General features: G+C 38.6%; 1 non-coding gene across 1 annotated transcript; it reads left to right on the forward strand.

The window, feature by feature from the left end:
- Positions 1-19953: 19953 nt before the first annotated feature.
- Positions 19954-20057, forward strand: LOC112793202 (small nucleolar RNA R71). Its single transcript, XR_003197908.1, has one exon. It is a non-coding gene; the product is annotated as a small nucleolar RNA R71 (small nucleolar RNA).
- The last annotated feature ends 52032 nt before the right edge of the window (positions 20058-72089 follow it).

A 72089-nucleotide genomic window follows, 5' to 3' on the forward strand; every position in this document is an offset into this window, starting at 1 on the left:
TTTGTAGGCAAGCAACAAGTAGGAGCAGTGGTGTTGAGATTGTGATTCAACCATGAATGTCAAAAAAGAGAAACAAGATATTAGTAATGCATAAAATTAAGCAAGCTTGGTTAAAAATGACACTACAGGCCTAAGAAGCAAAGGCATTATAATTGTACAAACAAGTGGTGTTGCTGGATACATTGCATAGAAAAATAAGGGGCACACCAAACTTAGTGTGGCACTTTCTCTTGGAATTGATGCAAGTATCCAGAAAGATTGGAAACAGATTGTTGCAGGGCAACACCAAACTTAGAATGTGATCATATGCCAATTTTATTTGAAAGGAAGCTAAGTAAAAGAAACTGTTGTATTAATAACAAAATCACCAAGAACCAGAGCTGTCATGAACAGGGGCTTCTTGGTGAGGCATTAACACAAACAGTTACAGAGCATAGAAAATAAAGAACAAAAGCAATTACATGAACAAAACAAAACAAAGGAAATTGTCTAATCTAGGTAATTAACCAACTGGTAGTTTGTTAATCACAATTAATCCCTGGCAACGGCGCCATAAACTTGATGCATGAAAACTTGTCTCTCAACAAATTTCCCTTCGGCAAGTATACCGAATTGTCGTCAAGTAAAAACTCACAATAGAGTGAGGTCGAATCCCACAGGGATTAACGGATTAAGCAATCAATGGTTAATTGATTATCCTAGTTAGACGAATCATATTGGAGTGATAAGTAACAAGAAAATGTAAATGACATAAAAGTAAAGAAAGCAATAAAGTGCAGAAAAGTAATCCAATCTTAAGTGATTGGATCCCAATTCCTTGGCAATCCAATCTCTCTAAGCTTGAACAATTTCCCAATTCCTTGATTTAATTACTCACGGGAAGAGATGAAGTTTGGTCACTGATTATACCACACACATTCATAGATCAAAGTATTGGGAGGATTACATGTCACTATATCCGCCCAACCCCCAACCTAATCCAATGTGAGAGAGCATTTCTAGCATGATCTCCTCATCCCTTTTCCAAGGCTTAGAGGAGATCTAATTATGGAGAGTTTCTTTTCCAAGACAACTAACCAAATGGATGAAGATCAAAAGCTTTCTAGTAAAATCAAGAAGAAAGAAAGAGGAAGAAGAATAAGAACTACAATTGATCCATTGAATCACAATAGAGCTCTCTAACCCAATGAAAAGAGTTAGTTGATCATTGCTCTACCAAAATAGAAAAGAAAGAAAGTGCAGAAAAGTAAAGATGAAGATTAAATCTGAAATTAAAACTTCCAAATTCGTAAATGAAAAGTACAAAGAAAAGAAACTACTCATAAGGAAGAAAAGAAGAGAAAAGGAAGAAGAGTGGTTGAGGGGAGGGGTCCGAAGACCCACTCCCCTTGGAGTGTGCCAATTCACAAAAGTTCGAATTGGTCTTCACTCTCTCCCCCTTCCTTCAATTCTCTGTTCCAGGATATCTTGAATGTAAAGACTAAGGCCTTTATATAGGCTCTCCTAAATTACAAAATGAAATTAAAAGCAAATTACAAATAAATGAAAATTCCTATTCTAGATGCTTCTTGTGGCCTTGATTCGTTGACAATTGTGGGCTTTCTTGCTTGAGCTTTGAAGTGGACTTGAGAGAGAAGTGAATCAAGTTGAGGTCTAGGTGCCTAGCGTTAATGCTTCTGTTAGCCACACTAACGCTACAAGTGTGGCGTTAGTGCTAAAGTTATTGTGGCTAAAGTTGCACTTGCTACACAGTCGATTTTTTTGGGGCTTAAAAGATGCCTCTAGTTTGTTCTCCAATTTCATGCCCACTATAGACTATTATATATCTTTGGAAAGTTCTGAATGTTAGCTTTCTAAAGCAACTGGAATCACCTCAATTAGATCTCTGTAACTCAAGTTATGCTCCTTTGAAGTGGACAAGGTCGCTGGCATAGTCACAAGCGTTACTGGAAAACGTGAGTCACGATAACGCTAGCGATCAGGGGATAATATTGCCAGGTTCTGGAGCTCAAACTTAATGTCCACCCCATACTATTATATATTGTTGGAAAGCTCTGGATGTCTACTTTCCAAAGCTAATGGAAGCGCATGATTTAGAGCTCTACAGCTCGAGTTACACACCTTGGAAGCTGAAGAGGTCAGTTGGCCTTACTACAGGTTGATACCATGTTCATCTTTGCACTTTCGGGGCAGGTTTTCTCCCTCAAATTTAGTGTCCACCATGTAGTGCCATATATGCTTGGAAATCTCTGGAATCCTACTTTTCAATGCCGTTGGAATCACCTCATTTGGAGCTTTGTGGCTCAAGTTATTCTTGTTTGAAGAAGGCATGGTCAGGCTGCCAGGTGAGACTTTTGCCCACGTTAGTGTCCAAAGTTAGTGTAACTAACATGGCCATTAACGTGGGTCTTCCTTTGCTTCGCTAGCATTAGTGCTGTTCACCTTTTTCACTAACTTTGGCATCTCCCTCTCCTTCCACGTTAGTTCCCACATTAATGTAACTAACATGGAAGATAACATGGGTCTTCTTGCCCTTCGTAGCGTTATTGGCACTCACTTTTGCCACTAACGCTGCTCCTTCTTCAAAGTTGATGCCATTAACGTTCCCACTAACGTTCCAACTTTCCTTCCTTCCATGTTAGTGCCCACGTTAGTAGCACTAACATAGCCACTAACGTGGCTCTTCTCTGCTTCTTTTGGCCTGAAATCAAACAAACAAAGTGCATCAAGGTAACATACAAGATGATCTTTATATACTAAGTGTGCTAATAATACTCAAAATTAAAACTTCACTTAGTGTGATCTATTTTATCATATTTACCCTGTATATTAGCTAAAATTCACCTATGCTTGAGATTTTGTTTCATGCAGAGATTTTTCATGCTATTACTCATATATTGGCAATATTTGTATGAAAACTAAACAGAAATCTACTAAAATGACTACTAAAAGTAGGCAATGATGCACACGCATCACTAGCCCTTTTCAATCTGAAATCACTAGCAAACACATCAAGGCATCTAGTGAAATCAAAGGAGGATTAAAATTATCAAATTAAAGACCTAAAAAGCATGTTTTCATACTTAAGCACAATTAAAGGAGGAATCACAAAACTATGCTAGTTCATTGAATAAATGTGAAAAAGGTTGATAAAATGCTCTAAGTTCAACACAAGATAAACCCTACAAATGGGATTTATCAACCTTCCCACACTTAAACCTTAACATGTCGTGATGCTAAATTAAGAAGAAAACAAGGGGTATGACATTTATGTAATGCAACTAAACTATATGCAACCTATCTAAATGCAACTATCTATATGAGTGTGAATGCTTGGTCAAAGCAAATCAACTTCCAAGAGAACATATGTAAGCACAAGGGGTAGAGCAATAGGAATCAAACCCAACCCACAATTGTATTGAAATATCAAAAAGATTTACAAACTTGCATGAATAAGAATGATTATGGTGAAAATATGGAATTGAGCAATTGAATCCTTACTGGATATGTATCTACTCTAGTCACTCAAGTGTTTAGGGGTTGATTCACTCAATTCTCTCCTAATCATGCTTTCCAAAATTTGTTCTTTATCTAACAATCAACAATCATTCAATGCATGCATAAAAATACCATGAGGTCTTTCTCAAAGGTTGTAATGGGGCTAGGGTCAGGGTAGGATAATATATGATTAAGTGGACTAGAATTTGAATCTTTGATTAACCTGGACCTTCCCACCTAACCTATATAGTGACCTATACAAATTTTAAGCTAACCTAACTACCCATCCTTCACTTTTTCACATACTCTTGCATTTTCTTTTTCATTTCACAACACTTATGCATTGACTCTTATTGGACTCTACTTTGGGGCATTTTGTCCCCATTTTTTATTGTTTTTCTTCTTTCTTTTCTTTTATTTTCCTTTTCCATTTTTTTCTTTTTTTTCTTTTTCTTTTGTTTTTCTCAATTTTTTTCTTTCTTTCAAACTTTGTACAAGGACATCAATGCACAAGGTCTATACATTTAATCAATACATGAGCATGCACCCAATTCCCAAATATAAAAATAAAAAATACCCTTTTATCCCAACCAATGTTCCTAAACACTCTCACTAGCCTAAGCTAATCAAAGATCCAAACAAGAGACTTTCATTGTTTTCTGCCTTAAGCTTGTAATATGCTAAATAAATAACAATTGGGTTAAGCGTAGGCTCAAAATTGGTTACAATGGAAGGTAAAAGGTAGGCAATTTGGGTAAGTGAGCTAATGAAATAATGGTCTCAATCATATAAATGCCTGAATACAAGAAATAAATGGAAATATAGAATTAAACAAATCAAGGATCACAATCATAGGAAGAGAACAATTACACACAAGAAGGAAAATAAGTGGTTATAAGATATAACCACACCATTAGGCTCAAGTCTCACAAGCTTGTGTTCTTAGCTCAAAACATGCTTCACAAAATATAAAATCCAAGCAAGTTCCACAAAAATTATCCAATTAATTGGGGTTCGTTCGCTATAAATAAATTCCTTGGAAAAATTTATCATTTTGACTAAGCTTATTAATGCAATGCTGTGATTGAGAAATTCTAGAAATTCCTTAGTTTATCCCCTTTTTCAATCAAAACCAATTTTCATATGCGAAAGGGTCAACTAGGTTTCAACAATCCAAAATATTTTTCCAATCACAACCAAAAAGCTAAAACAACTATATAAAGCAAGATATAAGGTGCAAAATGAAACAACTAAAATAAAAGTATGCAACAACTAAAATAAAAGTATCCACAATACAAGTATATACAATAATCCAAAAAGTGCAAAATAAAGCAAAATAATATAGACTAAGAGATAATGTCCGAAAATGTTCACCAAAATAAAGCTATCCACTGACGGCGACGATGATGACCTCCCTACATTTAGAATGAAGCATCATCCTCGATGCTACTGCTCGAGCTCAGGTTGAGGGTCAACGGTTGCGTCTGGCTGTTGGGTCTCAGGCTGTGGCTCTATAAGGGGCTGCTGCGCCTCTGGGATAGCCTGTGTCTGTGGAGGTGCCTCTGGCTAAGCCTGCTCCTCCTCATGCTCCTCGTCAGATGAAGAAGGATCAGGAAGAGGGGGTAACTCAAAGCCCAGTGCCATAAACATATGATCCACTCTATCAAGGCATCGCATAATGCGGTGCTCACTACACTCCAGAAAGCGGAAGAGACGCTGTACCAATAGATATGTTGGCTGGGGTGCTGGTGGTGGTGCTAAGGGTGCTGCTGGTGCTGAGGGTCCTGCTGCAGCTGATGAAGAAGAAGGTCCAGATGCTGCTGCTCTGGCTCGAGCTCTAGATGCACGTCGGGATAGTGGCTTCTCGTTCACCCATGTGCCCCACGGAATAAAGTCCTCCTTGTCGTTGTCTGGGGGTAGTGGTGACACGTCATCTGCTCTCCATGGAGCACTGGCTAGCTCAGCCATCCTAGTAACCAAAGTGGTAAATGGAAGTATGCCACGGACATGTGCTCGCCACATGTATCTCCTGATCAACCGGGGGAAGTATACCTCCTTCCCCTCCATAACACATCTGATGATTGGATTTTTGACGGTTTAGAATTTCACAAATAGATTCTCGTTGTAAAGTATAGTCTCTAAACCAACAATAATCCTTTCATACAAAAATTTGTTTATCACTAGTACAAACCCCTAAATTTATAAATTGAAGTATTGAACCTCGGGTCGTTCTCCCTAGGAATTGCAATAAAGTGTCTTGTTATTGGTTATGAGTTATCTTTTTGGGGTTTTGAGATTTTTGACAAGAAATGTAAACGGCAAAGAAAATAAACTAACAACTATCAAAGCTCTTGGCAAGATATGAGAACTAGAAGTCCTATCCTAGTTATCCTCCTTAATTGTGGCCACAAATTGTTCATTGCTACCACTTAGTTAACCTCTAACCATGGAGGAAAGTCAAGTGAATGAATCGATTTGATTCCTCCAGTCCTAATCAACTCCTAAAGGGAAGACTAGCTTTAGAGGCATTCAAATCAATTAGCAACTTCTAATTATCAATCAACAAAGGAATTAGATAACTCAAGAGTCACTATAATTACTCTACCTAGGCCAAGAGGAATAAAATCTATACTAAAATCCAACCAAGCATTTCATCAAACACTTGTAAGGCACAAAGGAAAAGCATAGTAAATTGATAACAAGAGTAGAATCTAACAACAATTGAATGTAAGAAATCAACAACAACAATCAAAAGAAACACAATTATTATGCATTACCTTAAATGGAATTGGAAGAAAGTAAAAGAGACAAGAGTAGATCTACAACAAAGTATGAGAACAACATAAAGGAAATTACAACAAAAGAGTAGAAGAATAATGAATGTAACAACAAAGAATTGAGAGGTAGAAGAAGATGAAAGCATGAATTAAAACCTAGATCTAAGATTATTGAACTAAACCTAATCCTAATTCTAGAGAGAAGAGAGAGCTTCTCTCTCTAGAAACTACTTTTAACTACTTCTCAAAACTAAACTAAAGCTAATGATCAAAAGTATGTAAAGTATGTTGATTTCTCTTCAATCCTTGGCTTAAATAACATCAGAAATAAGTTAGATTGGGCCCACAAGGCTTCTAAAATCACTGGCCACAAGTTGCATTAAGTGGATCATGTGCCACCATCGGTGCGTCCGTGTACCGTGCACGTGCGCGCCCCTATGCGCAATGCAACTATGGCAAATCTTATATCATTTCGAAGCCCCAGATGTTAGCTTTCCAACGCAGCTAAAACCATATCATTTGGACCTTTGTAGCTCACGTTATGGTCAATTAAGTGCGAAGAGGTCGGCTTGACAGCTTTTGTGATTCCTACATTTTTTCATGAGTTCTCCAATTTTACATGCTTTCCTTCATTCCCTTGATCCAATCTTTGCCTCCTAAATCTGAAATCACTTAACAAACATATCAAGGCATCTAATGAAATCAAGGTGAATTAAATTTAGCTATTTTAAGACCTAAAAAGCAAGTTTTCACTCTTAAGCACAACTAAAGGAGAAGTTATAAAACCATGCTATTTCAATGGATAAATGTGGGTAAAAGGTTATAAAAATCCCCTAAATCAAGCACAAGATAAACCCCACAAATGGGGTTTATCAACATCCGATCAGGATGAGTGATCGGTCCAGATTTTAATACCCATAAAATTTTTAATTATGAATCCGCTCTTTTGGCAAGCGCACCAAAATTATCCTCAAGTAATAACTCACAGTGGAGTGGGATCGTATCCACAGAGATTAGTTGATTTGAGCAACTTTAATTAATTGGGGAATTAGTCAAGCTAAACAGGATAGATTGTAATTGCAGAATTATAAATGGCAGAATTAAAAGTGACTCAAAAACAAAGAAAGGCAATAAAGTGCAGAAATGGAAATGGCAAGAATGTAAAGGGCAGAAGCTTAAATGACATAAATGTAAATGGGAATGGGGAATTGTAGAATGTAAAAGAAAGCTATAAAGAAAGTGGTAGATGAGAATAGGGGGAATTCATTGAGATTAGGAGATGTTGTCTCTTTGGATTAAATCCAGCTTATATCCTCTTCAATCATGCAACTCATTGACCTCTTGGCAATCATGATTGATTGAGCCCCAATCCCTTGGTGACTCAATCTCTCAGATCTTGATCAATAGCCAATTCCTTGGTCTAATTGCTCATAAAGAGAGATATGCTTGGTCCCTGATTATACCACACATCATCATAAGTCCAGGTAGAGGGAGGATTGTATGTCACCATATTCAAACACCAAAACCCAGATTCTACTTAAGTGTGAGAAGGGATTTCTAGGATGGTTTCATGTTTCCTTTTCCAAGGTTCCCATGAAACCCATTTTGCATTCAACCTCTTTTCCAAGACGATTGAGCACTAAGCATGAAAAACGAAATTCCTTCTAGCAAATCAAAGAGAAGATAAAGAGAAGAAGAAAATTCACTATCATTAATCCATCAAGTACAACAGAGCTCCCTCTCTCAATGAGAGGGCATTTAGCTACTCATACCTTGGAGAAAAGTATTTCAAGATGGTGTGAAAAGTAAAACTAAAAACTCTTCTAATTGCTTAACCCTCTTCTCAGTACTTCTTGGGGTTATTTATACTACTCCTAGCTCTCAAAATAAAAGAAATACAAAAGTGGAAAAAAAGGAAAATTACAATTTTAAGGGAAAAGAAATTCAATAAACATGATCTCCTAGCTGGCGTGTAGCTGGCGCTTCAGTGGCGTGCCACATCCTCCTCTAATTCTGGCTTGGCATGCCACGCCTAACTCTTCAAGTGGCACGCCCTCCTTCATTAACATCCCTGGTGTGCCACACCTTCGAGCCAAAGTGGTACGCCCAGGTCTTCTCCCTCTTCTTCTTGCTTATGGAAATTTGAACTTGCGTGGCACACCCAGGATCTGGCGTGCCACGTCCTTGCTGTGTGCTCGATCCATCTCTCTTGAAAGTTGAACTAGCGTGGCATGCCCATTTGTGTGCTTGACTCCTTCGGTGGCGTGCCACGCCCAACATTCAAGTGGCAAGCCCACGGTGGAGGTTGGATGCTGGCATGCCACGCCTTCGTTGCCAAGTGGGCACGCTCTTTTGGTTGGCTTCTTAACTTCCTTTCTGGAAAATATAACCAGCGTGCCACACCCAGAGGCTGGTGTGGCACGCCCTTCATCTTGCCTTGGTTCCAATAGCTGGCGGTTCATGCCCAGCATTCAAGTGGCACGCCATAGTGAGATTCTTGAGCTGGCGTGCCACGCTAGTGTACTTTCTGTGGCGTTTGCTCCAAGTGGCACGCCCGTTTTACACGCTCGGCTTGTTTTGTTGTTTTCTTCCCATTTTTGATGTCTTTTTCACCTGAAATTCAGTACAACCTCATTTCAAAGCAATGTACTATACTATCCATCAAATATTGCATGAATTGCAATGATCAAATGAGATTATGCTCTTTTGTGGTCCTTTTTATGCAAGAAAAAAAGGTAGATGATGCAAGTCATCAATGAGCATGTCCACCGGAATCTCAGTAAAATGGGTGGTAGGCATGACATAGGTGGCAAAGATCTGCTGCCATGTCCTAGCTTCTCTCGATAAGTGAGCAAACAGCATCCCCTTGGGTTTCCTATTATCAGCATCCATCACCCAAGGGGCATCTGGAGTGGCAATAACATACCTCAAAGCAGCATAATCAAATGTCATACAATGCATCTCCACCTCCGCCTGCTCATAGGCATCTGTGGCACCGGTCTTAGGCAGACAATGAAGTGCATCCTCAATAGCAGCCTCTGTATCCAATATCTGTCCGCCTTGTAGGTAAACCGAATCAAGGGTCGCTCTGAAGAAACTGCAGTAAAACTCCTTGATCCATGATGTGTTTATCCTACCCAACTCCCTATCAACAAAGCCTAGGCCCAACCCCTGAATACGGGCTTCAATAGATCACCTCAAGTAAGCGGGGATGGCCAGTTTCTTCTCTATGTTGAGGTTTTTCTTCCAATAGGTCAGAAAGCAGAGCTCATAGTACAGGTTGGGAAACCTGTCTATGTCAGTGGTAGGTAGCTACTGGTTCTCTTGGCGAAGGGCGAAAGAGTAGAGGCTTGAGGTTTCTTCCTCTTTCTAGAGGTAACCTTGGCTTTTCCTCTATCAGACATCCTAGAAAACAGATATGGCAGGATATAAACAATTAAGCCAAGTAGAGGAATAGAAAGCAAGGAATGACATATGCATGAAGTGAGTTAAAAGGAAAGAATTCTTGGAATGTAAGCAACAAAAATAAAAAATAAAAACAAAGCCATAAACCAGGAATTCTTGCAGTAGTAGCACAATGCTTGCTTATTAAGCTCAATAAGCGTCATACCCAAAAGAATGGTAAGAAGGTTAGTTTTAAACTAACAAGAGAAATTAGCATGTTAAGCAAGTTAAAAGTTAGAAAACTAGTTCAAAACTAAGTGGCATAACGATTATTAGCTTAATCAAGATAAATGCATAAGATAAGGATAACAAGCACACTCACATTCATGAGGAAGATGTAGTCATTGATGATGAAATATGAATTTACATAAAGCATATAATTGAAAGCAAGTCATCAACAATGCACAAGGTCACTAGGTGTGCAATACTTGGCATTGAAAGATTGAGGTATGCACTAGTGTAACCAAAAGCAAGTTGAAAACAATTTTACGAGGGTTACATGAGTGCACTGCACCAAGTATTACAAACAAATGAACCATATTCAAGAAAGAAAATCCAAGTTAAGGTCAAATGGTAGGCTCAGTGTAAGTCAAAAGGCATTTAATTTAACTTGAAAAGTGAAAGTACATGAAGGTTCAATGCATATCATGGGAAACAAAACAAACACGGAAATGCAAACCAAAGTAACCTAAGAATTGAACTTGGTTTTAAGTCAAGTAAGACTCAATTCAAAAAGTATCAAGTTCAATTCTAGGTAGCAAGTTTAAAAACAATTTAATTTCCAAAAATTTCGGCAACATTCCGGCAATAAATCGGATGTTCCCGGATAGCAAAAAGTAGCAAAAATCACATATAAATCCAAAAATTGCAACATGATAAAAGTATGGATTGCATATGTACAGGCAGCATCAAACGCAATCAAACAAAGAAAGTACAGCAAGGCAGCAATGAAAAAAAGCAGCATAGCAGTGACAGAATTGCACAGAGCATTATACTAATCATCACTCAGCAATAAGAAATTTACATTCAGAAAGTAAACAAGAACGGAGCAATTATCAGACCTAAAATCCTCTAACCACATCCTAACTACCTAAAACCATGCATCTCTAATTATCCTAACAAGCAGAATTAAGCAACTAACTAACCAAAATTAACGAACAAAATTAAACGAAAAGGAAGTGAAACAAGGAGGCAGTGAAGCAGGGGAAACTGGAGGGTAGCAGAAACAGAATCGAAAGTGGTGGAGAAGAAAGGCAGCAGAGCCGCATAGAGATGGTGGTGGCCTGGTTGAGCTCGCGGCGGTGCCAGGACAGGGCAGAGGCACGGAACAGAAAAGCAGAGCAGGGGCAGAGGTAGAGTGATGGTGGTGAGCAGTAAGGGAAAGGGGTAAAATGTGAGAAGGAGGGGAGAAGGAGTGATGATGAGGGTGGCCGAGGCTTCGCCAATGGTTGCGGTGGAGTTGGGTTGCTGGAAGGAGAATAGAGAGAGGGGTGGTGAGAGATGGAAGTGGGAAGAGAGGAGGGAAGAGAGGGGAGAAGATGGGGCGGTCGGCGGTGACAATGGGTGCCGGAGGGTGATTGCGGTGGAGGCTGGAGGTGGTCACAGGGAGTGGTTATGGAGAAAGGGAGGAGGAACGATGGAAGAGAGAGAGAGGTGAGGGTGTGCATGAATGTTAGGGTTCTCGCATGGATGTGGGTTAAGGTTTTTGAATCTAAGCGTGCGCGTCCTGTATGCGTCCATGTAGATGGGCGAAGAAATGAATGGACGCGAAAGCGTGGTGTGCGCTTCAGCGCGGATGGGGAACATGCGCATGGACGCGTACACACGCTGCACGCGTACGCATGGGTTGATATTTGTCCCACACGCTTAGTGAACGCGCAAAAGTTGTGCAACTCTCGGGTTACATGTATGGGATCCACGCTTCCGCATCAACTTGCGTATGCGTGCATGAACTTGCGCCACACACCCAGTGTTCGCATCACGTTTGCTTAACTCTCTGGAATCATGTATGGGGCTGTGTCCTCCCATCGACGCGTACGCATATACCTGCCTCTTTTTTTTTCAAAAGTACTAAAAACTGCTCAAAATCTCCCTAACACTACCTACAGCTCAAAATCAACCAAACATGCAAAGTTGCAAAAATCTTTTTGGCTTTTGAAAGTTTTTCAAAAATAAGCAAGGAAACTTGCATCACAAGAAACTAGCAACCAAATTATTATGACAACTATATGAAAAGGAAACTACCTACAATGGTAACTCAAATCACTTATTAACTGAATCTAAAGGAGAGTGGAAAGAGTTTACCATGGTGGAGTGTCTCCTACCTAACACTTTTAGTTTAAGTCCTTAAGTTGGACATTTGGGAAGCTCTTTGTCATGGTGGCTTATGCTTGTACTCATCCTTGAATCTCCAAGTATCTTTGCTTCTCAATTGGTTGATAGAAATTCTAACCGTCTTCACCAAGCATGGGCAGAGTTCTAACCAAGATATGAGCTCCCATAGTTGGTCTTCATGCTTCGATCCGGTATCCCATATCTTATTTTCACACCCGTCTTCTAGTTGATCGTCATGAATCTTCCATCCGGGTGGTTGACACATAAAATTCTCTTTAGCACACCAAATTTTCTTCCTAGACCCAAACAAAGTAGCATTCTTCTAATCATGGCCCCTTTGCTTTGAAAGTTTGAGCTCAATGAGCCTAATACCAAACTTCCAACCACTACACAACTCCCTTTTACTCTTAGTTCCACAAAGAGCTCTAAGTTGCCCATCCGTTTCAATTAGACCATATTCAAGTGAGAAAGGAAAGCTTAAGGATAGGAGTTTTACCCACTTGAATGTTGTGTTGGATGGTTACTTAGGAGGGTGACCTCCCTATACTTAGACAAGATGAGGTCTATGATAAGCGGATAATTTATACGCTTTTTGGCATTGTTTTTAGGTAGTTTTTAGTAGGATCTAGCTACTTTAATATATTTTTATTAGTTTTTAAGCAAAATTCAAATTTTTGGACTTTACTATGGATTTGTGTATTTTTCTATGATTTCCGGTATTTTCTGGCTGAAATTGAGGGACCTGAGCAAAAATCTAATTCAGAGGCTGAAAAAGGACTGCTGATGTTGTTGGATTCTGACCTCCCTACACTCGAAGTGGATTTTTCTAGAGCTATAGAAACCCAATTGGCGCGCTCTTAATTGCATTGGAAAGTAGACATCCTGGGCTTTCCAGCAATATATAATAGTCCATACTTTGCCCGAGTTTTAACGATGCAAACTGGCGTTTAAACACCAACTTCCTGCCCTATTCTAGAGTGAAACGCCAGAACTAAGTTACAAGCTGGAGTTAAACGCCCAAACTGGCATAAAAGCTGCCGTTTAACTCCAAGAAAAGTCTCTGCACATGAAAGCTTTAATGCGCAGCCCAAGCACACACCAAGTGGGCCCAGACGTGGATTTCTACATCATTTACTTATTTCTGTAAACCCTAGTAACTAGTTTAGTATAAATAGGACTTGTTACTATTATACACACATCTTGGGACATTTAGTCCTTAGACCTATCTTTGGAACGTTTTTCCTTAGACTTGGAGGTTGGCCACTCGGCCATGCCTAGACTATTTTCACTTGTGTATTTTCAATGGTGGAGTTTCTACACACCATAGATTAGGGTGTGGAGCTGGTGGACGAAATTGTGATTCAATTGTTATTCCATTTTGCAAAATTCATTGCTTTTCACAACTCCGTTCAACTTAACCAGCAAGTGTACTGGGTCATCCAAGTAATACCTTACGTGAGTAAGGGTCGATCCCACAGAGATTGTTGGTATGAAGCAAGCTATGGTCATCTTGTAAATCTCAGTTAGGTAGATTAAATAGTTTTGGGTTTCGAAAATTAATAGTAAAAGGAAAATAAAAGGGATAGAAATACTTATGTAAATTAATAGTGGGAATTTCAGATAAGTTTATGGAGATGCTATGCTCCTCTTGAATCTCTACTTTCCTATTACAGTCATCCAATCCTTCCTACTCCTTTCCATGGCAAGCTGTATGTAGGGCATCACTGTTGTCAATGGTTACATCCCATCCTCTCAGTGAAAATGTTCCTATGCTCTGTCACAGCACGGCTAATCATCTGTCGGTTCTCAATCAGGTTGGAATAGAATCCCTTGATTCTTTTACGCTTGTCATCACGCCCAGCCTTCAGGAGTTTGAAGCTCGTCACAGTCATTCAATCCCAGAATCCTACTCGGAATACCACAGACAAGGTTTAGACTTTCCGGATCCTCATGAATGCCGCCATCTATCTAGCTTATACCACGAAGATTCTGTTGGGGAATCGAAGAGATATGCGCCCGGCCAAGAGTAGAACGGAAGTGGTTGTCAGTCACGCGCGTTCATAGGTGAGAATGATGATGAGTGTCACGGATCATCACATTCATCAAAGTTAAGTGTAGCGTATATCTTGGAATAAGAATAGAAGAGAATTGAATAGAAAGTAATAATAATTGTATTGAAACTTGAGGTACAGCAGAGCTCCACACCCTTAATCTATGGTGTGCAGAAACTCCACTGTTGAAAATACATAAGTAAAAGGTTCAGGCATGGCCAAATGGCCAGCCCCCAAAACGTGATCACAGGATTCAAAATACAATCCAGGATGATAATATGATAGTAAAAAGTTCTATTTATAATAAACTAGCTCCTAGGGTTTACATGAGTAAGTAATTGATGCATAAATCCACTTCCGGGGCCCACTTGGTGTATGTTTGGGCTGAGCTTGATCTATCCACGAGCTGAGGCTTCTCTTGGAGTTGAACTCCAAGTTATGACATGTTTTGGGCGTTCAACTCCGGATCATGACGTTTTTCTGGCGTTTAACTCCAGACAGTAGCATGTACTTGGCGTTCAATGCCAAGTTACGTCGTCAATTTCCGAATGAAGTATAAACTATTATATATTGCTGGAAAGATCTGGATGTCTACTTTCCAATGCCGTTGAGATCGCGCCAATTGGAGTTCTGTAGCTCCAGAAAATCCATTTCGAGTGCAGGGAGGTCAGATTCCAACAACATCAGCAGTCCTTTTGTCAGCCTTTTTCAGAGTTTTGCTCAAGTCCCTCAATTTCAGCCAGAATTTACCTGAAATCACAGAAAAACACACAAACTCATAGTAGAGTCCAGAAATGTGAATTTAACATAAAAACTAATGAAAACATCCATAAAAGTAGCTCAAACTTACTAAAAACTACCTAAAAACAATGCCAAAAAGCGTATAAATTATCCGCTCATCACAACACCAAACTTAAATTGTTGCTTGTCCCCAAGCAACTTAAAATCAAATAGGATAAAAGAAGAGAATATACTATAAATTTCGAATTATCAATGAATATTAATTATAACTAGATGAGCGGGACTTGTAGCTTTTTGCCTCTGAACAGTTTTGGCATCTCACTTTTTCCTTTGAAGTTCAGAGTGATTGGCGTCTCTGGGAACTTAGAATTTTGGATAGTGTTATTGACTTTCCTAGTTGAGCATGTTGATTCTTGAACACAGTTACTTATGAGTCTTGGCCGTGGCCCTAAGCACTTTGTTTTCCAGTATTACCACCGGATACATAAATGCCACAGACACATAACTGGGTGAACCTTTTCAGATTGTGACTTAGCTTTGCTAAAGTCCCCAGTTAGTGGTGTCCAGAGCTCTTAAGCACACTCTTTTTGCTTTGGATCACGACTTTAACCACTCAGTCTCAAGCTTTTCACTTGGACCTTCATGACACAAGCACATGGTTAGGGACAGCTTGATTTAGCCGCTTATGCCTGGATTTAATTTCCTTGGGCCCTCCTATCCATTGATGCTCAAAGCCTTGGACCCTTTTTACCCTTGCCTTTTGGTTTTAAGGGCTATTGGCTTTTTCTGCTTGCTTTTTCTTTTTCTTTCTATTTTTTTTTCGCAAAATTTTTTTTTTCGCACAAGCTTTCTTTTTCACTGCTTTTTCTTGCTTCAAGAATCAATTTCATGATTTTTTTCAGATCATCAATAACATTTCTCTTTGTTCATCATTCTTTCAAGAGCCAACAATTTTTAACACTCATAAACAACAAGATTAAAAGACATATGCACTGTTCAATCATTCATTCAGAAAACAAAAAGTATTGTCACCACATCAATATAATTAAATTAAATTCAAGGATAAATTCGAAATTCATGTACTTCTTATTCTTTTGAATTAAAACATTTTTCATTTAAGAGAGGTGAAGGACTAATGGATTTTATTCATAGCTTTAAGGCATGGTTACATACTAGTGATCATGAAGTAGAGACACAAAACATAGATAAACACAACATTAAAAACCGAAAACAAAAAGAAATAAAGAACAAGGAATGAATCCACCTTTAGTGGCGTCTTCTTCTTGAAGGACCAACAATGTCCTTATGCTCTTCTATGTCCCTTCCTTGCCTTTGTTGCTCCTCCCTCATTGCTTTTTGATCTTCTCTTATTTCTTGGAGAATGATGGAGTGCTCATGATGTTCCACCCTTAATTGTTCCACATTGTGGCTCAAATCTTCTAAGGAGGTGTTGAGTTGCTCCCAATAGTTGTTGGGAGGAAAGTGCATCCCTTGAGGCATCTCAGGGATTTCTTGATGATGAGCTTCCTCATGCATCTCTTGAGAACCGTGCATGGTCTCTCTTGCTTGCTCCATCCTCTTCTTGGTGATGGGCTTATCCTCTTCAATGGGGATATCTCCTTCTATGCTAACTCCGGCTGAGTAACACATATGGCAAATAAGGTGAGGGAAGGCTAGCCGTGCCATGGGTGAGGGCTTGTCGGCTATTTTGTAGAGTTCATTGGAGATGACCTCATGAACTTCTACTTCCTCTCCAATCATGATGCTGTGAATCATGATGGCCCGATCCACAGTAACTTCAGATCGGTTGCTAGTAGGAATGATGGAGCGTTGGATGAACTCCAACCATCCTCTAGCCACAGGCTTGAGATCCAGTCTTCTTAGTTAAACTGGCTTGCCTTTGGAGTCTATTCTCCATTGGGCTCCTTCCACACATATGTCCATTAGGACTTGGTCCAACCTTTGATTAAAGTTGACCCTTCTAGTGTAGGGGCGTTCATCTCCTTGCATCATGGGCAAGTGAAACGCCAACCTCACATTTTCCGGACTAAAATCTAAGTATTTCCCCCGAACCATTGTGAGGTAGTTCTTTGGATTTGGGTTCATACTTTGATCATGGTTCCTAGTGATCCATGCATTGGCATAGAACTCTTGAACCATTAAGATTCCGACTTGTTGCATGGGGTTGGTTAAGACTTCCCAACCTCTTCTTTGGATCTCATGTCGGATCTCCGGATAGTCATTCTTTTTGAGCTTGAAAGGGACCTCGGGGATCACCTTCTTCTTTGCCACAACATCATAGAAGTGGTCTTGATGGCTCTTAGAGATGAATCTTTCCATCTCCCATGACTCGGAGGTGGAAGCTTTTGTCTTCCCTTTTCCTTTTCTAGAGGATACTCCGGCCTTTGGTGCCATTGATGGTAATGGAAAAACAAAAAGCTTATGCTTTTACCACACCAAACTTAAAATATTGCTCGCCCTCGAGCAAGAGAAGAAAGAAGAGAAGAAGAAGAAGAAGAAATATGGTAGAGAGGGAGAGAGGTAGGTTCGGCTAAGTGGGAGAAGAGGGGTTTGTGTTGTGTGAAAATGAAGGAGAATGGAAGGGTATTTATAGGGAGAGGGGAGGGTGTATGTTCGGCCATTTTGGGTGGGAATGGGTGGGAAATTGAATTTGAATTTTATGAAGGTAGGTGGGGTTTATGGGGAAGAGTGGGTTGATGTGAGTGGTGAATGGGGCAATTGGGAAGAGGAATTGAGGTGATTGGTGAGGAGTGTTGGGAAGTGTGACATGGGGAGTAGGAAAGTGTGATTAGGATTAGGAGAGTGTAATTAGGGAATATGGTAGGTGGGGATCCTGTGGGGTCCACAGATCCTGAGGTGATCCTGTGGGGTCCACAGGATCCTGAGGTGTCAAGGAATTCCATCCCTGCACCAAATAGGCATGTAAAATGCCTTTGCACACCATTCTGGCATTTAAACGCCCATTGGTGCACGTTCTGGGCGTTCAACGCCCATGTAAAGCATGTTTCTGGCGTTGAACGCCAGTTTCATGCTTGTTACTGGCGTTCAGCGCCAGCTTTTCTTCTCTGGGCACATTCCTGGCGTTCAGCGCCAGAATGTTGCTTGTTTCTGGCGTTCAGCGCCAGAATGGTTCTCTGTTCTGGCGTTGAACGCCGGCCAGATGCATCTTACTGGCGTTGAACGCCAGCCTGTGCGTCCTCCAGGGTGAAAAATATTTTTCTTCTGTTTTTGACTCTGTTTTTAATTTTTATGATTTTTTTCGTGACTCCTCATGATCATGTACCTAATAAAACACAAAATAACAATAAAATAAAAATTAGATAATTAAAATTGGGTTGCCTCCCAACAAGCGCTTCTTTAATGTCAATAGCTTGACAGTGGCTCTCATGGAGCCACAAGGTGATCAGGTCAATGTTAGTGTAGTCCCAACACCAAACTTAGAGTTTGGACATGGGGTCTTAACACCAAACTTAGAGTTTGGTTGTGGCCTCACAACACCAAACTTAGAGTTTGACTGTGTGGGCTCTTCTTGACTCTGAACTGAGAGAAGCTCTTCATGCTTACTCTCTTTTGTCACAGAGGGATGGTCATGTGCCTTAAACACAAGGTAGTCCCCATTCAATTGAAGGACTAACTCACCTCTGTTGACATCTATCACAGCTTCTGCTGTGGCTAGGAAAGGTCTTCCAAGGATGATGCAATCATCCTCTTCCTTCCTAGTGTCTAAGATTATGAAATCAGCAGGGATGTAAAGGCCTTCAACCTTTACTAACACGTCCTCTACTATTCCATAAGCTTGTCTCAATGACTTATCTGCCAATTGTAATGAGAACAAGGCAGGTTGTACCTCAATGATCCCTAGCTTCTCCATTACAGAGAGTGGCATAAGATTTATCCCTGACCCTAGATCACATAGAGCTTTTTCAAAGCTCATGGTGCCTATGGTACAAGGTATTAGGAACTTGCCAGGATCTTGTTTCTTTTGAGGTAGAGTTTTCTGAATCCAAGTATCCAGTTCACTAATGAGCAAGGGAGGTTCACTTTCCCAAGTCTCATTACCAAACAACTTGGCATTCAGCTTCATGATAGCTCCTAAGTATTGAGCAATTTGCTCTCCAGTCACATCTTCATCCTCTTCAGAGGATGAATAGTCTTCAGAGCTCATGAATGGCAGAAGGAGATTTAATGGAATCTCTATGGTCTCTATATGAGCCTCAGATTCCTTTGGATCCTTAATAGGAAACTCCTTCTTGCTTGAGGGACGTCCCAGGAGGTCTTCCTCACTAGGATTTTCGTCCTCCTCCTCCCTTGTGCATTCGGCCATATTGACTAAATCAATGGCCTTGCACTCTCTTTTTGGATTCTCTTCTGTATTACTTGGGAGAATACTGGGAGGAGTTTCAATGACTTTCTTACTCAGCTGGCCCACTTGTGCCTCCAAATTTCTAATGGAGGATCTTGTTTCATTCATGAAACTGAAAGTGGCCTTTGACAGATCAGAGACTATATTGGCTAAATTAGAAGTGTTTTGTTCAGAATTCTCTGTCTGTTGCTGAAAAGATGATGGATATGGCTTGCTATTGCTCAGCCTATTGCGTCCACCATTGTTAAAGCCTTGTTGAGGCTTTTGTTGATCCTTCCAGGAGAAATTTGGATGATTTCTCCATGATGGATTATAGGTGTTTCCATATGGTTCACCCATGTAATTAACCTCTGCCATGGCAGGGTTCTCAGGATCATAAGCTTCTTCAGAAGCTGCCTCTCTAGTACTGTTGGATGCATGTTGCAATCCATTCAGATTTTGAGAGATCATGTTGACCTGTTGAGTCAACACTTTATTCTGAGCCAATATGGCATTCAGAGCATCAATTTCAAGAACTCCTTTCTTCTGAGGTATCCCATTATTCACGGAATTCCTCTCAGAGGTATACATGAATTGGTTGTTTGCAACCATGTCAATGAGTTCTTGAGCCTCTTCAGGCGTTTTCTTCAGGTGAATAGATCCACCTGCAGAATGGTCCAATGACATTTTCGAAAATTCAGAGAGACCATAATAGAATATATCTAATAGGGTCCATTCTGAAAACATGTCAGATGGACATCTTTTGGTCAGCTGCTTGTATCTTTCCCAAGCTTCATAGAGGGATTCACCATCTTTTTGTTTGAAAGTTTGAACATCCACTCTCAGCTTGCTCAGCTTTTGAGGAGGAAAGAATTTATCTAAGAAGGCAGTGACCAGCTTATCCCAGGAGTCCAGGCTATCCTTAGGTTGTGAATCCAACCATATTCTAGCTCTGTCTCTTACAGCAAAAGGGAAAAGCATGAGTCTGTAGACTTCAGGATCAACTCCATTTGTCTTTACAGTTTCACAGATCTGCAAGAACTCAGTTAAAAACTGATAAGGATCTTCAGATGGAAGCCCATAAAACTTGCAGTTTTGTTGCATTAAGGCAACTAGCTGAGGTTTCAGCTCAAAGTTATTGGCTCCAATGGCAGGAATGGAGATGCTTCTTCCATCAAACTTGGACGTTGGCTTTGTGAAGTCACCAAGCATTCTCCTTGCATTATTATTATTATTTTCGGCTGCCATCTCCTTCTCTTGTTCGAAAATTTCTGAAAGGTTATTTCTGGATTGTTGTAATTTAGCTTCTCTTAATTTTCTCTTCAGATTCCTTTCAGGTTCTGGATCAATTTCAACAAGAGTGCCTTTTTCCCTGTTCCTGCTCATATGAAAGAGAAGAAAACAAGAAAAGAAAGAGGAATCCTCTATGTCACAGTATAGAGATTCCTTTCTGTTAGTAGACAGAAAAAGGGGGGAAGAATCCAAATACAAGGGATATAAGAAGTTTGGATTCTTAGATGAAGAGAGGTGAAGAGAAGTGTTAGTAATTAATTAATTAAATAGAATAAGAGAAGAGAAGAGAAATTTCGAAAATAATTTTTGAAAAAGAGGTTAGTAATTTTCGAAAATTAGAGATAAGATAAGATTAAAATTAAAATTTAAACCAATTAAAAAGAATTTTTGAAAAAGAGAGAAGTATTTTTGAAAATTAGAGATGGATAGGAAGTTAGTTGGTTTTGAAAAAGATAAGAAACAAACAAAAAGTTAGTTAGTTGATTGAAAAAGATTTTGAAATTAAAATTTAAAAGGATAAGAAGAAAGGAGGTTAGATAAGATATTTTGAAATCAAATTTTGAAAAAGATAAAATAATATAAGATTTTTAAGAAAAAGATATTTTTAAAAAGATTTAATTTTTAAAATTACTTAACTAACAAGAAACTACAAGATAAGATTCTAGAACTTAAAGATTGAACCTTTCTTAACAAGAAAGTAACAAACTTCAAATTTTTGAATCAATCACATTACTTGTTAGCTAATTTTCGAAAATTTGATATAAAGATAAGAAAAAGATTTTGAAAATATTTTGAAAAAGATTTTTGAAATTTTCGAAAATAGAAAAAATGAAAAAGATATGATTTTTGAAAAAGATTTTGAAAAGATAAGATTTTTAAAATTTGAAATTTTGACTTGACTTGTAAGAAACAACTAATTTTGAAAATTTTTTGACCAAGTCAACCCAAAGTTTCGAAAATTTGGAGGGAAATAAGGAAAAGATATATTTTTGATTTTTGAATTTTTTTTTAAAGAAAAACACAAAAATGACCCAAAACATGAAAATTTTGGATCAAGACACAAGATGCATGCAAGAATGCTATGAATGTCAAGATGAACACCAAGAACACTTTGAAGATCATGATGAACATCAAGAACATAATTTTGAAAAATTTTTGATGCAAAGAAAACATGCAAGACACCAAACTTAGAAATTTTTAATGCTTGGAAAATATGAATGCAAAGATGCACATGAAAAACAACAACCAACACAAAACAAGAAAACATCAAGATCAAACAAGAGGACTTATCAAGAACAACTTGAAGATCATGAAGAACACTATGAATGCATGAGATTTTCGAAAAAATGCAAGAAAAATTTTAAAAGCATGCAATTAACAACAAACTTAAAAATTAACACAAGACTCAAACAAGAAACACAAAATATTTTTGATTTTTATGATTTTCTAATTTTTTTGTATTTTTATTCTAATTTTTTTTTCGAAAAAACATGGTTAGAAAAACGAAAAAGAAAAGAAAAATTTTAAAAAAGATTTTTGAAAAGAAAATTACCTAATCTGAGCAACAAGTTGAACCGTCAGTTGTCCATACTCGAACAATCCCCGGCAACGGCGCCAAAAACTTGGTGGACGAAATTGTGATTCAATTGTTATTCCATTTTGCAAAATTCATTGCTTTTCACAACTCCGTTCAGCTTAACCAGCAAGTGTACTGGGTCATCCAAGTAATACCTTACGTGAGTAAGGGTTGATCCCACAGAGATTGTTGGTATGAAGCAAGCTATGGTCATCTTGTAAATCTCAGTTAGGCAGATTAAATAGTTTTGGGTTTCAAAAATTAATAGTAAAAGGAAAATAAAAGGGATAGAAATACTTATGTAAATTAATAGTGGGAATTTCAGATAAGTGTATGGAGATGCTATGCTCCTCTTGAATCTCTACTTTCCTATTACAGTCATCCAATCCTTCCTACTCCTTTCCATGGCAAGCTGTATGTAGGGCATCACTGTTGTCAATGGTTACATCCCATCCTCTCAGTGAAAACGTTCCTATGCTCTGTCACAGCACGGCTAATCATCTGTCGGTTCTCAATCAGGTTGGAATAGAATCCCTTGATTCTTTTGCGCTTGTCATCACGCCCAGCCTTCAGGAGTTTGAAGCTCGTCACAGTCATTCAATCCCAGAATCCTACTCGGAATACCACATACAAGGTTTAGACTTTCCGGATCCTCATGAATGCCGCCATCTATCTAGCTTATACCACGAAGATTCTGTTGGGGAATCGAAGAGATATGCGCCCGGCCAAGAGTAGAACGGAAGTGGTTGTCAGTCACGCGCGTTCATAGGTGAGAATGATGATGAGTGTCACGGATCATCACATTCATCAAAGTTAAGTGTAGCGTATATCTTGGAATAAGAATAGAAGAGAATTGAATAGAAAGTAATAATAATTGTATTGAAACTTGAGGTACAGCAGAGCTCCACACCCTTAATCTATGGTGTGCAGAAACTCCACTGTTGAAAATACATAAGTAAAAGGTTCAGGCATGGCCGAATGGCCAGCCCCCAAAACGTGATCACAGGATTCAAAATACAATCCAGGATGATAATATGATAGTAAAAAGTTCTATTTATAATAAACTAGCTCCTAGGGTTTACATGAGTAAGTAATTGATGCATAAATCCACTTCCGGGGCCCATTTGGTGTATGTTTGGGCTGAGCTTGATCTATCCACGAGCTGAGGCTTCTCTTGGAGTTGAACTCCAAGTTATGACGTGTTTTGGGCGTTCAACTCCGGATCATGACGTTTTTCTGGCGTTTAACTCCAGACAGTAGCATGTACTTGGCGTTCAACGCCAAGTTACGTCGTCAATTTCCGAATGAAGTATGGACTATTATATATTGCTAGAAAGCTCTGGATGTCTACTTTCCAACGCCGTTGAGAGCGCACCAATTGAAGTTCTGTAGCTCCAGAAAATCCATTTCGAGTGCAGGGAGGTCAGATTCCAACAGCATCAGCAGTCCTTTTGTCAGCCTTTTTCAGAGTTTTGCTCAAGTCCCTCAATTTCAGCCAGAATTTACCTGAAATCACAGAAAAACACACAAACTCATAGTAAAGTCCAGAAATGTGAATTTAACATAAAAACTAATGAAAACATCCCTAAAAGTAGCTCAAACTTACTAAAAACTACCTAAAAACAATGCCAAAAAGCGTATAAATTATCCGCTCATCAGGAGCTCTGTTGTTCCTCGAGTATTAATGCAAAGTACTATTGTTCTTCTATTCAATACAAGCTTATTCTTATTCTAAGATATTCATTCATACACAAGAACATGATGAATGTGAAGATCATGTGACACTCATCACCATTCTCACTTATGAACGCGTGCCTGACAATGCAAACACTTCCGTTCTACATAAAAACAAGCTTGAATGCATATCTCTTGGGTCTCTAATCAACGATTCACATCGTTTCCCCTCTGATAATGGGGCATCTAAATCCGAGATTAGAATCTTCGTGGTATAGGCTAGAATCCATTGGCAGCATTCTTGAGATCCGGAAAGTCTAAACCTTGTCTGTGGTATTCCGAGTAGGATCTGGGAAGGGATGACTGTGACGAGCATCAAACTCATGACTGTTGGGCGTAATGACAGACGCAAAAAGGATCACAGGATCCTATTCCAACACAAGTGAGAACCAACAGCTGATTAGCTATGCGGTAGCTGTCCCTGGTATTTTTCATCCGAGACGAGAAATCTGACAGTTGATTAGCCGCACAGAAACTGTAAAGACCATTTTCACTGAGAGGATGGGAGGTAGCCATTGACAACGGTGATCCCCAACATACAGCTTGCCATGGAAAGGAGTATGAATGATTGAATGAAGACAGTAGGAAAGCAAAGATTCAGAAGGAATAACGGATCTCCATACGCTTATCTGAAATTCCCACCAATGAATTACATAAGTATCTCTATCTTTATTTATGTTTATTTATCTTTTAATTATCAAAACTCTATAACCATTTGAATCCGCCTGACTGAGATTTACAAGATGACCATAAGTTGCTTCAAGCCGATAATCTCTGTGGGATCGACCCTTAATCACGTAAGGTATTACTTGGATGACCTAGTGCACTTGCTGGTCAGCTGTGCGAAGTTGTAAAGAGACGTGTGAATCATGGCATTGTGCACCATGTTTTTGGAGCCATGCCTGGTGATAACAATTTCTTGCACCAGTTTACTCCTTTATGCTCTTCTTTGGATATCTCCACCTATTGACAACTCTCTTCAATTTCTTCTTGCTTGTTGACTTCTTCCGATTCCTCCTCATCATCAATCAAGTCAAACTTTGGAGGTTGTGTGAAATCTACCTCAATATCAGCTTCACATTCATTGGAAGAGTCTTCAACATGGTTATCAATGTTACTTGATGTAGAGTTGTCTTCAATAACTTCAACTTCAAATTCCATGGGAGTGGAATGCATTATAGATAGGAATTCATCAATGATGAAGTCTTCCTCTAGATTAACTAACATTGCGGAAAATCACCGATTAAGAGTTTATAGAGAAAACAGCGTTGCAAGTATAGCTCTTAACCAATGAAGATTTTGCGTATCAATTTAAAAGAGTTGTCACAATTTTTAGAAATAAAATATTGGGAGTATGAATCCCAGGTCGTCTCCCAACGAGTTACAGAGAGAGTGCTATTTACTGATCATAGTTTTTCCAAGAAATTTTTGAGTTTGAGAAACAGAGAAATAAATGATTGAGAATTTATGTAATTTAAATAGAAGTCTTGACCAGGAGAAGATTAATTGGAAGTTCTATCCTTGTTGAATTTTCCCAAGTGTAATAATAAAAGGGTTGTCATTCTACTTAGTTATCCCTTATATAATGAGGGAAAGTCAAGTAACTCTCCAACTAATCCTATCGCTTGCGTCCTAATCCTTTCCTAAGAAAGGATTAGAGTCAGAGACAGGAGAGTCAACCAACAACTCCCAATTAGGATTGACACTTGAGTATCCCAACTCAAGGTTCTCCTCTTAATAAACTCCCAATCAAGTTAGGAAACTACTCCATTAATATAAATATAACTTTCACTGAATTAAGAGAGCAATAAAAGTGAGACATAATAAATAATAACTGAAAATTAATTAAAAACAAAAATAGTTCTTTGTATTAATAAATTCTAAAAATAATCCAATTGTAACTCTGAACATGGATTAAGGATATGAAAGAGTAAGGGACAAAGAAAACAAACTAGAGTAGCAACTTCACGGAGGTAATCTCTTCTCAATATCTAAAGCAAAAGCAATAAAATTCTAAGAACTATGAATGTCAAGAAAACCTAGAGGAAGGAGTAGTAATTCTCTCTAAGATTCCAAACTAAAACTAAAATTATGCAGAACGAGAATGTGTCTTGAGTCTTTGCTGTTCCCTAGCTCTAGTCCGTGTTTCTGGGCCAAAAATTGGGTCTAAAACTGGCCCGAAATCGCCCCTAGTGATTTTCTGCAACTGCTGTATGTCGCGCATGTCACGCGTATGCGTAGGTCACGCTTGCGCGTCGTTTGTGAAAACTCCTTGTCACGCGTACGCATCAGTCACGCATACACATCACTCGTCCTGTGAGCTAATCACGCGCGTGCGTCAAGTGTGCCTGCGTGTCGCTATGGAATGCTCCAAATCACGTGCACGTGTTAGCCATGCGTGCGCGTCATGTATCGCTGGTCAGCTTCATTATTTCTTTCTGTTCCTTCCATTTTTGCAAGCTTTCTTTCCGTTCTCCAAGCCATTCTTGCCCTATAAGGCCTAAAACACTGAACACACAGATCATGGCATCGAATGGTATAGAAAGGGATTATAATCTAACAATTTAAAGGCTTAGGAAGCAGGTTTTCAATCATAGTATTAGATTAGGAAGGTAAATGTATAACATGCTAATTACATGGATAAATGTGGGAAGAATCTGATAAAAACCACTCAATTAAGCACAAGATAAATTGTAAAATAGCCGTTTATCATTAACTTCTTCAAAGTTTCCAACTATAGTATGCTTTGGAGGTTGTACACCCTCCTCAACATCAATGTTAAGCTTCTTGGAGAGTGGTTCTTGAGATTCCCATGGTGATTCCGCATATCCTAAATCTTCAACCACTTCTTCCTCTTCTTCAACAATCATGGCTTCCTCCAATTGTTCCAATACAAAATCTAACTCCTCACCCTCCACCGGACTTTCTAATCTCTTTTTCATACTTTGCTCTTCTTTTGATCTTTCACACGTGGCCACAGAAGTACCTTGAGTGTTCAAGTATTGGTAGGCTGATGCCAGGGCATCTAGGCCAGTTTCACTGACCTTTTCTTTACTGTTTTAGGATAGTTTCATGCATTTTCTTAGTGAATAAGGCAAGTTTTGGATGAAAATACACTTACACCTTGATTCAAGCAACTATTGTGAATTTCATATGATTTGATGAGGATTTTGCTAGAATTGCATGATAAATTGATGATGCATCATCTCATGACTTTGGCTAGAGCTTTGATGTACCTTATTTGCTTGAATTCAGAGCAAAGGAAGCAAGGAAGAACCACGTTAGTACTCACGTTAATCTAGTTAACGTGAACACTAACGTGGAATGGCAAATAGCTTGCAACGTTAATGAGAAAAGTGATCACCAATAACGCCTGCGAAGCCATCAATAGCTCACGTTACTTGCCACGTTAACTAAGTTAACGTGGTAGTTAACATGGAGACAAAAGAGAACTCCAACGTTAGTGGGAAACGTGAACACCACTAACGTTCTACTCCAACGTTAGTGGTAAACGTGAATACCACTAACATTCTAAGACTTGGCAATGAGCTACGTTAAGAGTCACGTTAACTAAGTTAATGTGAACTCTAACGTAGAAGAGAAGAACAACGCCAACGTTAGTGACACTCACCTTTGTCACTAACGTTGGATTAACTAGCATTGCCTACGTTAGTGGTCACATTAAGACCACTAACGTGAGAGTTAACGTGGAGTTGAGGATTGATGAGCCAACGTTAATGACACTCACTTTTGTTACTAACGTTGGAAGATGGCAATACTACCACGTTAAGAGCCACGTTAACTTAGTTAACGTGAGCTCTAACGTGAAGAATATAGGCACTTGGAGCGTTAGTGACAAAGGTAAGTGTCACTAACGCTCTCGAAGGTGAAGCATACCCACGTTAAGAGCCACGTTAGTTACACTAACGTGAACTCTAACATAGGGACAAAAGGCACATAGCAACGTTATTGGGAAAGGTGAGTCCCAATAACGCTTGCGAAAGGGGCATTAGGCAACATTATTGGGAAAAGTGAGTCCCAATAACGTTAGCAAAGATGTATAAGGCAACGTTAGTGGTCACGTTAGTGCCACTAACGTTGAAGTTAACGTGAGGTATTTGAGGGTGGAACGTTAGTGGAAAGAGTGATTGCCACTAACGTTCTCGAACCCACAATGTCACTTAACGTTAATCTCACTAACGCCCATGCCTAATTCATACTTCTCTGCAAGTTGGGCCCACTAAAGATTAGAACTGCTTCAACTCAAGATCCAGAGCCCACATCCAAGACTTGAAGAACTCACTAGAAGATCAAGAGGAGTAGTATATATAGGAGTAGTTTTGAACTATAGAGAAGCTTGGCACTTTGGAGAACTACCTCTGTATATTTACTTTTCTGCACTTTTAGCATGGATTCTTCTTTTTTGCCATTTTTTATTTCTAGAGCTATGAACAACTAAACCCCTTTTATTGGGTTAGGGAGCTCTGTTGTAATTTGATGGATCAATTATAGTTTTCATTCTTCTTCTTCTTTCGTTTCTCTTGATCTTACTTGAAAGCTTTCGATCTTCATCTAATTGGATTGTTATCTTGGGAAAGAAACTCTCCATAATTGGATCTCCTCTGAGCCTTGGAAAAGGGATGAGGAGATCATGCTAGAAATGCTTTCTCATGTTGGACCAAATTGGGGTTTGGGCGGATATTGTAACATGTAATCCTCCCAACACTTTGATTTGGAAATACATGTGGTATAATCAGTGACCACACTTCATCTCTTCCCATGAGCAATTAAATCAAGGAATTGGGCAATTGTTCAAGCTTAGAGAGATTGGATTGCCAAGGAATTGGGATCCAATCACTTAAGATTGCCAAGGAGATCAATGAATGCATTGATTGAGAAAGAGATGAGAATAAACTTGATCCGGAGAATGCAACATCTCCTGAACCCAATGATTTCCCTATTTCTGATCTTACCCATTCTCTTTACTTTCTGTCATTTATTTTTATGCTCATTGCCCCAAATCCCCATTTAAGATTCTGCACTTTATTTTCTGTTATTTACTTTCCTGCCATTTAGTTTTTCTTCAATTCTCAACTACATCCTGCTTAGCTCAACTAGCAAAATCTTCCAATTAAAATTGCTTGACCAATCAATCCTTGTGGGATTCGACCTTACTCTATTGTGAGTTTTTACTTGACGACAATTCGGTATACTTGCCGAAGGGAAATTTGTTGAGAGACATGTTTTCATGCATCAAGTTTATGGCGTCGTTGTCGGGGATTGATTTTGAATCAACAATGATTAAGTTGGAAGATCACTAGATTGAGCATTTTTCTTTTTTATTTGTTATTTGATTTGGTCGATTACCTTCAGTTTGGTTAGTTTCTTCCTCATCCCCTTCACCCTCTTTGTTTTTCTTTCTTTCTTTGTTAATTACAATTCTGCTCACTAACCCACTAACTGTTTGATAATTTACATCAGTCACACTAACAATTACTCCAACAAGAATAATCTCTTCATTTTATCTCTTGCTGTGTGTTTTGTTAGTTGTATGACAGGGAGAAAGAGATGGAGCTTCAACTTCCTTCGATTCAGAACCTGAAAGGACCCTCCGAAGATTAAGGAGGGAAGCAAGAGGGAAAGGAATTATTGGTGCTGAGGAAGAGGAAGAGTACTTTGAACCCAACATAGAAGAGAATTTGGAAAACAATCATAAAGAAGAAGCTCACAACCATGCTAGAGAAGGCCCTGCAAACCGTGCTGGGCAAGAAAGGAGAGTTCTAGGCTCCTACATTAATCCTAATCCAAGAAACTGTGGGAGTAGCATCCAAAAGCCCTCCATACATGCCAATAACTTTGAACTAAAACCCCAGCTCATCACCCTTGTTCAGAACAATTGTTCATTTAGAGGAAGTGCTCAAGAAGACCCCAATCAACACCTAACCACCTTCCTGAGGATTTGTGACACTGTGAAGTCTAATTGAGTCCACCTGGATGTCTATAGGCTGCTCTTGTTCCCTTTTTCACTCAGGGACAAGGCATCCAAATGACTTGAATCCTTCCCAAAGGAGAGCTTAACAAATTGGGAAGATGTAGTGAACAAATTTTTAGCAAGATTCTACCCTCCTCAAAGAATCAACAGGCTGAGATCTGAGGTGCAAACTTTCAGGCAGCAAGATGGTGAGACTCTCTATCAAGCATGGGAAAGATTCAAGGACTTAACAAGAAGATGCCCACCAGAAATGTTCAATGAATGGGTTCAACTTCACATTTTCTATGAAGGGCTTTCTTATGAGTCAAAGAAGGCTGTAGATCATTCATCAGGAGGCTCTTTAAACAAAAAGAAAACCATTGAAGAAGCCATAGATGTCATTGAAACAGTTGCTGAGAATGACTACTTCTATGCCTCCGAAAGAAGTAACACTAGAGGAGTAATGGAGCTGAACCACATGGATGCATTGCTAGCTCAAAATAAGATGATCACCAAGCAGCTAGCAGATCTTACTAAGAAGGTGGAGGAAAACCAAGTTGCAGCAGCCATCACTTCATCACCAGTTCAAGAAGGAGTGAATATAGGAGAAGAATGTGACTGGGAGCAAGCCAACTATGTTGGAAACTTATCTAGATAAATCCATGATCCATACTCCAAAACTTACAACTCTAGAAGGAGAAATCACCCCAACTTTGGGTGGGAAAATCAACAAGACCAAGGTCAAGATCAGAGACGCCACAACCTCAACTCCAACAATAATGCAACTCACCAACACACCTCACAAAGATCCTATCAACACCCACCTAACCAACCTTCTCAACCACCTAATCTCAACCAACCATCTCTAACAGATGATAGACTCTCAAAGATTGAGGCTCTACCTAAAAACTTATGCAGAGAAGTCCAAGACAATAAGGTGTTTAAGGAAGAAGTGCGAGCCAATATCAAAAACCAAGGAGAAAACATCAAGAGATTGGAGTCCCAAGTAGGGTATCTGTCTCAACAAATTCCCAAACCCACTGATGGATTTCCGAGTGACACAGAGAAGAATCCAAGGGGAGAAACAAAGAAATTAAGGTGGGAGGAATGTAAGATGATAACCACAAATGATGAGAGGAGTATGAATGGAGTAGAACACCTCCATGATAATCAAAAGGAAAACCAGGAAGAAATATGCCATACACTTCAACCCATACTCAAGGAAGAGCTGAAGAAGAAGGAGGTATTGAACCCATATGCACCTTTTCCCCAAAGGCTTAAAGGTGGTGTAGCAGGGAGAATGTATTCAAGGTTCCTCGATATGTTTGTATCTCTTGATGTAAATATACCATTCATTAAGGCCTTCCAGCAAATGCCTTTCTACATCAAGTATATAAAGGAGCTACTAGCTAGAAAAAGTCCATTGAAGGGTGGACAAACAATAAATATGAACAGGGATTGTAGTGCTCTCATTCAACCAGGGCCACCCATAAAGAAGAAGGATCCAGGGAGTTTTCACATTCCCTGTGCCATAGGAGAAACAAAGATTGACAAAGGGCTTTGTGACTTAGGAGCAAGCATCAACTTAATACCCCTTTCCCTCATGAAGATGCTCCAAATAAATGAACTAACTCCTACTGATGTAATTATTAGATTGGCTGACAAAACTCAAAAACAAGCAATAGGAGTAGTTGAAAATGTGATGGTAAAGGTTGGGAGCTACTATCTTCCCACAGACTTTGTTGTCCTGGAAATGGATGAGAATCCTATTTATCCCATCTTTCTGGGAAGGCCATTCCTAGCCACAGCTAGAGCACTCATTGATGTAGAGCGAGGAGAGTTAGTGCTGATAATACATGACGAACAGCTCACTTTCAATGTTTTCAACCTATCACAAGAAGAAGATCATGATGACAATGAGCTGATGGAAGAGCCAAATAAAGAAGCACAAGCACCACACATAAAGACTCCTATGGTCAACAATCAATGTAATCAGAAGGAGAAACAGCCAAATGTAATCCAAAAGGAACCAGACCCACAAAAATCACATGAAATAGACAACAAAACCCTTCTCAAAAAGGAAATCACAAAGAACAAGCTGGTATCCACGGACACAAGAAAAAAGGTCCCAAGGGGATGGAAAAATAAGAAAATTCCTACAAAAGATTTCTCGCCAGGTGATGAAGTGGTCTCTACATACTTTCCATCTATACCACCTCACCTCCCCACCATTCCATCTCAAATGCCTCCAGTGTACACCATCAACAAAATCCTGTCCTTAGAGCATATGGAGCTTATCAACAAAGCCAATGGACATAGGTTCACTGCAAGAGGAGAAGACTTCAAGCATTATCAGCCACCTTGACAAGGATCAACCATCAAGCTAATGACGTTAAAGAAGCGCTTCATGGGAGGCAACCCATGATTCTTATCCCCTCTTTTAATTTCTTTAGTGTTGGTTAATAAAGTAAGATCATGAATTTCAAAACAACTTTGACAAACATTTAACAGAATTCTTATATGCAACATATAGTGAACAACAAGTTTGGTGTTCAAGGCACATCAAGATGGCATGAACACAATTTATATCATTTTGGGCTAAAAGTCTTGATTAAACCCTCAAACACCACATGATAACAAACTAAGTTTGGTGTCACTAATGTGCATATATGAGCATCAAAGAAGTCAGTTGTTGTGTCTTCATGAGAAAATATATATATATATATATATATATATATATATATATATACGGTAGCTAGTTCTTATTTTAAATCTTCCCACCAAAAATTCAAATAACTTTTTGTATTATTTTTGTCTTGTATAGGAAATTGAAAAAAGGGGGGTTGGAGTAGATTGATGGAACAACCAATGGAAGGAGGTTCGGCCACTTCAATTAGGGGGGTTATATACTGGTCTTCAAGGAGAACCCCTTGGAAAATGTTGCCATGCAAGGATGAGAAAGGGCCATCTTGGAAACCGATGCAATCAATTCATAAATATGATGACCCTTGTGCTCACCTTGTGCCAAACCCCAACCGTCCACCATTGAATTTCCCTAACAATCTACACCCTTCAATTCTCACCACTGGCATATATAAGGAACCTTCACCACTCTAACCCTTCTCAACTATTCATCCAACTCACCTCTCTTTCTTCTCTCAAAACACATTACTTTAAGACACATCTTGCCTCAAACCAACCGAACTCTATCTTCAAACTCATATCCTTCACCACCTTCGCAAACCAATTTTCACTTATGGCATCATCAAGCTCCAAGAGGCAAATGAGGAAGGAACCAGTGGAGAGTATCCCCTTCGATGGAGGAAGATTCAAAACGGCCTTTCATGAGCTCGAGTTCAAACGAATAAAGGACAAAAAGATACTGCCCGAGTTAACATTCCAGTTCAACGAAGATGAATGTCCACAAACTCGAGAGAAGATTGAGCAAAGGGGTTGGCAAAAGCTCACCAATCCGGAAACAAGGATTAATGCAACCCTCATCAAGGAATTCTATGCAAATGTGGTTAGAGAAGACAAGACCAGGGCCTCCACCTTCAAGAGCTATGTAAGAGGAACAGAGGTGGATTTCAGCCCCAATGCCATAACAAGGGCTCTCCAGCTAAAATCACCACGATTTGTTGAGCTTGGTTACCAAGAAAGAATGAACAATGGCCCCGACAATGATGAACTGGAAGAAATTGTAGGTGACATATGTATTGTGGGATCTGACTGGGAAATGTATTCAGATAAGAAGCCCCGATTCATCAGGAGAGGAGACCTCATCCCGGAAGCCAAGGGATGGTTTGAGCTTGTGAGATGATCTATCCTCCCAGCTGCAAACAACTCTGAGGTCAACATCGCTAGAGCTACTATAGTACATTGCTTAATAAAGGGTGGAGGCATCAATGTGCACAAAATCATAGCTGAAAGAATTCAAGATTCAGCAGAGAATAGTGATTCAGGTGCTAGACTTTGGTACCCCAACACCATCTTTAGATTATGAATGAAAGCCAAGGTAGTCTTCGAAGACAGTAATCCAATTTGGGTAAGTCTCGGGAGGTCACTTACACTTCAACGCATAACTTATGTGACACCAGCTCAACAGTAGAAAAGACCCCATTTAAGGAAGAGGACATCAGGAGAAGAATCGGAAGAAGAACCTTTCCAAAAAGAACCCCAACCAACAGAATATCATCAAGAAGGGTACTATGACCCAACCAACATAAATTTGGGTCACATTCGAGGAGCCATTGATGATTTATCAAGAATATACATGGAAGGACAAGAACAACAGTTGTATTTTCAATCTCAGAGAATGGATCGTCAAGAGAAAATGCTATCAAATTGGATGAATCAACAGAGGGAATGGCAGAAACAGCTAATGGAGCAGCAACAAGAGCACTACTCTCAGCTCACTCAAGCCATTAGCCAAGTGTCCAAAAGGCAAGAAAGCCAAGACAAACTCCTCCTAGAACTCAACCAACGTCAGAAAGTTCAGATGAAAGCCTTCAACGAATTCAGTGTGCTCAATGAAGGAAGGCAGCTGCATCGAGAAGAATTTAGCATAAACACTCACACTAAGTTAAACTATATGACTGGGCATATGCATAACTTGCACCCTGCCATCCCAATTTATGAGGCAGTTCGCAAGGACTTAACAGAGCAAGAGGAGGTGAAGGTGAAACAACAGAAGGACACATTGAAAAAGAAAATGGAAGACACTGGCTTTTGCAAGAAATTGATTGGGAAGAGCAAAGGAGCGGGGGAATCAAGTAGTCAAGAGAAAGACAAGGAAGCAAAAGAGCATGATCAACCTCATAAGTAAAAGGTGGTGGAGAGACGTTAGGATTTTTGCCAGTAAAGAATGTCATAAAAACAGTCGCGTTGTAGATATAGTCTCTAAACCGACAAAAATCCCTTCGTACAAACGTTTTGGTTGTCACAAGTAACAAACCCCTAAATAAATTGTTAACCGAGTATTTAAACCTCGGGTCGTCTTCTCAAGGAATTGCAGGGAGGTATGTTCTTATTATTGGCTATGGAGATTGTAAATTGGGGGTTTTTAAAGTATGAGATAAAAAGCAACAATAGTAAATAGCAGAGGAAATAAAATAATAGTAATAAAAATAAACTCTTGGCAAGGTATTAAGAACTGGAGGTCCTATCCTAGTTATCCTTATCAATTGTGATGAGAATTGGATTCTTCCCCCACCTTATTAACCTCTAACTATGGAGGTAAGTTAAGTGGCAAATTAATTCCAATTTTCAATCAACAATGAGTTTGATAACTCAAGAGTTACCAATGTCTCAATCAAAGCCAAAAAGAAAATAGTAAATTTACTGAATGAAAATTGTCTTCAGATGGGAAGCAGTAATCATGTAAATAAAAGAAAGCAATCATGAATGGAAATACCTCAAATAACATTAATTAAGAAAATTATATGTAACATGGAAGAGTTTATAAATTAAATAAAAATAAAGAACATGGGATTGAGAGTCACACCTAAAACTAAGAGAAGTCCTAATCCTAATCCTAAGAGAAACAGGAGAGAACCTCTCTCAAAACTAAATCTATATCATGGAAAAGTAAATTATGAAAAGCTTCTTTTTGAATGGATGCATTCCCCCACTTTATAACCTCTGGTCTATGCTTTCTGGACTTGGATTTGGGCCAAAAAGGGGTTTAGAACTCGCTGGGGCGTGTTCTGTAATTTTCGGGTGCGTGGCCTCTATCACGCGTCCACGTGGGTCACGCGGTCGCGTCATTCGGAGCTTTTCCTTGCCACGCGGTCGCGTCAGTCATACGACCGCGTCATGTGCGTTCTGCTTAAGGCACGCGGTCGCGTCAGTCATGCGGCCGCGTCGCTGAATCTTCGCTTCTGGCACGCAATCGCGTCGTCCATGCGATCGCGTGAACACCAGTTTCCTTAAAGCTCCGTTTTGCTTTCTCCTTCCATTTTTGTATGTTTCCTTTTCCATCCTCTAAGTCATTCCGCCTTAGAAAATCTGAAACTACTCAACATACTAATCACGGCATCGAATGGAAATAAAGGTAATTAAAATAATTAATTTTTAAAGCTTAGGAAACAAGTTTTTCACAATACGACATAATAAGGAAGGGAAAGTAAAACCATGCAATTAATGTGAATAAGTAGGTGAAGGATTATATAAATCACTCAAATTAAGCACAAAAGAACTCACGAAATATGGGTTTATCAACCTCCCCACACTTAAACACTAGCATGTCCTTATGCTAAATCCAAGGTAAATAATTAAGGTTAAAATGATGGAATGCAATGCAACCTAAATTAAATGCAACTAAATGCAAATTGCTTCTACCTACTTGGTTAAAAGTAAACAATTCTTTTAAGAACATACATGAACTGGATTTCACTAATTCAAATCATAAAAATAAAGCACAAATAGACTTGTAAGAAGAAAATAGCTTATGAAAGCGGGGAACAAGGAATTGAGCATCGAACCCTTACTGGTAGTGTATACACTCTAATCACTCAGGTGTTTAAGGATCGATCTCTTAATTCTCTACTAACCTTGCTTTCTAAGGCTTGCTCTTCATCTAACAATCAACATAAATTTAATGCACCAATACACAAATCAAGAGGTCTTTTAAGGGTTGTAATGGGGTTAGGGTCAAGGTAGGATTGTATTTGGCCAAGTGGACTAAAATTTGAATCCTTAATTAACATAAATTTTCCACCTAACTTAAGACAATCCATTTAATTAAAATACAAAATCTATCTTCCCATTAACTGTGCTTCTCACATGTTTATACATTCCAAGTTTTGAGTACAGCTCATATGCATTGATTTCACTATTTATTTTGGGGCATTTTGTCCCCTTTTATTAATTGCTCTTTTCTTTTTTTCTTTTTCTTTTTTTCTTTTTTTTTATTTTTTTTTCAATGCATATGATTAAAGTATTGAATGCAATAACATGTGCTCAACCATTATTTTGCACATTTTCACTAAAATATACAACACCCAATTATTCAAACCAAATGATTCGAAACCCACTTTCCCACACTTAAATCATAAGCATTCTCATTAGTCTAAGCTAGCCAAGGATTCAAATTAAGGACATTATTGTTTTTCGCTTAGAGTTAATGATGTGCTAAATAAAGAACAAAGGGGTAAAATAGGCTCAAATTGGTTTGCAAGGGATAATGGAGGGTTAAGGCTATATGGGTATGTAAGCTCACTGAAACAAGGCATCAATCATATAAGTGCATGCATACATTAAACAATGGAAATATAGAATTAAGCAAGACAAAGATCACAATTTTAGAGAGAAAAATACACACTAAAACAAAATTTTGGTTGATAAAATGCAACCAACTCAAATAGGTTCAAAATCTCACAGGTTTTGTGTGTTCGAACTCTAATCCATGTTCCAAAATAATATTTCTTCAAACAAGTGTAACATTAAATTTTATTCAAATTAGTGAAATGCTGTAAAAGGTTTCTTGAAAAAGAAAATATTACTTTAACCAAGTGGTAAAATATGCAAATATCAAACAAATATGCAAATGCAACAACTAATCTACAAAGAAAATTTAAACATTGGTGTTTGAGACAAGAAAGTACTAACCCATGGAGATCGGTATCGACCTCCCCACACTTAAAGATTGCACTGTCCTCGGTGCATGCTGAGATGTGCAGGTGGACGGGTCTTCTCCAACTGATTCTTTTCTCCAAGGATTTTGCTGATGGACTTGTTTGTCTTCCCATTAAGAAGCTTTTCCTTTCCCTTCGTGGTGGCCATCCTGAAAGAAGAGGGAAAAGAAAAAGTAACCCAAAAAGATAGAAAATAAATAAAATATAATTGGGTTAATGCCAAATGATAAGCGTCTCATTTACATGGTAGCTACAACATGCAGGTGAGAAAATAGTGGAAGGACATGGAAAATCAATGGTGCAAAATTTGCAACAATGGGAAAGAGAGATAATATAAATTTATGTCAATGCAAAAGTAATACAAATATAAAATATTGGCATTGATTTAAGTAATATTACTCAATCAGATTTAAACAAGTCACTAAGCATCAAGAAAATACCAGAAAAGATGTAACAGTTGAATAAGAATATTTGAACACCAATAATAATTTTAGAAAAATAAAAATATGCAATGAATGAAAGGATGCAAATAAATTAAAAATTGGAAGTAAGAGAAAATAAGAAAGGAAGAAAAAAGAAATAAGAAAAGATAAGAAGAATAAGGATTCGGAGAAGAAAAGATAAGAAAATTGGCAATAATTTGGATAGGTTGTGCGACGCTGGCGACGCGGTTGCGTGGGTGACGCGGTCGCGTGGTGCGCAAATAAGGTTAGGCGACGCGGACGCGTGGGCCATGCGATCGCGTGACTCGATTTGTGCTAGTGGCGCGAGTGCAGCCTCGCGCTCGCACAACTCTCTGTTCAAAATCTTATTGGTGCCAAATTTTTAAGTGACGCGATCGCATGGGGCATGCGATCGCATGAGTGGGCTTTAAAGGAATATGACGCGGTCACGTGGGTCATGCGGCCACATGGGAAGGATTATGCGTTCAGCACCAATCCAGCACCACTCTCGCACAACTTTTGGGTGTGCACCACTTTGACGTCGAAATCTAGGTCACGCGGCCGCGTGAATCACGCGGTCGCGTGGGAGGCCATTATTCCCATGCGACGCGGACGCGTCAGCGACGCGGTCGCATGGGTTGATTTGTGCCATTGGCATGCCTACAGCCACACTCCAGCGTGACTCTCTGTTCATTTTTATTTTTCTCTTCTCTCCTTGCGACGTGGACGCGTCGCTGATGCGGTCGCGTCGCGTGGCATCTTTTTTTTATGCAAAATGCATAATGCAATGCTTAATGTGAATGCTATGCATGATTCCATGTTCAATAAAATAAAATAAAATTCAAAAACAAAGAAAACAAAATAAAATTAAATTTGCAAAATGAACGATCATACCATGGTGGGTTGTCTCCCACCTAGCACTTTTAGTTATAGTCCTTAAGTTGGACATTTGATGAGCTTCCTGTTATGGTGGTTTATGCTTGTACTGATCTAGGAATCCCCACCAATGTTTGTACTTCCAGTAGCCTCCGGGGTCCCAAACTAGGCGGAGAAAGCCTTCAAGTAAGTTAAAGCAAGTGACAAGGCCCCAAGAATGGTGATTGATAGAATGGATTCCGGGGTCCCAGACCTTGCCTTTGCACCCGTCTTTTGGTTAAGCAATATTGTTCCCTCCGGGTGGCAAGCAATCTGAATTCTCACTAAAGTGGCCAAACAACTTCCTAGACCCATTCAGTTGAGCTCTATACCAACCTTTACGTTTAAGCTTAAAGCTTCCAACCATGATGAACCTTGCAGGACAATTCTTACCACTGACCATCTTCCTTTTACTCTTAATGCCACAAAGAGCTCTAAGTTGACCATCTGTCTCCAGTAGCCCATATTCAAGTGGGATTAGAAAGCTATGGGATATGAATTTTACCCACTTGAATGTTGTGAAGGATGATGGCGACTTAGGGGGAGGTTTCTTTAATGAAATTGCAAGCTCTACTCCCTTGTGCTCTTCTCTGATAATTACCACCTCTTTGCAAGCTTCTTCAATTTCAACCTCTTCCTCTTGGTAGCTTTCTTCCAATTCAATCATCTTTTCATTGCTTTCCAAGGGCATGGGAGGTTGTGCTTCTTCTTCTTAAATTTCCATCTCTTGATCAACCTCTTCCAAGTCTTCAACTATGATATGCTTTGGAGGTTGTACACCCTCCTCAGCATCAATTTCAACCGTCTTGGAAGGAGGCTCTATGTCTTGACTTTCCCATGGAGGTTCTACATCTCCTATGTCTTCAACCACTTCTTTTTCTTCAATAATTCCGGCTTCCTCTACTTGTTCCAGTACAAAGTCATGCTCCGTACTGTTCACTGGAGTTTCTAGTATCTCCTTCATACTACGTTCTTCATTAGATTGTCCACATGAAGCCATGGGGGTTCCTTGAGTGTCCAAATGTCGGGAGGCTAATTGACTCATTAGGAGTTGCCCCAATTGATGAAGGGTTGCCTGACATCGATCCACTGTTTCCTTGAGACGATCCTTTGCCTCTTAATGCACTAGGTTATCATAAATAGGATCATAATGCTCTTGGATTGATGGATATGGAGATGGTGAATATTGAAGTGGTGGTTCTTGTGAGTAATTGGGTTGGAATTGGGGTGGTTCTATATATGGTTCATATGGCTCATAAGGTGGTTGGTATGGTGGTTGAGGGTTAGGGTCATATGGAGGTGAATGGCGGAAAGGGGCTTGTGAGTGTGGTGGTCCAAAGTTATGTTGAGGAAAGGGTTCATAGGCATATGGTGGTGGTTGTTGATAGTCCATTGGAGGTAGTTGTTGCCATGAGGGTTGATCAAATCCTTGTGGCTCCTCCCATCTTTGATTGTTCCAACCTTGATGCCTGTTCTCATTGTAATTTCTTCTTCCTGCAACGTTATTGTAACCAGACTCATAGCCAAAGGGGTGAGAGTTCATAGTAGTGAGACAAAATAAAAATCAACAAAAAGAAAATATTTTGAAAAAGATAAGATTTTAAAAAAAAGATTAATATTTTTTTATTGAAAATTATTTACAATAACCAATAATAAGGCACACGTTTGCAATTTCCCGGCAACGGCGCCATTTTGATGTTATGATTTTTGCCAGTAAAGAATGTCATAAAAACAGTCGCGTTGTAGATATAGTCTCTAAACCGACAAAAATCCCTTCGTACAAACGTTTTGGTTGTCACAAGTAACAAACCCCTAAATAAATTGTTAACCGAGTATTTAAACCTCGGGTCGTCTTCTCAAGGAATTGCAGGGAGGTATGTTCTTATTATTGGCTATGAAGATTGTAAATTGGGGGTTTTTAAAGTATGAGATAAAAAGCAACAATAGTAAATAGTAGAGGAAATAAAATAATAGCAATAAAAATAAACTCTTGGCAAGGTATTAAGAACTGGAGGTCCTATCCTAGTTATCCTTATCAATTGTGATGAGAATTGGATTCTTCCCCCACCTTATTAACCTCTAACTATAGAGGTAAGTTAAGTGGCAAATTAATTCCAATTTTCAATCAACAATGAGTTTGATAACTCAAGAGTTACCAATGTCTCAATCAAAGCCAAAAAGAAAATAGTAAATTTACTGAATGAAAATTGTCTTCAGATGGGAAGCAGTAATCATGTAAATAAAAGAAAGCAATCATGAATGGAAATACCTCAAATAACATTAATTAAGAAAATTATATGTAACATGGAAGAGTTCATAAATTAAATAAAAATAAAGAACCTGGGATTGAGAGTCACTCCTAAAACTAAGAGAAGTCCTAATCCTAATCCTAAGAGAGAGAGGAGAGAACCTCTCTCAAAACTAAATCTATATCATGAAAAAAGTAAATTATGAAAAGCTTCTTTTTGAATGGATGCATTCCCCCACTTTATAACCTCTGGTCTATGCTTTCTGGACTTGGATTTGGGCCAAAAAGGGGTTTAGAACTCGCTGGGGCGTGTTCTGTAATTTTCTGGTGCGTGGCCTCTGTCACGCGTCCGCATGGGTCACGCGGTCGCGTCATTCGGAGCTTTTCCTTGCCACGCGGTCGCGTCAGTCATGCGACCGCGTCATGTGCGTTCTGCTTAAGGCACGTGGTCGCGTCAGTCATGCGGCCGCGTCGCTGAATCTTCACTTCTGGCACGAGATCGCGTCGTCCATGCGATCGCGTGAACACCAGTTTCCTTAAAGCTCCGTTTTGCTTTCTCCTTCCATTTTTGTATGTTTCCTTTTCCATCCTCTAAGTCATTCCGCCTTAGAAAATCTGAAACTACTCAACATACTAATCACGGCATCGAATGGAAATAAAGGTAATTAAAATAATTAATTTTTAAAGCTTAGGAAACAAGTTTTTCACAATACGACATAATAAGGAAGGGAAAGTAAAACCATGCAATTAATGTGAATAAGTAGGTGAAGGATTATATAAATCACTCAAATTAAGCACAAAAGAACTCACGAAATATGGGTTTATCAACCTCCCCACACTTAAACACTAGCATGTCCTCATGCTAAATCCAAGGTAAATAATTAAGGTTAAAGTGATGGAATGCAATGCAACCTAAATTAAATGCAACTAAATGCAAATTGCTTCTACCTACTTGGTTAAAAGTAAACAATTCTTTTAAGAACATACATGAACTGGATTTCACTAATTCAAATCATAAAAATAAAGCACAAATAGACTTGTAAGAAGAAAATAGCTTATGAAAGCGGGGAACAAGGAATTGAGCATCGAACCCTTACTGGTAGTGTATACACTCTAATCACTCAGGTGTTTAAGGATCGATCTCTTAATTCTCTACTAACCTTGCTTTCTAAGGCTTGCTCTTCATCTAACAATCAACATAAATTTAATGCACCAATACACAAATCAAGAGGTCTTTTAAGGGTTGTAATGGGGTTAGGGTCAAGGTAGGATTGTATTTGGCCAAGTGGACTAAAATTTGAATCCTTAATTAACATAAACTTTCCACCTAACTTAAGACAATCCATTTAATTAAAATACAAAATCTATCTTCCCATTAACTGTGCTTCTCACATGTTTATGCATTCCAAGTTTTGAGTACAGCTCATATGCATTGATTTCACTATTTATTTTGGGGCATTTTGTCCCTTTTTATTAATTGCTCTTTTCCTTTTTTCTTTTTCTTTTTATTTTTTTTCAATGCATATGATTAAAGTATTGAATGCAATAACATGTGCTCAACCATTATTTTGCACATTTTCACTAAAATATACAACACCCAATTATTCAAACCAAATGTTTTGAAACCCACTTTCCCACACTTAAATCATAAGCATTCTCATTAGTCTAAGCTAACCAAGGATTCAAATTAAGGACATTATTGTTTTTTGCTTAGAGTTAATGATGTGCTAAAATAAAGAACAAAGGGGTAAAATAGGCTCAAATTGGTTTGCAAGGGATAATGGAGGGTTAAGGCTATATGGGTATGTAAGCTCACTGAAACAAGGCATCAATCATATAAGTGCATGCATACATTAAACAATGGAAATATAGAATTAAGCAAGACAAAGATCACAATTTTAGAGAGAAAAATACACACTAAAACAAAATTTTGGTTGATAAAATGCAACCAACTCAAATAGGTTCAAAATCTCACAGGTTTTGTGTGTTCGAACTCTAATCCATGTTCCAAAATAATATTTCTTCAAACAAGTGTAACATTAAATTTTATTCAAATTAGTGAAATGCTGTAAAAGGTTTCTTGAAAAAGAAAATATTACTTTAACCAAGTGGTAAAATATGCAAATATCAAACAAATATGCAAATGCAACAACTAATCTACAAAGAAAATTTAAACATTGGTGTTTGAGACAAGAAAGTACTAACCCATGGAGATCGGTATCGACCTCCCCACACTTAAAGATTGCACTGTCCTCGGTGCATGCTGAGATGTGCAGGTGGACGGGTCTTCTCCAACTGATTCTTTTCTCCAAGGATTTTGCTGATGGACTTGTTTGTCTTCCCATTAAGAAGCTTTTCCTTTCCCTTCGTGGTGGCCATCCTGAAAGAAGAGGGAAAAGAAAAAGTAACCCAAAAAGATAGAAAATAAATAAAATATAATTGGGTTAATGCCAAATGATAAGCGTCTCATTTACATGGTAGCTACAACATGCAGGTGAGAAAATAGTGGAAGGACATGGAAAATCAATGGTGCAAAATTTGCAACAATGGGAAAGAGAGATAATATAAATTTATGTCAATGCAAAAGTAATACAAATATAAAATATTGGCATTGATTTAAGTAATATTACTCAATCAGATTTAAACAAGTCACTAAGCATCAAGAAAATACCAGAAAAGATGTAACAGTTGAATAAGAATATTTGAACACCAATAATAATTTTAGAAAAATAAAAATATGCAATGAATGAAAGGATGCAAATAAATTAAATAATTGGAAGTAAGAGAAAATAAGAAAGGAAGAAGAAAGAAATAAGAAAAGATAAGAAGAATAAGGATTCGGAGAAGAAAAGATAAGAAAATTGGCACTAATTTGGATAGGTTGTGCAACGCTGGCGACGCGGTTGCGTGGGTGACGCGGTCGCGTGGTGCGCAAATAAGGTTAGGCGACGCGGACGCGTGGGCCATGCGATCGCGTTACTCGATTTGTGCTAGTGGCGCGAGTGCAGCCTCGCGCTCGCACAACTCTCTGTTCAAAATCTTATTGGTGCCAAATTTTTAAGTGACGCGATCGCATGGGGCATGCGATCGCGTGAATGGGCTTTAAAGGAATATGACGCGGTCGCGTGGGTCATGCGGCCACGTGGGAAGGATTATGCGTTCAGCACCAATCCAGCACCACACTCGCACAACTTTTGGGTGTGCACCACTTTGACGTCGAAATCTAGGTCACGCGGCCACGTGGGTCACGCGGTCTCGTGGGAGGCCATTATTCCCATGCGACGCAAACGTGTCAGCGACGCGGTCGCGTGGGTTGATTTGTGCCATTGGCACACCTCCAGCCACGCTCCAGCGTGACTCTCTGTTCATTTTTATTTTTCTCTTCTCTCCTTGCGACGCGGAGGCGTCGCTGATGCGGTCGCGTCGCGTGGCATCTTTTTTTTTAATGCAAAATGTAGAATGCAATGCTTAATGTGAGTGCTATGCATGATTCCAGGTTCAATAAAATAAAGTAAAATTCAAAAATAAAGAAAACAAAATAAAATTAAAATTTGCAAATTGAACGATCATACCATGGTGGGTTGTCTCCCACCTAGCACTTTTAGTTATAGTCCTTAAGTTGGACATTTGATGAGCTTCCTGTTATGGTGGTTTATGCTTGTACTGATCTAGGAATCCCCACCAATGTTTGTACTTCCAGTAGCCTCCGGGGTCCCAAACTAGGCGCAGAAAGCCTTCAAGTAAGTTAAAGCAAGTGACAAGGCCCCAAGAATGGTGATTGATAGAATGGATTCTGGGGTCCCAGACCTTGCCTTTGCACCTGTCTTTTGGTTGAGCAATATTGTTCCCTCCGGGTGGCAAGCAATCTGAATTCTCACTAAAGTGGCCAAACAACTTCCTAGACCCATTCAGTTGAGCTCTATACCAACCTTTACGTTTAAGCTTAAAGCTTCCAACCATGATGAACCTTGCAGGACAATTCTTACCACTGACCATCTTCCTTTTACTCTTAATGCCACAAAGAGCTCTAAGTTGACCATCCGTCTCCAGTAGCCCATATTCAAGTGGGATTAGAAAGCTATGGGATATGAATTTTACCCACATGAATATTGTGAAGGATGATGGCGACTTAGGGGGAGGTTTCTTTAATGAAATTGCAAGCTCCACTCCCTTGTGCTCTTCTCTGATAATTACCACCTCTTTGCAAGCTTCTTCAATTTCAACCTCTTCCTCTTGGTAGCTTTCTTCCAATTCAATCATCTCTTCATTGCTTTCCAAGGGCATGGGAGGTTGTGCTTCTTCTTCTTGAATCTCCATCTCTTGATCAACCTCTTCCAAGTCTTCAACTATGATATGCTTTGGAGGTTGTACACCCTCCTCAGCATCAATTTCAACCGTCTTGGAAGGAGGCTCTATGTCTTGACTTTCCCATGGAGGTTTTACATCTCCTAAGTCTTCAACCACTTCTTCTTCTTCAATAAATCTGGCTTCCTCTACTTGTTCCAGTACAAGTCATGCTCCGTACTGTTCACTGGAGTTTCTAGTATCTCCTTCATACTACGTTCTTCATTAGATTGTCCACATGAAGCCATGGGGGTTCCTTGAGTGTCCGAATGTCGGGAGGCTAATTGACTCATTAGGAGTTGCCCCAATTGATGAAGGGTTGCTTGACATCGATCCACTGTTTCAATAGGATCCTTTGCCTCTTGATACACTCGGTTTTCATAAATAGGATCATAATGCTCTTGGATTGATGGATATGGAGATGATGAATATTGAAGTGGTGGCTCTTGTGAGTAATTGGGTTGGAATTGGGGTGGTTCTATATATGGTTCATATGGCTCATAAGGTGGTTGGTATGGTGGTTGAAGGTTAGGTCATATGGAGGTGAATGGCGGAAAGGGGCTTGTGAGTGTGGTGGTCCAAAGTTATGTTGAGGAAAGGGTTCATAGGCATATGGTGGTGGTTGTTGATAGTCCATTGGAGGTAGTTGTTGCCATGAGGGTTGATCAAATCCTTGTGGCTCCTCCCATCTTTGATTGTTCCAACCTTGATGCCTGTTCTCATTGTAATTTCTTCTTCCTGCAACATTATTGTAACCAGACTCATAGCCAAATGGGTGAGAGTTCATAGTAGTGAGACAAAATAAAAATCAACAAAAAGAAAATATTTTGAAAAAGATAAGATTATAAAAAAAAGATAAATATTTTTTTTGAAAATTATTTACAATAACCAATAATAAGGCACACGTTTGCAATTCCCCGGCAATGGCGCCATTTTGACGTTATGATTTTTGCCAGTAAAAAATGTCATAAAAATAGTCGTGTTGTAGATATAGTCTCTAAACCGACAAAAATCCCTTCGTACAAACGTTTTGGTTGTCACAAGTAACAAACCCCTAAATAAATTGTTAACCGAGTATTTAAACCTCGGGTCGTCTTCTCAAGAAATTGCAGGGAGGTATGTTCTTAATATTGGCTGTGGAGACTGTAAATTGGGGGTTTTTAAAGTATGAGATAAAAAGCAACAATAGTAAATAGTAGAGGAAATAAAATAATAGCAATAAAAATAAACTCTTGGCAAGGTATTAAGAACTGGAGGTCCTATCCTAGTTATCCTTATCAATTGTGATGAGAATTGGATTCTTCCCCCACCTTATTAACCTCTAACTATGGAGGTAAGTTAAGTGGCAAATTAATTCCAATTTTCAATCAACAATGAGTTTGATAACTCAAGAGTTACCAATGTCTCAATCAAAGCCAAAAGAAAATAGTAAATTTACTGAATGAAAATTGTCTTCAGATGGGAAGCAGTAATCATGTAAATAAAAGAAAGCAATCATGAATGGAAATACCTCAAATAACATTAATTAAGAAAATTATATGTAACATGGAAGAGTTCATAAATTAAATAAAAATAAAGAACCTGGGATTGAGAGTCACTCCTAAAACTAAGAGAAGTCCTAATCCTAATCCTAAGAGAGAGAGGAGAGAACCTCTCTCAAAACTAAATCTATATCATGGAAAAGTAAATTATGAAAAGCTTCTTTTTGAATGGATGCATTCCCCCACTTTATAACCTCTGGTCTATGCTTTCTGGACTTGGATTTGGGCCAAAAAGGGGTTTAGAACTCGCTGGGGCGTGTTCTGTAATTTTTTGGTGCATGGCCTCTGTCACGCGTCCGCGTGGGTCACGCGGTCGCGTCATTCGGAGCTTTTCCTTGCCACGCGGTCGCGTCAGTCATGCGACCGCGTCATGTGCGTTCTGCTTAAGGCGCGCGGTCGCGTCAGTCATGCGGCCGCGTCGCTGAATCTTCACTTCTGGCACGCGATCGCGTCGTCCATGCGATCGCGTGAACACCAGTTTCCTTAAAGCTCTGTTTTGCTTTCTCCTTCCATTTTTGTATGTTTCCTTTTCCATCCTCTAAGTCATTCCGCCTTAGAAAATCTGAAACTACTCAACATACTAATCACGGCATCGAATGGAAATAAAGGTAATTAAAATAATTAATTTTTAAAGCTTAGGAAACAAGTTTTTCACAATACGACATAATAAGGAAGGGAAAGTAAAACCATGCAATTAATGTGAATAAGAAGGTGAAGGATTATATAAATCACTCAAATTAAGCACAAAAGAACTCACGAAATATGGGTTTATCAACCTCCCCACACTTAAACACTAGCATGTCCTCATGCTAAATCCAAGGTAAATAATGAAGGTTAAAGTGATGGAATGCAATGCAACCTAAATTAAATGCAACTAAATGCAAATTGCTTCTACCTACTTGGTTAAAAGTAAACAATTCTTTTAAGAACATACATGAACTGGATTTCACTAGATCCAATTTTTAAATCTCATGCAAATACAAAGAGGATCACAATTTCGTCCACCAAGTTTTTGGCGCCGTTGCGGGGGATTGTTCGAGTATGGACAACTGACAGTTCATCTTCTTGCTCAGATTAGGTAATTTTCTTTTCAAAAATCTTTTTTTTTTCAAAATTTTTTTTATTTTTCGTTTTTTTTCCAAAAATATTTTCGAAAAAAATTAATAAAAATACAAAAAATTTATAAAATCATAAAAATCAAAAATATTTTGTGTTTCTTGTTTGAGTCTTGAGTCAATTTTTAAGTTTGGTGTCAATTGCATGCTTTAAAAATTTTTCTTGCATTTTTCGAAAAATCCATGCATTCATAGTGTTCTTCATGATCTTCAAGTTGTTCTTGGTAAGTCCTCTTGTTTGATCTTGATGTTTTCTTGTTTTGTGTTGTTTGTTGTTTTTCATATGCATTTTTTGTTTGTTAGAGTCCATGCATTAAAGATTTCTAAGTTTGGTGTCTTGCATGTTTTCTTTGCATCAAAAATTTTTCAAAAATATGTTCTTGATGATGTTCATCATGATCTTCAAAGTGTTCTTGGTGTTCATCTTGACATTCATAGTGTTCTTGCATGCATCTTGTGTTTTGATCCAAAATTTTTATGTTTTGGGTCATTTTTGTGTTTTTCTCTCTCATAATTAAAAATTCAAAAATCAAAAAAATATTTTACCTTATTTCCCTCCAAATTTTCGAAATTTTGGGTTGACTTGGTCAAAAATTTTTAAAAAATTAGTTGTTTCTTATAAGTCAAGTCAAATTTTCAATTTTAAAAATCTTATCTTTTCAAAATCTTTTTCAAAAATCACATCTTTTTCATTTTTTTGTAATTTTTGAAAATTTCAAAAATCTTTTTCAAAATATTTTCAAAATTTTTTTCTTATCTTTATATCATATTTTCGAAAATTAGCTAACAACTAATGTGATTGATTCAAAAATTTGAAGTTTGTTACTTGCTTGTTAAGAAAGGTTCAATCTTTAAGTTCTAGAATCTTATCTCTTAGTTTCTTGTTAGTTAAGAAATTTTAAAAATTAAATCTTTTTCAAACATATCTTTTTATCTTTTATCTTATCTTTTTCAAAATTTTATCTTGTTCAAAATTTGATTTTAAAATATCTTTTCTATCTTCCTATCTTCTTATCTTTTTAAAATTAAAAAAAAAAACTTCAAATCTTTTTCAATCAACCAACTAACTTTTTGTTTGTCTCTTATCTTTTTCAAATCTTTTTCAATCAACCACCTAACTACTTTTTCCTCTTTAATTTTCGAAAATATCTCATTTTTCTCCTTAAAAAATTCTTTTTGTTTTAAATTTTAATTTTAATCTTATCTTATTTCTAATTTTCGAACATTACTAACCTTTTTTTTTAAATTATTTTCAAATTTTCTATCTCTTCTCTCTTATTCTATTTAATTATTTAATTACTAACACTTCTCTTCACCTCTCTCCATCTAAATATCCGAATCCGCTCTTCTACATTCTTCTCCCCTTTCTTTTTCTACTAACATAAAGGAATCTCTATACTATGACATAGAGGATTCCTCTTCTTTTCTTGTTTTCTTCTCTTTCATATGAGCAGGAACAGGGAAAAAGGCACTCTTGTTGAAATTGATCCTGAACCTGAAAGGACTCTGAAAAGGAAACTAAGAGAAACTAAATTACAACAATCCAGAAACAACCTTTCAGAAATTTTCGAACAAGAGAAGGAGATGGCAGCCGAAAACAATAATAATGCAAGGAGAATGCTTGGTGACTTCACAAAGCCAACGTCCAAATTTGATGGAAGAAGCATCTCCATTCCTGCCATTGGAGCCAACAACTTTGAGCTGAAACCTCAGCTAGTTGCCTTAATGCAACAAAACTGCAAGTTTTATGGACTTCCATCTGAAGATCCTTACCAGTTTTTAACTGAGTTCTTGCAGATTTGTGAGACTGTAAAGACAAATGGAGTTGATCCTGAAGTCTACAGACTCATGCTTTTCCCTTTTGCTGTAAGAGACAGAGCTAGAATATGGTTGGATTCACAACCCAAGGATAGCCTGGACTCCTGGGATAAGCTGGTCACTGCCTTCTTGGATAAATTCTTTCCTCCTCAAAAGCTGAGCAAGCTGAGAGTGGATGTTCAGACCTTCAAGCAAAAAGATGGTGAATCCCTCTATGAAGATTGGGAAAGATACAAGCAGTTGACCAAAATGTGTCCATCTGACATGTTTTCAGAATGGACCATATTAGATATATTCTATTATGGTCTATCTGAATTTTCGAAAATGTCATTGGACCATTCTGCAGGTGGATCTATTCACCTAAAGAAAACGCCTGAAGAGGCTCAAGAACTCATTGATATGGTTGCAAACAACCAATTTATGTACACTTCTGAGAGGAATTCCGTGAATAATGGGATACCTCAGAAGAAAGGAGTTCTTGAAATTGATACTCTGAATGCCATATTGGCTCAGAACAAAGTGTTGACTCAACAGGTCAACATGATCTCTCAAAATCTGAATGGATGGCAACATGCATCCAACAGTACAAAAGAGGCAGCTTCTGAAGAAGCTTATGATCCTGAGAACCCTGCCATGGCAGAGGTTAATTACATGGGTGACCCTTATGGAAACACCTATAACTCATCATGGAGAAATCATCCAAATTTCTCATGGAAGGATCAACAAAAGCCTCAACAAGGCTTTAACAATGGTGGAAGCAATAGGCTGAGCAATGGCAAGCCTTTTCCATCATCTTCTCAGCAACAGACAGAGAATTCTAAACAAAACACTTCTAATTTAGCCAATCTAGTCTCTGATCTGTCAAAGGCCACTTTCAGTTTCATGAGTGAAACAAGATCCTCCATCAGAAATCTGGAGGCACAAGTGGGCCAGATGAGTAAGAAAATCATTGAAACTCCTCCCAGTATTCGCCCAAGCAATACAGAAGAGAATCCAAAAGGAGAGTGCAAGGCCATTGATATAATCAATATGGCCGAATGCACAAGGGAGGAGGAGGACGAAAATCCTAGTGAGGAAGACCTCCTGGGACGTCCCTCAAGCAAGAAGGAGTTTCCTATTAAGGATCCAAAGGAATCTGAGGCTCATACAGAGACCATAGAGATTCCATTACATCTCCTTCTGCCATTCATAAGCTCTGAAGACTATTCTTCCTCTGAAGAGGATGAAGATGTGACTGGAGAGCAAGTTGCTCAATATTTAGGAGCTATCATGAAGCTGAATTCCAAGTTGTTTGGTAATGAGACTTGGGAAAGTGAACCTCCCTTGCCCATTAGTGAACTAGATACTTGGATTCAGAAAATTTTACCTCAAAAGAGACAAGATCCTGGCAAGTTCTTAATACCTTGTACCATAGGCACCATGACCTTTGAAAAGGCTCTATGTGATCTAGGGTCAGGGATAAATCTTATGCCACTCTCTGTAATGGAGAAGCTGGGGATCATTGAGGTACAACCTGCCTTGTTCTCATTACAATTGGCAGACAAGTCATTGAGACAAGCTTATGGAATAGTAGAGGACGTGTTAGTAAAGGTTGAAGGCCTTTACATCCCTGCTGATTTCATAATCTTAGACACTGGGAAGGAAAAGGATGAATGCATTATCCTTGGAAGACCTTTCCTAGCCACAGCAGGAGCTGTGATAGATGTCAACAGAGGTGAATTAGTCCTTCAATTGAATGGGGACTACCTTGTGTTTAAGGCACATGGCCATCCCTCTGTGACAAAAGAGAGTAGGCATAAAGAGCTTATCTCAGTTCAGAGTCAAGAAGAGCCCCCACAGTCAAACTCTAAGTTTGATGTTGTGAGACCACAACCAAACTCTAAGTTTGGTGTTAAGACCCCATATCCAAACTCTAAGTTTGGTGTTGGGACTATACAACATTGACCTAATCACCTTTGTGGCTCCATGAAAGCCACTGTCAAGCTATTGACATTAAAGAAGCGCTTGTTGGGAGGCAACCCAATTTTATTTATCTAACTTTTATTTTATTTTATTTTATTGTTATTTTGTGTTTTATTAGGTACATGATCATGTGGAGTCACAGAAAAAAATAAAAAAATTAAAAACAGAATCAAAAACAGCAGAAGAAAAATCACACCCTGGAGGAAGCACAGGCTGGCGTTCAACGCCAGTAAGGAGCATCTGGCTGGCGTTCAACGCCAGAACAGAGCCCAGAAACAAGCAACATTCTGGTGCTGAACGCCAGGAATGTGCCTAGAGGAAAAGCTGGTGCTGAACGCCAGTAACAAGCATAAAACTGGCGTTCAACGCCAGAAACATGTTACATATGGGCGTTGAACGCCCAGAATGTGCACCACTCGGCGTTTAAACGCCAGAATGGTGTGCAAAGGCATTTTACATGCCTAATTGGTGCAGGGATGGAATTCCTTGACACCTCAGGATCTGTGGACCCCACAGGATCCCCACCTACTATATTCCCACCTTACTTCCTAATCCTATTTTACTCTTCCCCATGTCACACTTCCCAAAACCCTTCACCAATCACCTCAAACCCTCTTCCCAATCACCCCTTCACCACTCACATCCATCCACTCTTCCCCATAAACCCCACCCACGTTTAAAATTCAAAAACACTTTCCCACCCATTCCCACCCTAAATGGCCGAACCTACACCCTCCCCCCTCCCTATATATACCCTTCCTTTCTACTTCATTTTCACACAACACAACCCCCTCTTCTTCACCTTGGCCGAACCTACACTTCCCCTTCTCCTCCATATATTCTTCTTCTTCTTCTTCTCTTCTTTCTTCTATTGATCGAGGGCGAGCAATTTCTTAAGTTTGGTGTGGTCAAAGCATAATCTTTTTTGTTTTCCATTACCATCAATGGCACCTAAGGCCGAAGAATCCTCTAGAAAAGGAAAAGGGAAGACAAAAGCTTCCACCTCCGAGTCATGGGAGATGGAAAGATTCATCTCCAAGAGCCATCAAGACCACTTCTATGATGTTGTGGCAAAGAAGAAGGTGATCCCTGAGGTCCCTTTCAAGCTCAAGATAAATGAGTATCCGGAGATCCGACATGAGATCCGAAGAAGAGGTTGGGAAGTCCTAACCAACCCCATGCAACAAGTCGGAATCTTAATGGTTCAAGAGTTCTATGCCAATGCATGGATCACTAGGAACCATGATCAAAGTATGAACCCGAGTCCAAAGAATTATCTCACAATGGTTCGGGGGAAATACTTAGATTTTAGTCTGGAGAATGTGAGGTTGGCGTTCCACTTGCCCATGATGCAAGGAGATGTACGCCCCTACACTAAAAGGGTCAACTTTAATCAAAGGTTGGACCAAGTCCTTACGGACATATGTGTGGAAGGAGCTCAATGGAAGAGAGACTCCAAAGGCAAGCCAGTTCAACTAAGAAGACTGGACCTCAAGCCTGTGGCTAGAGGATGGTTGGAGTTCATTCAACGCTCCATCATTCCCACTAGCAACCGATCTGAAGTTACTGTGGATCGGGCCATCATGATTCATAGCATCATGATTGGAGAGGAAGTAGAAGTTCATGAGGTCATCTCCAATGAAATCTACAAAATAGCCGAAAAGCCCTCCACCATGGCAAGGCTAGCTTTTCCTCACCTTATTTGCCATCTATGTTACTCAGCTGGAGTTATCATAGAAGAAGACATCCCCATTGAAGAGGATAAGCCCATCACCAAGAAGAGGATGGAGCAAGCAAGAGAGACCCTTCACGGTTCTCAAGAGATGCATGAGGAAGCTCATCATCAAGAAATCCCTGAGATGCCTCAAGGGATGCACTTTCCTCCCAACAACTATTGGGAATAACTCAACACTTCCTTAGAAGATTTGAGCCACAATGTTGAACAATTAAGGGTAGAACATCATGAGCACTCTATCATTCACCATGAAATAAGAGAAGATCAAAGAGCAATGAGGGAGGAGCAACAAAGGCAAGGAAGGGACATAGAAGAGCTTAAGGACATTGTTGAACCTTCAAGAAGAAGACGCCACTAAGGTGAATTCATTCCTTGTTCTTATTTCTTTCTGCTTTTCGGTTTTTATGTTGAGTTTATCTATGTTTTGTGTCTCTACTTCATGATCATTAGTATGTAGTAACCATGTCTTAAAGCTATGAATAAAATCCATTAATCCTTCACCTATCTTAAATGAAATATGCTTTAATTCAAAAGAACAAGAAGTACATGGATTTCGAAATTATCCTTGAATTTAATTTAATTATATTGATGTGGTGACAATACTTTTTGTTTTCTGAATGAATGATTGAACAGTGCATATGTCTTTTGATATTGTTGTTTATGAATGTTAAAATTGTTGGCTCTTGAAAGAATGATGAACAAAGAGAAATGTTATTGATGATCTGAAAAATCATAAAATTGATTCTTGAAGCAAGAAAAAGCAGTGAAAAAGCAAAGGCTTGCAAAAAAAAAATTTTACGAAAAAAAATAGAAAGAAAAAGAAAAAGCAAGCAGAAAAAGCCAATAGCCCTTAAAACCAAAAGGCAAGGGTAAAAAGGATCCAAGGCTTTGAGCATCAATGGATAGGAGGGCCCAAGGAAATAAAATCCAGGCCTAAGCGGCTAAATTAAGATGTCCCTAACCATGTGCTTGTGTCATGAAGGTCCAAGTGAAAAGCTTGAGACTGAGTGGTTAAAGTCGTGATCCAAAGCAAAAAGAGTGTGCTTAAGAGCTCTGGACACCTCTAACTGAGGACTCTAGCAAAGCTGAGTCACAATCTGAAAAGGTTCACCCAGTTTTGTGTCTGTGGCATTTGTGTATCCGGTGGTAATACTGGAAAACAAAATGCTTAGGGCCACGGCCAAGACTCATAAGTAGCTGTGTTCAAGAATCAACATGCTTAACTAGGAAAGTCAATAACACTATCCGAAAGTCTAAGTTCATAGAGAAGCCAATCATTCTGAACTTCAAAGGAAAAAGTGAGATGCCAAAACTGTTCAGAAGCAAAAAGCTACAAGTCCCGCTCATCTAATTATAATTAATATTCATTGATATTTTGAAATTTATAGTATATTCTCTTCTTTTTATCCTAATTGATTTTCAGTTGCTTGGGGACAAGCAACAATTTAAGTTTGGTGTTGTGATGAGCGGATAATTTATACGCTTTTTGGCATTATTTTTAGGTAGTTTTTAGTAAGTTTAAGCTACTTTTAGGGATGTTTTCATTAGTTTTTATGTTAAATTCACATTTCTGGACTTTACTATGAGTTTGTGTGTTTTTCTGTAATTTCAGGTAATTTCTGGCTGAAATTGAGGGACTTGAGCAAAACTCTGAAAAAGGCTGACAAAAGGACTGCTGATGCTGTTGGAATCTAACCTCCCTGCACTCGAAATGGATTTCCTGGAGCTCCAGAACTCCAATTGGCGCGCTCTCAATGGCGTTGGAAAGTAGACATCCAGAGCTTTCCAGAAATATATAATAGTCCATACTTTATTTGGAAATTAACGACGTAACTTGGCGTTGAACGCCAAGTACATGCTGCTGTCTGGAGTTAAACGCCAGAAACACGTCATGATCCGGAGTTGAACGCCCAAAACACGCTATAACTTGGAGTTCAACTCCAATAAAAGCCTCAGCTCGTGGATAGATCAAGCTCAGCCCAAACATACACCAAGTGGGCCCCGGAAGTGGATTTATGCATCAATTACTTACTCATGTAAACCCTAGTAGCTAGTTTAGTATAAATAAGACTTTTTACTAGTGTATTAGTCGTCTTTTGACCACGTTTCATCTTTGGTCTCAGTTATGTTTTATTCTTCATCTTAGGAGGCCATTGAGCACATTTTAGGGGGCTGGCCATTCGGCCATGCCTGAACCTTTCACTTATGTATTTTCAACGGTGGAGTTTCTGCACACCATAGATTAAGGGTGTGGAGCTCTGCTGTACCTCAAGTTTCAATACAATTACTATTACTTTTTATTCAATTCTCTTTTATTCTTATTCCAAGATATACGTTGCACAACACTTTGATGAATGTGATGATCCGTGACACTCATCATCATTCTCACCTATGAACGCGCGTGACTGACAACCACTTCCGTTCTACTCTAGGCCGGGTGCATATCTCTTAGATTCGCCAACAGAATCTTCGTGGTATAAGCTAGATAGATGGCGGCATTCATGGGGATCCGAAAAGTCTAACCTTGTCTGTGGTATTCCGAGTAGGATCCTGGGAATCCGGAAAGTCTAACCTTGTCTGTGGTATTCCGAGTAGGATTCCGGTATTGAATGACTGTGACGAGCTTCAAACTCCTGAAGGCTGGGCGTGATGACAAACACAAAAGAATCAATGGATTCTACTCCAACCTGATTGAGAATCGACAGATGATTAGCCGTGCTGTGACAGAGCATTTGGACCATTTTCACTGAGAGGATGGGATGTAGCTATCAACAAGGGTGATGCCTCCAGACGATTAGCCGTGCAGTGACAGCGCATAGGACCATTTTCCCGAGAGGGTTAAAAGTAGCCATTGATGATGGTGATGCCCTACATACAGCTTGCCATGGGAAGGAATAAGAAGGATTGGATGAATGTAATAAAAAAGTAGAGATTCGAGGGGAGCACAGCATCTCCATACGCCTATCTGAAATTCCCACTATTGATTTACATAAGTATTTCTATCCCTTTTTATTTTCTATTTATTATTAATTTTCGAAACCCATAACCATTTAATCTGCTTAACTGAGATTTACAAGGTGACCATAGCTTGCTTCATACCAACAATCTCTGTCGGATTGACCCTTACTCACGTAAGGTATTACTTGGATGACCCAGTACACTTGCTGGTTAAGTTGAATGAAGTTGTGATCATAAATTCCAATAGAGCCAATTTTTAAATGTCATGCAAATACAAAGAGGATCACAATTTCGTCCACCAAGTTTTTGGCACCGTTGCCAGGGATTGTTCGAGTATGGACAACTGACAGTTCATCTTGTTGCTCAGATTAGGTAATTTTCTTTTCAAAAATCTTTTTTTTTTCAAAATTTTTTTTATTTTTCGTTTTTTCCAAAAATATTTTCGAAAAAATTAATAAAAATACAAAAAATTTATAAAATCATAAAAATCAAAAATATTTTGTGTTTCTTGTTTGAGTCTTGAGTCAATTTTTAAGTTTGGTGTCAATTGCATGCTTTAAAAATTTTTCTTGCATTTTTCGAAAACTCCATGCATTCATAGTGTTCTTCATGGTCTTCAAGTTGTTCTTGGTAAGTCCTCTTGTTTGATCTTGATGTTTTCTTGTTTTGTGTTGTTTGTTGTTTTTCTTTTGCATTTTTTGTTTATTAGAGTCCATGCATTAAAGATTTCTAAGTTTGGTGTCTTGCATGTTTTCTTTGCATCAAAAATTTTTCAAAAATATGTTCTTGATATTCATCATGATATTCAAAGTGTTCTTGGTGTTCATCTTGACATTCATAGTGTTCTTGCATGCATTTTGTGTTTTGATCCAAAATTTTTATGTTTTGGGTCATTTTTGTGTTTTTCTCTCTCATAATTAAAAATTCAAAAATCAAAAAAATATTTTTCCTTATTTCCCTCCAAATTTTCGAAATTTTAGGTTGAGTTGGTCAAAAATTTTTAAAAAATTAGTTGTTTCTTATAAGTCAAGTCAAATTTTCAATTTTCAAAATCTTATCTTTTCAAAATCTTTTTCAAAAATCACATCTTTTTCATTTTTTTGTAATTTTCGAAAATTTCAAAAATCTTTTTCCAAATATTTTCAAAATCTTTTTCTTATCTTTATATCATATTTTCGAAAATTAGCTAACAACTAGTGTGATTGATTCAAAAATTTGAAGTTTGTTACTTGCTTGTTAAGAAAGGTTCAATCTTTAAGTTCTAGAATCTTATCTCTTAGTTTCTTGTTAGTTAAGAAATTTTAAAAATTAAATCTTTTTCAAACATATCTTTTTATCTTTTATCTTATCTTTTTCAAAATTTGATTTTAAAATATCTTTTCTATCTTCCTATCTTCTTATCTTTTTAAAATTAAAAAAAAACTTCAAATCTTTTTCAATCAACCAACTAACTTTTTGTTTGTCTCTTATCTTTTTCAAATCTTTTTCAATCAACCACCTAACTACTTTTCCCTCTCTAATTTTTGAAAATATCTCATCTTTTTTGTTAAAAAATTCTTTTTGTTTTAAATTTTAATTTTAATCTTATCTTATTTCTAATTTTCGAAAATTACTAACCTTTTTTTAAAAATTATTTTCGAATTTTCTATCTCTTCTCTCTTATTCTATTTAATTATTTAATTACTAACACTTCTCTTCACCTTTCTCCATCTAAATATCTGAATTCCCTCTTCTACATTCTTCTCCCCTTTCTTTTTCTACTAACATAAAGGAATCTCTATACTATGACATAGAGGATTCCTCTTCTTTTATTGTTTTCTTCTCTTTCATATGAGAAGGAACAGGGAAAAAGGCACTCTTGTTGAAATTGATCCTGAACCTGAAAGGACTCTGAAAAGGAAACTAAGAGAAACTAAATTACAACAATCTAGAAACAACCTTTCAGAAATTTTCGAACAAGAGAAGGAGATGGCAGCCGAAAACAATAATAATGCAAGGAGAATGCTTGGTGACTTCACAAAGCCAACGTCCAAATTTGATGGAAGAAGCATCTCCATTCCTGCCATTGGAGCCAACAACTTTGAGCTGAAACCTCAGCTAGTTGCCTTAATGCAACAAAACTGCAAGTTTTATGGACTTCCATCTGAAGATCCTTACCAGTTTTTAACTGAGTTCTTGCAGATTTGTGAGACTGTAAAGACGAATGGAGTTGATCCTGAAGTCTACAGACTCATGCTTTTTCCTTTTACTGTAAGAGACAGAGCTAGAATATGGTTGGATTCACAACCCAAGGATAGCCTGGACTCCTGGGATAAGCTGGTCACTGCCTTCTTGGATAAATTCTTTCCTCCTCAAAAGCTGAGCAAGCTGAGAGTGGATGTTCAGACCTTCAAGCAAAAAGATGCTGAATCCCTCTATGAAGCTTGGGAAAGATACAAGCAGCTGACCAAAATGTGTCCATCTGACATGTTTTCAGAATGGACCATATTAGATATATTCTATTATGGTCTATCTGAATTTTCGAAAATGTCATTGGATCATTCTGCAGGTGGATCTATTCACCTAAAGAAAACGCCTGAAGAGGCTCAAGAACTCATTGATATGGTTGCAAACAACCAATTCATGTACACTTCTGAGAGGAATTCCGTGAATAATGGGATACCTCAGAAGAAAGGAGTTCTTGAAATTGATACTCTGAATGCCATATTGGCTCAGAACAAAGTGTTGACTCAACAGGTCAACATGATCTCTCAAAATCTGAATGGATGGCAACATGCATCCAACAGTACAAAAGAGGCAGCTTCTGAAGAAGCTTATGATCCTGAGAACCCTGCCATGGCAGAGGTTAATTACATGGGTGACCCTTATGGAAACACCTATAACTCATCATGGAGAAATCATCCAAATTTCTCATGGAAGGATCAACAAAAGCCTCAACAAGGCTTTAACAATGGTGGACGCAATAGGCTGAGCAATGGCAAGCCTTTTCCATCATCTTCTCAGCAACAGACAGAGAATTCTGAACAAAACACTTCTAATTTAGCCAATCTAGTCTCTGATCTGTCAAAGGCCACTTTCAGTTTCATGAGTGAAACAAGATCCTCCATCAGAAATCTGGAGGCACAAGTGGGCCAGCTGAGTAAGAAAATCATTGAAACTCCTCCCAGTATTCGCCCAAGCAATACAGAAGAGAATCCAAAAGGAGAGTGCAAGGCCATTGATATAATCAATATGGCCGAATGCACAAGGGAGGAGGAGGACAAAAATCCTAGTGAGGAAGACCTCCTGGGACGTCCCTCAAGCAAGAAGGAGTTTCCTATTAAGGATCCAAAGGAATCTGAGGCTCATACAGAGACCATAGAGATTCCATTACATCTCCTTCTGCCATTCATAAGCTCTGAAGACTATTCTTCCTCTGAAGAGGATGAAGATGTGACTGGAGAGCAAGTTGCTCAATATTTAGGAGCTATCATGAAGCTGAATGCCAAGTTGTTTGGTAATGAGACTTGGGAAAGTGAACCTCCCTTGCCCATTAGTGAACTAGATACTTGGATTCAGAAAATTTTACCTCAAAAGAGACAAGATCCTGGCAAGTTCTTAATACCTTGAACCATAGGCACCATGACCTTTGAAAAGGCTCTATGTGATCTAGGGTCAGGGATAAATCTTATGCCACTCTTTGTAATGGAGAAGCTGGGGATCATTGAGGTACAACCTGCCTTGTTCTCATTACAATTGGCAGACAAGTCATTGAGACAAGCTTATGAAATAGTAGAAGACGTGTTAGTAAAGGTTGAAGGCTTTTACATCCCTGCTGATTTCATAATCTTAGACACTAGGAAGGAAAAGGATGAATGCATTATCCTTGGAAGACCTTTCCTAGCCACAGCAGGAGCTGTGATAGATGTCAACAGAGGTGAATTAGTCCTTCAATTGAATGGGGACTACCTTGTGTTTAAGGCACATGGACATCCCTCTGTGACAAAAGAGAGTAGGCATAAAGAGCTTCTCTCAGTTTAGAGTCAAGAAGAGCCCCCACAGTCAAACTCTAAGTTTGATGTTGTGAGACCACAACCAAACTCTAAGTTTGGTGTTAAGACCCCATATCCAAACTCTAAGTTTGGTGTTGGGACTATACAACATTGACCTAATTACCTTTGTGGCTCCATGAAAGCCACTGTCAAGCTATTGACATTAAAGAAGCGCTTGTTGGGAGGCAACCCAATTTTATTTATCTAACTTTTATTTTTTTATTTTATTTTATTGTTATTTTGTGTTTTATTAGGTACATGATCATGTGGAGTCACGGAAAAAAATAAAAAAATTAAAAACAGAATCAAAAACAGCAGAAGAAAAATCACACCCTGGAGGAAGCACAGGCTGGCGTTCAACGCCAGTAAGGAGCATCTGGCTGGCGTTCAACGCCAGAACAGAGCCCAGAAACAAGCAACATTCTGGTGCTGAACGCCAGGAATGTGCCTAGAGGAAAAGCTGGCGCTGAACGCCAGTAACAAGCATGAAACTGGCGTTCAACGCCAGAAACATGTTACATATGGGCGTTGAACGCCCAGAATGTGCACCACTCGGCGTTTAAACGCCAGAATGGTGTGCAAAGGCATTTTACATGCCTAATTGGTGCAGGGATGGAATTCCTTGACACCTCAGGATCTGTGGACCCCACAGGATCCCCACCTACTATATTCCCACCTTACCTCCTAATCCTATTTTACTCTTCCCCATATCACACTTCCCAACACCCTTCACCAATCACCTCAAACTCTATTCCCAATCACCCCCTTCACCACTCACATCCATCCACTCTTCCCCATAAACCCCACCCACGTTCAAAATTCAAAAACACTTTCCCACCCATTCCCACCCTAAATGGCCGAACCTACACCCTCCCCCCTCCCTATATATACCCTTCCTTTCTACTTCATTTTCACACAACACAACCCCCTCTTCTTCACCTTGGCCGAACCTACACTTCCCCTTCTCCTCCATATATTCTTCTTCTTCTTCTTCTCTTCTTTCTTCTATTGATCGAGGGCGAGCAATTTCTTAAGTTTGGTGTGGTCAAAGCATAATCTTTTTTGTTTTCCATTACCATCAATGGCACCTAAGGCCGAAGAATCCTCTAGAAAAGGAAAAGGGAAGACAAAAGCTTCCACCTCCGAGTCATGGGAGATGGAAAGATTCATCTCCAAGAGCCATCAAGACCACTTCTATGATGTTGTGGCAAAGAAGAAGGTGATCCCTGAGGTCCCTTTCAAGCTCAAGATAAATGAGTATCCGGAGATCCGACATGAGATCCGAAGAAGAGGTTGGGAAGTCCTAACCAACCCCATGCAACAAGTCGGAATCTTAATGGTTCAAGAGTTCTATGCCAATGCATGGATCACTAGGAACCATGATCAAAGTATGAACCCGAGTCCAAAGAATTATCTCACAATGGTTCGGGGGAAATACTTAGATTTTAATCTGGAGAATGTGAGGTTGGCGTTCCACTTGCCCATGATGCAAGGAGATGTACGCCCCTACACTAAAAGGGTCAACTTTAATCAAAGGTTGGACCAAGTCCTTACGGACATATGTGTGGAAGGAGCTCAATGGAAGAGAGACTCCAAAGGCAAGCCAGTTCAACTAAGAAGACTGGACCTCAAGCCTGTGGCTAGAGGATGGTTGGAGTTCATTCAACGCTCCATCATTCCCACTAGCAACCGATCTGAAGTTACTGTGGATCGGGCCATCATGATTCATAGCATCATGATTGGAGAGGAAGTAGAAGTTCATGAGGTCATCTCCAATGAAATCTACAAAATAGCCGAAAAGCCCTCCACCATGGCAAGGCTAGCTTTTCCTCACCTTATTTGCCATCTATGTTACTCAGCTGGAGTTATCATAGAAGAAGACATCCCCATTGAAGAGGATAAGCCCATCACCAAGAAGAGGATGGAGCAAGCAAGAGAGACCCTTCACGGTTCTCAAGAGATGCATGAGGAAGCTCATCATCAAGAAATCCCTGAGATGCCTCAAGGGATGCACTTTCCTCCCAACAACTATTGGGAATAACTCAACACTTCCTTAGAAGATTTGAGCCACAATGTTGAACAATTAAGGGTAGAACATCATGAGCACTCTATCATTCACCATGAAATAAGAGAAGATCAAAGAGCAATGAGGGAGGAGCAACAAAGGCAAGGAAGGGACATAGAAGAGCTTAAGGACATTGTTGAACCTTCAAGAAGAAGACGCCACTAAGGTGAATTCATTCCTTGTTCTTATTTCTTTCTGCTTTTCGGTTTTTATGTTGAGTTTATCTATGTTTTGTGTCTCTACTTCATGATCATTAGTATGTAGTAACCATGTCTTAAAGCTATGAATAAAATCCATTAATCCTTCACCTCTCTTAAATGAAATATGCTTTAATTCAAAAGAACAAGAAGTACATGGATTTCGAAATTATCCTTGAATTTAATTTAATTATATTGATGTGGTGACAATACTTTTTGTTTTCTGAATGAATGATTGAACAGTGCATATGTCTTTTGATATTGTTGTTTATGAATGTTAAAATTGTTGGCTCTTGAAAGAATGACGAACAAAGAGAAATGTTATTGATGATCTGAAAAATCATAAAATTGATTCTTGAAGCAAGAAAAAGCAGTGAAAAAGCAAAGGCTTGCAAAAAAAAATTTGCAAAAAAAATAGAAAGAAAAAGAAAAAGCAAGCATAAAAAGCCAATAGCCCTTAAAACCAAAAGACAAGGGTAAAAAGGATCCAAGGCTTTGAGCATCAATGGATAGGAGGGCCCAAGGAAATAAAATCCAGGCCTAAGCGGCTAAATTAAGATGTCCCTAACCATGTGCTTGTGTCATGAAGGTCCAAGTGAAAAGCTTGAGACTGAGTGGTTAAAGTCGTGATCCAAAGCAAAAAGAGTGTGCTTAAGAGCTCTGGACACCTCTAACTGGGGACTCTAGCAAAGCTGAGTCACAATCTGAAAAGGTTCACCCAGTTATGTGTCTGTGGCAATTATGTATCCGGTGGTAATACTGGAAAACAAAATGCTTAGGGCCACGGCCAAGACTCATAAGTAGTTGTGTTCAAGAATCAACATGCTTAACTAGGAAAGTCAATAACACTATCCGAAAGTCTAAGTTCCTAGAGAAGCCAATCATTCTGAACTTCAAAGGAAAAAGTGAGATGCCAAAACTGTTCAGAAGCAAAAAGTTACAAGTCCCGCTCATCTAATTATAATTAATATTCATTGATATTTTGAAATTTATAGCATATTCTCTTCTTTTTATCCTAATTGATTTTCAGTTGCTTGGGGACAAGCAACAATTTAAGTTTGGTGCTGTGATGAGCGGATAATTTATACGCTTTTTGGCATTATTTTTAGGTAGTTTTTAGTAAGTTTAAGCTACTTTTAGGGATGTTTTCATTAGTTTTTATGTTAAATTCACATTTCTGGACTTTACTATGAGTTTGTGTGTTTTTCTGTAATTTCAGGTAATTTCTGGCTGAAATTGAGGGACTTGAGCAAAACTCTGAAAAAGGCTGACAAAAGGACTGCTGATGCTGTTGGAATCTAACTTCCCTGCACTCGAAATGGATTTTCTGGAGCTACGGAACTCCAATTGGCGCGCTCTCAATGGCGTTGGAAAGTAGACATCCAGAGCTTTCCAGCAATATATAATAGTCCATACTTTATTCGGAAATTAACGACGTAACTTGGCGTTGAACGCCAAGTACATGCTGCTGTCTGAAGTTAAACGCCAGAAACACGTCATGATCCGGAGTTGAACGCCCAAAACACGCTATAACTTGGAGTTCAACTCCAATAAAAGCCTCAGCTCGTGGATAGATCAAGCTCAGCCCAAACATACACCAAGTGGGCCCCGGAAGTGGATTTATGCATCAATTACTTACTCATGTAAACCCTAGTAGCTAGTTTAGTATAAATAAGACTTTTTACTAGTGTATTAGTCGTCTTTTGACCACGTTTCATCTTTGGTCTCAGTTTTGTTTTATTCTTCATCTTAGGAGGCCATTGAGCACGTTTTAGGGGGCTGGCCATTCGGCCATGCCTGAACCTTTCACTTATGTATTTTCAACGGTGGAGTTTCTGCACACCATAGATTAAGGGTGTGGAGCTCTGCTATACCTCAAGTTTCAATACAATTACTATTACTTTTTATTCAATTCTCTTTTATTCTTATTCCAAGATATACGTTGCACAACACTTTGATGAATGTGATGATCCGTGACACTCATCATCATTCTCACCTATGAACGCGCGTGACTGACAACCACTTCCGTTCTACTCTAGGCCGGGCGCATATCTCTTAGATTCCCCAACAGAATCTTCGTGGTATAAGCTAGATAGATGGTGGCATTCATGGGGCCGGAAAGTCTAACCTTGTCTGTGGTATTCCGAGTAGGATCCTGGGAATCCAGAAAGTCTAACCTTGTCTGTGGTATTCCGAGTAGGATTCCGGTATTGAATGACTGTGACGAGCTTCAAACTCCTGAAGGCTGGGCGTGATGACAAACGCAAAAGAATCAATGGATTCTACTCCAACCTGATTGAGAACCGACAGATGATTAGCCGTGCTGTGACAGAGCATTTGGACCATTTTCACTGAGAGGATGGGATGTAGCTATCAATAAGGGTGATGCCTCCAGACGATTAGCCGTGCAGTGACAGCGGATAGGACCATTTTCCCGAGAGGATTAAAAGTAGCCATTGATGATGGTGATGCCCTACATACAACTTGCCATGGGAAGGAATAGGAAGGATTGGATGAATGTAATAAAAAAGTAGAGATTCGAGAGGAGCACAGCATCTCCATACGCCTATCTGAAATTCCCACTATTGATTTACATAAGTATTTCTATCCCTTTTTATTTTCTATTTATTATTAATTTTCGAAACCCATAACCATTTAATCTGCTTAACTAAGATTTACAAGGTGACCATAGCTTGCTTCATACCAACAATCTCTGTGGGATCGACCCTTACTCACGTAAGGTATTACTTGGATGACCCAATACACTTGCTGGTTAAGTTGAATGAAGTTGTGATCATAAATTCCAATAGAGCCAATTTTTAAATCTCATGCAAATACAAAGAGGATCACAATTTCGTCCACCAATCACCAATAACGCCTGCGAAGCCATCAATAGCTCACGTTACTTGCCACGTTAACTAAGTTAACGTGGAGACAAAAGAGAACTCCAATGTTAGTGGGAAACGTGAACACCACTGACGTTCTACTCCAACATTAGTGGTAAACGTGAACACCACTAACGTTCTAAGACTTGGCAATGAGCTACGTTAAGAGTCATGTTAACTAAGTTAACGTGAACTCTAACGTAGAAGAGAAGAACAACGCCAACGTTAGTGACACTCACCTTTGTCACTAACGTTGGATCAACTAGCATTGCCTACGTTAGTGGTCACGTTAAGACCACTAACGTGAGAGTTAACGTGGAGTTGAGGATTGAAGAGCCAATATTAGTGACACTCACTTTTGTCACTAACATTGGAATATGGCAATACTACCACGTTAAGAGCCACGTTAACTTAGTTAACGTGAGCTCTAACGTGAAGAATAGAGGCACTTGGAGCGTTAGTGACAAAGGTAAGTATCACTAACGCTCTCGAAGGTGAAGCATACCCACATTAAGAGCCACGTTAGTTACGTTAATGTGAACTCTAACGTAGGGACAAAAGGCACATAGCAACATTATTGGGAAAGGTGAGTCCCAATAACGCTTGCGAAAGGGGCATAAGCCAACATTATTGGGAAAAGTGAGTCCCAATAACGTTAGCAAAGACGTAGAAGGCAACGTTAGTGGTCATGTTAGTGCCACTAACGTTGAAGTTAACGTGAAGTATTTGAGGGTGGAATGTTAGTGGAAAAAGTGATTGCCACTAACGTTCTCGAACCCACAATGTCACTTAACGTTAATCTCACTAACGCCCATGCCTAATTCATACTTCTCTGCAAGTTGGGCCCACTAAAGATTAGAACTGCTTCAACTCAAGATCCAGAGCCCACATCCAAGACTTGAAGAACTCACTAGAAGATCAAGAGGAGTAGTATATATAGGAGTAGTTTTGAACTATAAAGAAGCTTGGCACTTTAGAGAACTACCTCTGTATATTTACTTTTCTGCACTTTTAGCATGGATTCTTCTTTTCTGCCATTTTTGATTTCTAGAGCTATGAACAACTAAACCCCTTTCATTGGGTTAGGGAGCTCTGTTGTAATTTGATGGATCAATTACAGTTTTCATTCTTCTTCTTCTTTCTTTTCTCTTGATCTTACTAGAAAGTTTTTGATCTTCATCTAATTTGATTGTTATCTTGGGAAAGAAATTCTCCATAATTGGATCTCCTCTGAGCCTTGGAAAAGGGATGAGGAGATCATGCTAGAAATGCTTTCTCATGTTGGACCAAATTGGAGTTTGGGCGGATATTGTGACATGTAATCCTCCCAACACTTTGATTTGGAAATACATGTTGTATAATCAGTGACCACACTTCATTTCTTCCCATGAGCAATTAAATCAAGGAATTGGGCAATTGTTCAAGCTTAGAGAGATTGGATTGCCAAGGAATTGGGATCCAATCACTTAAGATTGCCAAGGAGATCAATGAATGCATTGATTGAGGAAGAGATGAGAATGAACTTGATCCAGAGAATGCAACATCTCCTGAACCCAATGATTTCCCCATTTCTGATCTTACCTATTCTCTTTACTTTCTGTCATTTATTTTTATGCTCATTGCCCCAAATCCCCATTTAAGATTCTGCACTTTATTTTCTGTTATTTACTTTCCTGCCATTTAGTTTTTCTGCAATTCTCAACTACATATTGCTTAGCTCAACTAGCAAAATCTTCCAACTAAAATTGCTTGACCAATCAATCCTTGTGGGATTCGACCTCACTCTATTGTGAGTTTTTACTTGATGACAATTCGGTATACTTTCCGAAGGAAAATTTGTTGAGAGACAAGTTTTCATGCATCATAGGCTAAAGTGTGCACTACCTCAGTCAAGTTAATCACAAACTCTAATGTATTCCTTTGCATGGCTTCTTGTCCTTAAAGTAGCAAAGTGAGAAAATTGTCCATTAGGGCTTGGGGTGGAAAGGAGGGTTCATCATTTTGGAGAAAGGGTTCATGGTAAGAAGGTGGTTCTTCTTGGTAAGAGTATGGAGATGGTTTGTATTGAGACAGTTCTTGGTAGTAATCATGATAGGGTTGTGGTGGTTCTAAAAGCTTTTGCTTATGATGGTCACAAGGATATGGTGTGGGTGATTGGTCATATAATGAATAAGGGTCATAAGAAGGTATTTGGTCAAAAGGGGCTTGTGAGTATGGTTGAGGATCATGTTGATGAGGTGGTCCATAGGCACGTGGTTGGTGACACGTACAACAAGAACTACCACGTCTCTTAGATTAATATGCAATAGGATTGGAGTTATACCTATATAAGACCGTAGGAGGTTGTTGCCAAGAAGGTTGTCCATAAGCCCGTGGCTCCTCCTAACCTTGATTCTTCTATCCTTGATACAAATTGTCATTGAAGTTTACATTCTCTTCAACACAATTTGAACCAAACTCATAGCCAAAGTGAGAATTCATAGTGGAAGCAAAAACAAAACTAACAAAGTTCTAAGGCTAACAAAAACTAACAAACAAGCAAAAGACAATCATATTCACAACATTCATATATATACAATAACCAATAACAAGGCACACAATTACAATTTCCCGGCAACGGCGCCATTTTGATGATTGGACTTTTGTGTGGTATAGAATTCACAAATGAAATCTCGTTGAAGTATAATTTCTAAACAACCAATAATCCTTTCATACAAAAATTTGTTTGTCACAATTACAAACCCCTAATAATCCTAATAACCGAAGTATTTAAACCTCGGGTCGTCTCTCAAAGGAATTGCAGGGTAGTGTTCTTGTTATTGGTTATGAGTTGTATATTTTGGGGGTTTTGGATGAGAAACATCAAAAGTAAATGGCAATAAAAATCAAATGATAAAACGGTCTTGGCAAGGTTTGGTGGTCAAGGATCTCTATCCTTATCACTAGATACATCATGATAATTGCAGGCATCAATCCCATTAAATTGTCCTCTAACAAGTAAAGAAAGGTCAAATGAGCTATATCAATCCAAGTCCATAGGTCCTAACTATTCACTAATTGAATTAATGAGAGCTAAAGTCAATGGCCATCAATCATCAATCACTTGGATATTAGTAACTCAAGAAATTCTAAGTTACCATCTCAAGCCAAGAACATAAAATTCTACTCTAACATCCTTCAAAGCATTATCAAACACTTGGAAGACATAAAAGAAAAGCATAGTAAATTGACAACAAGAATGAAATCTAACAACAATTAAGGAAAACACAATTAACATGAATTATCTCAAATTGCATTAAAAGAAAATGAGAAGAACAAGAGTAGATCCACAACAAAGTATAGAAACAAAATAGAGGAAATTACAACTAGAGAATAGAAGAACAAAATGTAGCAACATAGAATTAAAAGGTAGACGTAGATGAAAGCAAAAATTAAAACCTAGATCTAAGAAATTCTAACGTAAACCTAATCCTAATTCTAGAGAGAAGAGAGAGCTTCTCTCTCTGGAACTAACTCTAAAACTAGGTCTAAAGTCTTAATGTGTTTAAAAATGATGGAATCCACCCTTTTCCCTTCAACCCTTGGTCCTTTTAAGCATTTTGGCACCAAAGTTAGTTCCAAACTGGGCCCCACAGCTTCTGTGAATTTGATAGGAATGATTTCACTTAAAAATCATATGCCAGTGTCGATGTGTACGCGTACAGCACGCGTACGCCTCCCTAGAGCATTGCTTGATCCGCGCGTAAGGGTCTAGTGCACGCCCGCGTCTATGGGCGCATCCCAAATCTTTGGCTTTTCATGATTTCTCCACTTTGCATGCTTTCTCTTCACTCCTTTGATCTATTCCTAGCCCTTTTCAATCTGAAATCACTAGCAAACACATCAAGGCATCTAGTGGAATCAAAGGAGGATTAAAATTATCAAATTAATGACCTAAAGAGCATGTTTTCTCACTTAAGCACAATTAAAGGAGGAATAACAAAACTATGCTATTTCATTGAATAAATGTGAGAAAGGGTGATAAAATGCTCTAAGTTCAACACAAGATAAACCCTACAAATGGGGTTTATCAATACGCACAAGCATTTTTAATCTATCTGTTCTATGCGTGGGTACCATTGTGTGCGTAGGCACACATGCCAAAATTTTAGTTTTCTCCAATATTTTATATTTTAGCCCTAAATCTCATTTTTCACATATTCATAACATCTTCTAAAAAATCTCATTTTCCCTCATTCTTATATAGTTTTAAACACTCAATCATCATTTTTATGCCTTCCGTTTTCCCTCATTCATAACATCCTCTAACTTGCTTTCCTTTTATGCCTTCCGTTTTCCCTCTAGGCCTTCAAACACTCAATCATCATTTTCTGACTATTCAAAACTTAATCAACTCAATTTTGACGTTATCAATCATCAAAAGCAAACCATCAATTCCACAACATGGTGTTTGCACCAACATACCTTAACTCACCTTATAGAGGATTCCTCACCCTATCATGACCTCAGGCCCAATTTCCATCTCTATCCATCATAATCAAGCATACCATAACTCATATTCAATTCAACTCATTTATATACACATTCATATCATTCACTAACCACTCAATTCACAAAAATCACAACAAATTAACACAACATCAACCAACTCCATTAAATCCTATCTTAGCGGCAATTAGCCTAAGTATTCGCATAATCTTACATAATGCCTACTTGAAACTAAAACCTGTAAAAATATCATCTTCGTCAATTTTCCACCTTCACCGGCTCAAACTCCACCAATGCCACACCAAAGCAATCCACCACTAAATTACGCACTAAATTTGCACGAAACTAATTCATTTTGCATCAATGCAAGCTAACCCAAACCAATTTCATCTAACCACATTCAATTTTCACAACATTCACACTATGTTCATAACTCAAATTCATGCAAAATCAAAAGACAATGTTTCTTTAACTTATTTCTTGTAGCCTTGGGTCAAAACCTTGATAGAACTTGTGATTGAGCCTCCCCTAAAAATTAAAATTTGAGATTCCTTCAAAACCTAAATAAAAAACATAAAATTAATGGTGAGAGCAAACTGGGCAAGAAATTTCAAGTTTTTTTACCACTTTATTTAGATAGAATTGAAAGGATTCCGAGACGAATGCATGACCATAAATGGTTCGTCAGTCGAAGCTCTGGATTGAAAGTTATGAGCAATTAAAGAGAATGATGAATAGTGTATTCAAGGGTTTGTTTCTTCCCTCTTTTCTCTTCTTCTCAGCTAATGGTGTGTGAAATGAGAGGAGTGTGGTGTCCTGAATGGCTAAGTGGGGGGTGTTATGAGTGGGCCTTGGGCCTAAGTGAGGCCCGGTTCACTCGTTTTAGCCCGTTTATTCTAACTGTGGGCCAAAATATTTGAGAGTAGTGTTTTAGTTTGCATCCAAATTATTTTCACTTTTCCAAATTACAAATTTTAATTTCTTAATCTCCTTGGCTCATAATTAATTTATTAATTATAATTTAACCGGGTTTTACATCCTACCTAACTAATTAGGAATTTTGTCCTCAAAATTTAATTACCTGTGAAGAGTTGTGGATAGTCCGCCCTCATATCTGATTCTAGTTCCCAGGTATACTCCTCTAGTCCAGCTCATCTCCAAGCCACTTTCACCAATGGAACTTCCTTTCCGCACAGTTTCTTGATGCATACATTATCAATTCTAACCGGAGCCACTTGAAATGTTAGATTTTCCTTCAGCTAAACTAATTCGGGCTCTATCACATGAGTTGTATCAGAAGTTTACTTTTGAAGCTATGAAATATAAAATATATCGTATAGGTTCAAAAGATGTAGTGGTAAACCATCTGATATGCCATTGGCCCAATTCTTTTCAGAATTTGAAATGGACTAATGTAATAGGGATTCAATTCCTTTTTCTTTATTGCTCTACCTACTCTCGTAGTTGGAGTAACCTTCAGGAACACGTAGCCACCCTCTTCAAACTCTAAAGGCTTCCTGTGACAACTCCGGTTTCCGAGTACGCGAGATCTTTTCTGAAAGTACGGATAACTCCAGAGGATCAATAAGGGGAGAACCTCTGATATATCATCAAGTATCTCAATCCTCATTGTCATTACGTCTTCTTTAAGCTAGAACTTTCTGAGGTAAGCTCGATAACGCAGTGATGAAGAACCTAGTCTTTGAACCGTATCAGTTAGGAGTTTTGATTCGGTTTTTCGTAAATTGTCTCAATTTGATGAACCGGACTCGATTCATGAGAGAAGAGAGATAATAAGATAATATCATCATTATATGAGTATTAGAAGCTTCTTGAATGATATTATAAGGTTACCTGGTCAGTTTTAGTTAAAAATAGAAAATCGATTTAACCGGGTTCACAGTTTACTGGTGCAGCTTAGCACCAGC

This window comes from Arachis hypogaea, chromosome 3 (genome assembly GCF_003086295.3).
Source record: "Arachis hypogaea cultivar Tifrunner chromosome 3, arahy.Tifrunner.gnm2.J5K5, whole genome shotgun sequence".
NCBI lineage: Eukaryota > Viridiplantae > Streptophyta > Magnoliopsida > Fabales > Fabaceae > Arachis > Arachis hypogaea.